We start from the raw sequence: 72,089 nt of genomic DNA on the forward strand, positions 1-72,089 counted from the left end.
CAAAGGACTAACCGCCTTAGATATCTTTTGTTTCCCCTTACAAAGATTCAAGGGAATAAACGGCTAAAAATTCTTTGTCTTAACACATTGAAGGGTACATCCTTTGTGGTACAAGTAGAGCGTACATCTACTTGGGTTGTAATACTGAGAACAAGATAGGGTACATTACTTGTGGATCATTTCAAGTGAAGTGTACATCCACTTGGTTGTTCAAAGAGAATAAGGGAGGGTACATCCCTTGTGAATCTTTGCTTGTAAAAGATTTTACAAGGTTATTGGAAATCTCAAGAACCGGTGGTTGCTTGGTGACTAGACGTAGGCATGGGTTGTGGCCGAACCAGTATAAATCTTGTGTTTGTCTTTCTTCTTCCCTACACTCTTTATTTTTCCGTTGTGCACTTTTTATTTCCGCTTTACTTTTGTCTAAGTTATTGTTTCTATTCTTTACTTTCTCATAACTTATTAGTAAAGCCTAATTGAATCTAGTAACATTAAGAAGGATAAATTTTTAATTAGTCAAGACACATTCATAATTAAATCAACTCCCCATTCTTAATTATTCCGAGGGCACTCAATTCAACAAGTGGTATCAGAGCCAGGTTTCACAACTTCAAGATCCATGGCCTCCTCAAATTCTATGTTTCCCGAAGGAAACTCCATCCATAGGCCACCTATCTTTAATGGTGAGGGTTACCACTATTGGAAAACCCGGATGTAAATCTTTATTGAAGCCATAGATTTAAACATTTGGGAAGCAATAGAAATAGGACCTTATGTACCCACCGTAGTAGATGCAAGCACAAGCACAACAACAGAAAAACCTAGAGATAAATGGTCTGAAGAAGATAGAAGAAGAGTCCAATATAATCTTAAAGCCAAAAACATTATTACTTCTACCCTAGGAATAGATGAATATTTTAGAGTTTCAAACTGTCTAAATGAAAAGGAGATGTGGGATACACTACAACTCACACATGAAGGCACCACTGATGTTAAGAGATCTAGGATTAATGGCCCATGAATATGAACTCTTTAGGATGAACACAAATGAGAACATTCAAAGCATGCAGAAAAGATTCACACACATAGTTAATCACCTTGCCTCCTTAGGAAAAATCTTTCCTAATGAAGATTTAATTAATAAAGTTTTGAGATGCTTAAGTAGGGAATGGCAACCCAAGGTAACTGCCATTTCTGAAAGTAAAGATCTTTCTTCTATGTCTCTTGCCACTCTTTTTGGCAAATTACAGGAACATGAGATGGAACTCCAACGACTAAATCAACATGAAGAAACCAACAAGAGGAAACGAAGCATAGCACTCAAAGCCTCCTCCTCAATACAAGAAGAATCAGAAGATGAAGAAAACTTCTCACTCTTTGTGAAGAAGTTTCACAAATTTGTCAAGAAAAGAAGAATTGAGAAGCGTCAAAATTTCAACCATGGAAAAAGATTCCAATAAGACTCTCCAACTCTTAGATGCTACAAGTACAACCAACTTGGTCACATCAAAGTAAATTGCCCCTCAAACGAGCAATGGCCTGAGAAGAATGAGAAGAAAAGTCATGAAGAAAGAAGATCCAAGAAGGCGTATATTGCATGGGATGACAATGACTCATCCGATGGTTCGGAGAAGGAGATTAACCTTCTATCCAAGGACTATGAGAGTGATGAGAACATCTCTCAAGAAGACTAAGCAAAAAGCAAAAGTCTGACTTCCATCTTTGAAGATCTAGGCACTTATATCATGAAAAAGGTAACATCAAAACCATTCTTTTTTAAATTAAGTTGGTTGAAATTTTCTTCTCAATTAACTTGTTATATGATGACTAACAAAATTTTATTTATTTGTCTTGATTGATTGCTATTATGAGTATGTGCTTAGATGTTTGATTGAGTTATTTTCTTTCTCAAAACATGAAGTTTTTTTAAAACAAATGTTTGATAATGCCTGTGTTCTATATCCTTCAATCCTTGTGTGATTCTTGTTATATTTGAATATACATGATTAATTGAATTTTTTTTTTGATTATGTTTGAAATGATTATGCATAGTTTGACATGATTGAATTTTTGTTAGAATTATATTGGTATGCAAAATAGTTGAATTAAGTAAAGAATTACCATGATATGTGTTGATAAGTTTTACTTAGATTTTTAAGGGGTTAGTTCTCTGGTAATCGATCACCACTATGTGTAATCGATTACAATAGAACATACTTCTTGTAATCGATTACAGTCTACATGTAGTCGATTACATGTAAAGTTTTAGTTTTGGTAATTGATTACAGGATCTATGTAATTGATTACAGCGCATCTCCCTCTATAAATACAAAACGTAAAAAACGCAGCCATTCACGATTTCTTCTCCACGACGAACCCTTTTCTCCCAAATTTCAAAATCACATAACTTCCTCATTTCTCAACCATATCACGTCCCACAAAGCCCAAAATTCATCATTTTTCATTCTCTTTCATCTCCACCGATCAAAACTTCCAAAAAAATCCTTAAAATGGCAGAACCATCAAAGAAGCGAAAGGGCATTTCGACTTCATATGCAGTCATCGAAACTTGAAGACAAGGAGCATCCAAAGCCCAGACAACCCAATTTCCTCCCTCCATATCATCTCCTACGTTGTTTTCCTCAGAAGAACAGCGTATCCGGTACAATTTCCTTTTCTCTTCTCGTTCCATTATCGACCCTAAGTTTGTAGACTTATCCTTATTTGATGATGAATTGTTTGATTGTTTTCAAGCATTTCAAAATTCTGGTTTAATTCAATTTATCTCCATGAAACTTCCTTTTTATCCTGAATTAGTTAGAGCTTTTTATTCTAACTTGGAAATTCAAGAAGATTCCTTGATTTCCAAAGTATATGGGATTAAAATGGTCATAGACCAGTCCCTTCTCTTTGAACTCACTCAATTATCCAGTGACAGTGTACCGTTTGAGGGTACACTTGATGATGAGTGGAAGTTCGATTTTTCTGTTTTTGATGCCCACCGGATGGTTTTCACCAACCAAGCGGATATGACCGGAGCGCTTCTTGCCGGTTCATTGGCATTCGAATGCTGCATCATGCACTACTTGATTGAGCACATCCTACTCCCTAGATCATCCAACCTTGCACAGGTTTCTGAGGAAGATTTGATAATTATGTAGGTTTTCTTAACCGGTCTTGAAATCGACTAGGCCCATCTTGTGAGATATCGCATACATAAGGCATTGCGATCAAATGCTCCACTTCCATATCCTCATTTGATCACCTTGTTCTTACAACATTTTAATGTCCATCTTGACTCTGAGCCCTTTGTTAAAGTCAAGAGATCTTTCTCTATCGGTGCGAATGCGGTCTCCTCTTTTGGATACTGCAAAGAGAGGGATGGTACTTGGGTGAAGAAGGACGCACCAGCATAGGTCGCAGAAGACTGTTCTCCATGACCACCTCCTCAGAGAGATGATTTTTCATCTCTTATGCACAACATTCTTGAAAAATTGGATGGACTCCACACCTTTGTTGGTGAACATTTTGATTCCTTGGACGGCCGCATTGATGCCATTGATGCACGGTTTGCAAGAATGGATACTTGCATCACTCAACTTGAGGAGGATATGAGTTATATTCGTCAATGCTTTGACCTTCCACCACCATCCTCATAGATTTAGATTATTATTATTATTATATTTTAATTTTTAAGCCTTGTATTTGGCTATGTTTTATGACATTATTCTCTGAACATTGGGTTTGCTTTTACTATTTGCTACTTGGTTAATTATGACTGAACATGGTAATTATATTTATGTGTTCTTAGTTGTTTATAAGTATGGGTTTTTTAACTTAGTTATTTCGATGATATATGACCAGTGATATGTATCTAAACTTTATGATATTCAAATTATGCTTTGTGTATGTTTTAAAATTATTTGTGTATGATTTTATGTTACAAAGCACTTTGGCCTTTTCGATGTTGCCAAAGGGGGAGAGAAAATGGGTATTTTAGAAATCCAGATATTATATTTTCAAAGTTTTAAAATTAAGCATGAATTCAAAAAGAAAGGGGAAGAAAGAGATGAGTGAACGATATAACAAAACTTGCATGTATTCTCTTGATTTCAAGATTGTCATCATCAAAAAGGGGGAGATTTTGGAAGCAATGTTTTCAAAGTTTATTTTGATGATGCCAAAGACTCAATTCAAGAATCAAGAGTCAAGCAAGTTTCAAGAATCAAAGAGTCGTTCAATCAAAGCAAGTTTCAAGAATCAAGATTAAAGTGAAGATTCAAGAGAAGACTCAATTAAGATAAGTATTAAAAGAGTTTTTCAAAATATGGAATAGCACAATTTTATTCAAGAGAATTTTTCAAATAAAAATCTTTTACCAAGAGTGTTACTCTCTGGTAATCGATTACCAGTAGCCAATATTCTTTTTCAAACTGATTTACAAAGCTGTAATCGATTACCATAAGCATGTAATCGATTACCAATGTTTTAAAACGTTAGATTTCAAATTTCAAGAATCACAACTTGTGATAAAACATTTTCAAATCATTTCAAACTTGTGTAATCGATTGCACAATACTTGTAATCGATTACCAATGTGTCTAAACGTTTTGATTTTCAAATTTAAACAGGAAGAGTCACATTTGTTGATGTCTAATCGATTACACAATGATGGTAATCGATTACCAGTGACTTATTTTGAAAATTAAATTACCAAAAGTCACAATTCTTAAAATGACTTGTTTCTAAAGATTTTTTCAAAAGTCACAACTTTTAAAGTGACTAGTTTTCAAAAGAGTTACAACTTTTAAAGTGACTAGTTTTCAAAAGAGTCACAACTTTTAAAAAGTGACTAGTTTTGAAGAAATTGCCAAGAGTCATAAACTTTTAACTTGAGTCATCAAATAACTATAAATATGTGACCATGACACGAATTTTAAAGTGGAGAACTTTTAGATTTCTTTCATTCATTCAAAGAACTCTTCTAAGAGTTTTTATTCAATACTTTTTTATTCAAGAAAAGTTCATTGGCAAAAAACTTGTGTTATTATTCTTCTTCATTCCTTCTCCCTCTTGCCAAAAGATTCAAAGGACTAATCGTCTGAGAATTCTTTTGTTTCTTCCTTCTTCCTCTTGCCAAAAGATTCAAAGGACTAACCGCTTGAGAATTTTTTTGATTCTTCCTCTTCCCTTTGAACAAAAGTTTTCAAAGGACTAACCGCCCGATATATCTTTTGTTTCCCCTTACAAAAATTCAAGGGACTAACCGCTTAAGAATTCTTTGTCTTAATACATTGGAGGGTACATCCTTTGTGGTACAAGTAGAGCGTACATCTACTTGGGTTGTAATACTGAGAACAAGAGCGGGTACATCTCTTATGGATCAGTTCAAGTGGAGTGTACATCCACTTGGTTGTTCATAGAGAACAAGGGAGGGTACATCCCTTGTGAATCTTTGCTTGTAAAGGATTTTACAAGGTTATTGGAAATCTCAAGAACCGGTGGTTGCTTGAAGACTGGACGTAGGCACGGGTTGTGGCCGAACCAGTATAAATCTTGTGTTTGTCTTTCTTCTTCCCTACACTTTTTATTTTTCCGTTGTGCACTTTTTATTTCCGCTTTACTTTTGTCTAAGTTATTGTTTTTGTTCTTTACTTTCTCATAACTTAGTAGTAAATCCTAATTGAATCTAGTAACATTAAGAAAGATAAATTTTTAATTAGTCAAAACACGTTTATAATTAATTCAACCCCCCTTCTTAATTATTTTGAGGCCACTTGATCCAACAAGAAGAAGAGAAGGAATGAAAGGATACTCAGATGCACTATTTATTACTAATAAAAACTAATAAATTATTAATTAATATTTGTTGATAAAAAAAATTATTCCTTCTATATTATATATATATATATATATATATATATATATATATATATATTAATGATATTTTTCAGCAAAAGACTCTGAAATACATGATTATGAAGAAATAAGCCAATATGATATGCTAAACTCGTACGAAATATTTATTATTTTCTTAAATTATTATTTATAAATTTTATCTGAATTTAAAAATATTCATTAAAATAATAGTATAAGAAAAATATTATTTAAATAATCGATATAAAATATGGGCACAAATTTCGGTATTAGCCCAATAAAATTATTTGATTTTGACCAGATAAAAGTGTATTTTGTAGAGTATAAAATTATAGTTGTATAGCTTGGAAGATAATCAAAACAACTGTATACTTTTTTTGTTTGTAAAATCATATCTCAAGTGCTATAAATCTCCCTCAGTGTAATAAACACGTCTAAAATGGAAGTGCGGCTTCTAGATACACTGATATATATCTCAAGCTGTCTGTTTATGCAGGCTTGCGGTGCTTCCGGATCGAGTCAGATAGATATTTTTGTAAAAAAATAGAAGAAACTAAATAATATTTTAATTTTACCTTTCTACATATACAATATGATAATCCGATCATTTAATACAAGACTTGAATGGAAGCTCATAAGATTTCAAAAACAGGATTTGCCATAAAGGTTTCCCGTGTTTTCCCAATTATTTGAGGGGAATCTAGCAACTAAAACTAGAAGTGGACTTCGTTCTTTCTCCTACATATTTTAATTTAGAGGTGGATTTATATGGGTATAAATATTATACTTACATTATATAATTTAATAGCTTTATTCAACAATTTTATTTCTTCAGTTTTTTGAGAGATTATATTATTTTATTTTAAAACTTGTAAGTTAGTTGATTTAATTTAAATTATTTGATAAAATTAATTGATAAATTGGCTGATAAGTGTAAAATTAAAGGACATATTTTTAAGAAATTTATTATAAGAAAATGGTAAGGATTTAATTAGTGATTTTACTCAGTTTATAATCAAAATTTTCATTTTTTATGGAAAATGTAGAATTAAATTAAAAAAAATTTATGAAAATTATATTGCTTAAAATCATATTTTTAACATTTAAATACTTTATTAATAATATTATTTTAAAACAAAAATAAAATATTGTAAAGTTAATATGATTCAAAGAATCTTAATTTTAAGGAGTGATAATAATTGATGAATTTATTGTCTTGTGAATGTAAGAATATTAAATTAGATTTTTAAAATTAAATAAAATACTATAATAAAATTATATATATATATATATATATATATATATATATATAATTTTATCACATTTCTTACCAATTAATTTTCTAATTAATAATTATGAATGTACTTTATTTTTTTACTGCGTACGTTCTTATTTTAAAAGAATCAAATTCTTACGTTGGATTTAGACGGGTTATTTGCGAGTCGGACTCCGCTTTGGCGCTGAAGCTGATTGCAGATGACATCTCGAAGTGGCATTCCCACGCACCGATTATCAATCAAATCAAATCCTTTTACTCATAAACAGTTGCAACTTTCGTTCAATCATACCTTGCGAGAAGGTAACCAATGTGCAGACGAGTTAACTAAACAAGATGCTCTAGTCATAATTTTCTAGTATAGTTGACAATTTGTCCTCCACCGCTTAATTTGTTTTTGTTGGTTGATGTCCTAGGGGCTAGTTTGTTTGTATTTTTTTTTACTGATAAAAAAAATCTTACTATCGAGGGTTTAGTGTAAGACAATGAGCTAATCTATAGGAGATTATATTTACCATGTTTTAAGCATAATTACTTAAAATTTTTAAGAATCCCAAAGGATCGAAAGATACAAAATCTGTTTGCGTATACAAAATATAAATAGATCTCACAAATGGACAAATGTTAAGGCATTGTCATTTTTGTTGTATCTAAAACCCTTTATATTTTAACTATGACACAAATCATAAATCTTCCGAGTTTATTTTTACTAATGATTTTGCTTAAGTGTATTAAAAAATACATGTTCTGGAAAAAATAATAATTAAAGTAAACTCAAGGCTAGCATGAATCACTCAAAAAGAATGATTGACTTGAAAGCTCAAAAAAAGACTCAAAGTGTCCCTGTGTTTCCACTACAATGAAGTCAACATGTTTATTGGATGAAGAGAAAACTTCAAGCCATGAGAAAGAATTAGCAACTAAAGGACAAGAAGAATATTGTTCTAGATACAATTGTAGAAGCAAATAACACAAGAAGAGAGTTGAATTGTGTTTTTAGAAATTTAAAACTTTTTCTAAGACTAAAAACATATTTATTGTCTAATGTAAATAGACCTAAAAACACTTAGAGATCAGACTATATAGGACAATGTGAAAATAGTTTTTTTTGTAAAACAAAACAAGATATAAGATCTAAAAAAAAAATTCAAACTCTTTGTCAATTAAAGCAATATAGAAGCACACAAAGAATTATATTGGTTCATCTAAAACCCGAGACTACGTGTAGTTATTGGCAACCCACCAAGCTTCCACTAACTGAACAAAGTTACAAGTATTTTTCACTACCACTTCTGGCTCTTACACTTGCAAGTTCTACCCTAAGCTTGACTTAAATCAAGTATTATTTGTCCTACCAAGCCATTGTTGGCTCTAAACAAATGAACAAAATTTGTTGAAAGTTTGCACACTTACTAAATTTTTGATCGCCTTACAAACAAATATACCACTCAATACTTTTAGCTTTTTCTCTCAAGGTATACAAAGTGTTTTGAGAGTTTAGTACTTTACAAGAATTTACAAAAAGAAATATGTAGATGATTCGTGTCTTGTTTCTTCAAAGCTTCTTCTATATATAGCCTTAATCTCCAAGTATTTGTTGTCTCACAATAGTTGAATTCTCTATTTTGTTCTTCGTCTGAAGTCTTGAGTTCGTTTGAGCATTTAATGTTTACACATCCCTTTTTCATGCAAAGTCCATGCTGATAGGATAACATGTCTTGTACTCCAGTAGAGAAATCACTTCTTTCATCATAGTAGGTTTGAAACAATAGAGCGCCTTTTGATAAGGATCAACATCTTGTAGATAGTGGACTTCATTTATTCTTCATAGGATTTTGATAGATTCTAGGAGAATATTTTCTGCATGAAAGAATCTCAAACACAGAGTATTAAATGCACTACTTAAATGCTACACTCTATCGTTTTATGAATGCATTGTCTAAAATATCAAACACGCAAATAATTGTATTTAGTGCTTTAATTCATAGGAAGCCACATGGAGGTTGCAACTGACATGGCATCATACTAGTTGTCCATGTAGATGCGTGTATATCATTTTCAAGAAATAAAATTTGTCGTGTATGATGAACAACTCAATTGGCCTCACCCAATACCATTTGGATAGAAGACTCTAAGAAGCACTCCAAATTGAGTGAATCACCAAAGAGAGAACAACCACCAAAATTGAGGACCTTTTTGTAATTTTGTAATTGACAATTTACTTACTTTCATTGCTTTCCAATTTTGTAACAAAAAGGTCTTTCATTGGAAGTAAGTTGGGAGCCTCTAATAGGTCACCCTACTTCCATTTGTGTGTAATAATTTTAGGCAATTTTCTCCTAGGATTATGAGTGTTTTGTTGGGAACCTTAAATGCGGTCATCCAAACACTCTTAGAATTCGCCTAGTTTACATTTCTTGCTTACTTTCATAGCTTATTTCCTTTACCCTCCACTGTCAAACTGCCTAGATAGCTTGCCTTTTACCAATTAGTTTTTACCTTATCTTTCACACCTCTTTTAGTGTTTATTTTGACTAGTTTCAACCATAGTTTCTTTTACCTTTCTTTTTTTCAAACCCCCAACAAGAAAGAACCATAACTTAGGAATCAACATGAGTCTTCATTCTTCATCTAGTGTTAATGGTGAGGGTTCTACTCCTAAGGACCCCTTGTATAGATATTAGATGAGTTGAGATCCCTTAAGTTGTGGAAAGAAAAACAAGAGAGAAAAGAAAAAGGAAAAAAAAGATTGGAAGAAATAAGTCAAGATGAAAGAGAGAAAATAAGAGATGAAGAAAGAAGAAAAATAATGAAAGAAATGAAAAGAGAAAAACATGCCTTCTATAGTAGTCATAACTCTTGCAAGAGCCTAAGTGAAGAACTTCGTGACTATTATGAAGGAAGACATAGGTCACATCTTAGACCTCACTCCCATAGGAGAGAAAATGAAAGAAAGCCTCAAGAGGCTAACATTAACCTCCCATACTTCCATGGGAAGGACAATGTAGAGGCTTACTTAGATTGGGAAATAAGGGTAAAGCAAAAACTTAAAAGAAAGTCTACTTTAAAATATTATGGCTCTCATTCTTATCCAAAGAAAGACCAAGGTCTAGGCATCTTAGGGGCAGTACCTTCTAAGCCCAAATATGATAAGGGGAAGACAATAGAAAAACAACCCCTTAAGGCTAGTATGCAAGAAAAGACTAGTTCTATAAAGTGTTTTAAATGTCTTGGAAGAGGACACATTACTTCTCAATGCCCCACCAAGAAAACCATGATTATGAGGAACCAAGACATTTATAGTAGCCAATATGAGGCTATTACTTCATCTTCCTCTAGTGAAAGTGAAGAAGCAAAAGGGGAAGAATCTAGTGAAGAAATCTACCCCCAAGAAAAAGGACAACCTTTAATGTTTAAGGAGGATTGTAAGGAGGTAAGTGTCTCCTCCAAGAGCTTAGCTAAGAAGGAAAGGCATATTGAAATAAAGACAAATATTAAAGAAATTTCCCCTCTTAGACAACCTCCACATTTTCTCCTTTGTAAAAGGCCACTTGTTAGCATTGCCACACCTCTTGGGCTTGAGTTTATTCCTCAAGTAAAGGAGTTATTGGATGAGGGTTTAGTTCGCAAGAGCTTAAATCCTTGTGTTTTATTGGTACCCAAAATAGGTATTATTAGGCACCAAATCCATAAAATAGGTGGTATGATGAATGTTTTGAGTGGTGCAACCCTCTTTTGTAAAATCACTCATGCACCCAACATCTTCATGATTTGTCGTTATTTTTTGTAGGAATAATCAACATGAAAATAAAGAAAAAGATGTTGAGGAAAGAATCCATGAGTTTCAAGAACCTCTGGATTTGAGGTCAAATCCTTTTCAAGGAGGAGAGAATGATGCAATCATACCCCCCAAGGGCATTGTATAGAAGATTCTAAGAAGATTGAGCCAAAGATGCAAGAGAAGGCCCAAGGGTTCTCATGAGCCTAAGGGTAGATTTCGGGCCCATGGGCTAAGTATGAGTCCACTTATCTTTGTACATATTAGATTAAGGTTTCATTAATTTTGGGCCTTCTATTTAGGGCTCCATAATGTAGGTAAGGTACCCTAAAAATGTAGGATTTTCTAGCCCTTGTATTTTAGGGCACCTAGACTAGTTTTGTATTAGGGGTAGTTTTGTAATTTCACATGCATTAAGTGAATATTTGATGTGTGTGTTGAGAAATAAATTTAATTGAATTGGGAGAAGCCCAATCCAATTAAATTTTAGAGGGGAAGGTGAGCATTTACTTGCTACACCCTATTGCCACATCATATAGTCACACTTTGTGCATGTCCTTCATGTTTTACATGTCTCATGAAACCTAAGCACAATTAGTGAAGAATTTTGGGCTTAATCTTGGATTAGTGGGTCGAACCATATCTGAAATTCACTAATCATAATTAGTGAAATTTTGGCTCCAAAATTTGGCTCCACAAATTCAAGTGAAATTTGAATAGAAATTCAAATTTCCCTCCAATTTTGTGTGACACTTAGGCTATAAATAGGGGCTATGTGTGTGCATTTTTCCAACTTTGATCATTTGAAAATTAAACTTCAGATTTCAGAGCTCTTTTAGAGCAAAAAATTTCATGCTCTTCTCTTCCTCTCCCTTCATTCATCTCCTTCTTCCTCCAAGCTCTTATCCATGGCCTCATATGGTGGTGAGCTTCTTCTAGACTCATCTTCTCCTTGAAGTGGCGTCTCCTCTCTCACTTCCTTCTCCATTTCCCTGCTATTCATCTTCCAAGAAGCAAAGGAATCCATTGATGAAGAATATCCTAGGCCTACAAGCTCCAATGGAGCTTACATCACAAATAATTGTATTCAGTGCTTTAATTCATAGGAAGCCACATAGAGGTTGCAACTGACGTGGCTTCATATTAGTTGTCCATGTAGACGCGTGTATATCATTTTCAAGAAATAAAATGTTTTGTATGATGAACAACTCAATTGGCCTCACCTAATACCATTTGCCACTTTCCAAAAGTAAACCACAAACTTCTATTATGAGCCATTAATAGTAGAATGTAGAGAGGTGCAATCCATAAATAACGTGATACTTACTTGCCTAAAAGTTTCTAGTCTCACTCTCTTTATTATTTTTCGTAATTTTAGAATTTTTTTCTAACCATAATATTGGTACAAAGTAACCTCGGCTGAAAATTTTGACTAATCTTCATGGGACTGTAAATGCACATACAAGATAGATATTTCTCTCATAACACACTACAAAAAAAAATCGATAATTTGTGGCGGTTAAAAAAGTCATTTTCTGGCGTTTGAAAACCGCCACAAAATGCGTTTCTGACGGTCAGGATCAACTGTCAGGATTAACGATGTCAAAAAAAATTTGTGATGGATTTTAGATGAATGCTGGTAAATCCGTCAAAAAATTTGTGGTGGTTAAAAACTACCACAAAGTTCATTTTTTACTTTTTTTATTTTCTTCTTTTTCTGGCGGCTAAAAAACCGCCACAAAGTGAGTTTTTGCATTTTTTCTGCTAGAAACTGTATTTTGTTATAAAAAATAAACTCATATTAAACTTTCTCTAGTTTTAATCATTTCCATTAGTTCTATAATTATTTTCATTCCTATTTGATTAAGCATAAAAATTGAGATAATGTATTAAATTTCTATTCTCTCAAATTTCAATACTATCATAATTATTGTAATTATTAACATTATCATGTTGTATAATTTTTATTTCTTATTTATTCCTAATCACATCACAATCTTAAAAATGATTCATTTTATCCTATAATTATACTTTGCATCAATAAGTCAATTACATTTTTTTATAGAATTTGAATTGCAATTAAAAATATCAAACATAATTTCAACATGCATAAAACTTCAGTGTAATAACAAGCTCCAAGTTGAAACATTGTGCATGAATAATGTGTTCAAGTAAGGAAATCTAATTAGTCAAACTATTGAAACTTTGAAACATATATTACACCCAAAAAAGTATATATCAAAAGGAATTAAGCAACATATGTCAAGTTGCATGGAAATTACTGTCTAATGATGATCTTCCTCTTGGTGTTGGCCCATCTTGTCCACTTCCTTCATCCCATGAAATAAAAATCTTATCATGTCAAATGTTAGTAATATATTAAATTTAACACAAGAATAAGAGAAGTACTTACAACTAAATTACTAGTGTTATGACAAAACATAGCACCCAACTCAAAAGGAATATGCCCTTCCTTCATATGGATGTATGCAAGCATGACATTTTTTAATGTCTTGACATTCTCTTTCGAAGTTGTCAATTTGTCCCTTAAACAAGTAACCTCCTCTTTCAATCTAGAGCTCTCGGTTGAATCAAAATTTGAAAAACTAGACCCTAGACCACTAAAGCTTGTGGTGGACCAAAATGCAACACTGTGAAGACCTCCTAGTCCTAAGCAATGCATACACCCAGTGTGATCCTTTCCCAGCACTTTACCCACACTGTCATTAGTTGAAATTTCTATAAAGTTGTCACTTTGACTCATTTCTTGTGTCATCTTGTCCTATAAATTAGAAAAAAACTTTCAGCATATTCAACAAAAACCAGCATAAGCAATGAATGAAAACCATGATGGGAAAAGGGCCTATGCAAGCAATATCTATTCACATTGTAAGTTGCAACAACAACAACAACCAGAGGGCTTAAATCTATAGCAACAACCCTCCCTTCAATACCCAAAACCCCACCAACACCAATAGCAATAGCACCACTTCCAATATATCCCCAAATCAACCTAAACACCCCTTGCATAGCAATTTTCTACCTCACACCAATATCCATACTACACACTAACACACAACTGTGAATGTATGTATACATGATTTTGATGATGTCAAAGAAGAATCTAACAAGGCTGCTTCAAATGATAAGCATTTGCTTCAAGAATAATTCAAGATTGCTTCAACAAACAAAGCCTTGTTTCAAGATTCACTAAAGACCAAGCCTTGCCTTAAAACAATGTGCTTTCAAGACATGCAAGGCTCTGGTAATCGATTACCAGGAAGTGTAATCGATTACCAGAAGACAGGGTTGAGAAATAGCTGTTGAAAAAGGTTCTGAATTTGAATTTTCAACATGTAATCGATTACCGTATGTCTGTAATCGATTACCAGCAACGAAACTTTGGAAATTCAAATTCAAAAGTTATAACCCTTCAAATTATAACTGTGTAATCGATTACACAAACATTGTAATCGATTACTAGTGGAAAGTTTTCAGAAAATCTGCCAACAGTCACATCTTTTCATTAGATTTGTGAATGGTCATCAAAGGCCTATAAATAGGTGACTTGGGCACGAATTTTAGACAGAAAGTTTTGCTGGTCCAAAATGTCTTATCCTCTCAAAAGACAATGAGAGAGATTCCAAAAGAACTTCATTGTCAAATGCTCTCTCAAAAGAAATCCTTGACCAAACACTTGCAAAATCAATAAGGATTCTTACATGATCTTCATTGTAATATTCTTCTCTTGAAGAGAGAATTCTTCTTCCATTCTTCTTATTCAATGAGATTGGTTAAGAGACTGTGAGTCTCTTGTTGTAAAGGATTCCTGAACACAAGGGATGGGTTGTCCCTGTGTGGTTCAGACTTTGTAATGGATTTTACAAAGATAGTGGAAATCTCAAGTGGGTTGCTTGAGTACTGGACGTAGGCACGGGTTGTGGCCGAACCAGTATAAAACTGTGTTTGCATTCTCTCTTCCCTTATCTCATTTATGTTATTGCAATCAATTTTGCCTTGCATGTTTATAGAACATTATTAAATTGATTGTTGTTGCTTCTTCTGCATTCTAAGCCTATCCCTCTTAAGATTATTGAGGCCACAAGGTCCAACAACAACATAAGAGGATAAAATGAAACCAAATCAAGCACAAAAAATTAGAAACTATGGAATTAAGAAATAGAAAGGAATCTCATAAATTATCTCAATAGACCTTGCCTCCTCATTGACATATTATCCATTTTTCTTCTTGTGAGTCGCAATGTACAATTCTCCTCAACCCACAACATGTCCAAGATCTACTCCCTAATGCACTTTCATTTTACCCAAAATGAGGTTCCTGGTTTCAACTGAAAACACTGAAAACGAGATTTTATTGTTTTCAGTTTTTGATTCGTTTGAGAAAATATTTTCATTGAAAATGTTTTCAAAAATCCAACCAAACGCATTTTCATCACCATTTTCTATTTCCAGTGAAAATGAAAACAGAAAACAGCCAAACCAAACACCCCCTTACCATCTCATGTTGTTTTATAGACAAAAGTTTTGACTCACCAGTATGAAGAATTTTTGCTTTTTTCTAACTTCATCATTTTTCCTACATAATTCCTATGCAATAAACAACTTATTAATAGAAACTAAAAAAATTAATAGTAACAATTCTATGTTAAAATTACCTTATATTTCGGCCTTAGATGATAATCAACAAATGAAGACCACTAATCTTTATGAGTTCCATTAGGAACATTAGCAATTAATTGTTCTCTGGATAATGAAGTATCATAAACACTATTCCACAAATTTGTCTTGCCATTCTTATACTTTCTTGACATGCAAAGAAAGCAATAGCACTCAACAACTGATTTTGGTGCTTGGAAATGAAACAGATTCTTGAAAAAAGACAAAAAAAATGTTAGCAAATCATAATTAAAGAGAGCAAGGCTAAACAATTTGGTGTATGCATATACCTTTACAATATTAAAGCAACCATCGTTGTATAATTTTGGAACATTTGACCAACTATCAAAGTTAATTGGGATGTTTTTTGAATCCGTGGCAATACGTCCACAAGCTTATGAAAGAAGTGTAGCTATTTCTCCATAGGCTCGTAGTTGACTATCAAATGGCACAACTATATGTTCACCACGAGGCATCACAAATACACTTGGCTTTGTTAGCTGAACCTTTTTAGTATTTCCTTGTTCATCTATCAAATGGTGACATGACATTTCATTAGGAAATATAACTATAATTGATAGCATTTTTTAATTCAATTTATATTCCTAACAAATAATAAATAGCATAGACTATGCAACTACTAAGTGCAAACTTAAAAATAAATAATATATGAGCCCTAAGTTACTAATCATTTTCCAATTCCCATTTCATTAAATAAAATTGATGTTGACAACAACAACTATACTTTGTGTAAAAACATATTGAAATTATTACCTATGACTTGTACAGTCCACACTTTAGTAGCCTCACGTCCTACACTTTTCTTTTGAGTAGATGCATGTGGTTGTTGGGTAGGAGCCATAGAAGGAGGAATGTATGGTTGTTGATTAGAAGCCATAAGAGGAGGACAAATGTATGATTGTTGAGTAGAAGCTATAGAAAAAGTATGTGACTGATGTGTAGGATCCATAAAAAAAGGAATATGTGGTTGCTGTGCAGGACCCATAGGAAAAGGAATATATGGCTACTGAGTATGAGCCATAGGAGAAGGAATATATGGTTGTTGAGTGGGAGCCGTAGGAGAAGGAATATATAGTTGTTGAGTAGGAGACATATGAGGAGGAAGATGTGATTGCTGAGTAGGTGTTCCTTTTTTTGGACGTTTGGGTTTAGGAGGCATGACTACTTACACTAAAGTACACTACCAAGCAATTGTAATTGAAGATTAATACGAGAAATTAGAATATAATAAAGTAGCAACAAAACATAGCAAACATGTATCAATACTAAATATAAATTTGACAATAAAACAAATAATATATATTTATAAAAACAGATGTCAATGAAATTGTATCTTACCAAATATATCAGTTCATGAAATAAATTAATGTCTAGTTATTCCAACATATTTGCATCATCTACATCATCCCTTGCCAAGGTTATTGTTTTTTATTTCATTTGCAAATAGATTACTTAAATCTTGCTCATGGTACGACTCACTTTCAAACGTAATGTCTTCTCCAACTTCTCTCATATCATACAAATCTCTTGGCATCATGTGGACAACAACACTCCAACCCTTATTTACCTCATCATCAACATGATACACCATTTGTGCTTGTGAAGCTTCTATATATGGGTCATGTTCTTCACGTTCACCCATGTGAATACATTGAGAAAAATTCACTGAAGTAAATTGCCAAGCATCCTTTCTAAATCCTCTAAGGCGTGTAGTATTTGCCCACTTGTTGGGGCAATAAGCTCAGGAACAGAACTTGTACAGTGCAATAATTCCTATTCTAACTCCATGAAAATTAAAAGAACTTTCAAATCAAATGTGTACTTACATAATCTAGCAACATATTGTTGCAATAAGAACCAAAGTAAGGTGAAATCTGAAACAAAGTAATAAGATATTAGTTCATATAGAGAAGAGTAATTTTGTGAGAGGGGACAACTAAATTGAAGAAAGTCATTATTCAATCAAGACAAATTACATCATCTTAGAAACCTACACTACCACTAACTAAAATATAAATACATCACATTGTAAAAATCTGAAAATTCATAACAGAATAAGATATTAATTAAATAGATGTTTCAATATATCTAAATTATGCAAGCAGGCATTCTTACAACCTTTGAGAAAAAAGCATATCATAATTCCTTCAATAACATATTAGATCTATGAGCTATGCGAGATTATGATTTTTTTTATAAGATTAGCAACAACAATTATTTAGGATAATTAACTAGCCATGTAAAGGATGACCTCGTCTATAGTAGGAAATCTGCTCCTTAATTTCAAGTAACAACTTATTTATTGTTCCCTTAAGCTTGAGCACAAAATTTTCCCTTAAGCTTGAGCAATGTAATTTTGTCACAAATAACATTCAAGAAACCCCTCTATTTCCTCTACTCTGATTGAATCCCATGGTTTACAACTCTATTTATTGATACTACCAAGAAAACATATCTTAACAAAACAAGGTTGCATGAATACTACCTGATCCGCAAAAGAGAGATGGAGTTGCACGAACACTTCCAGATCCATGAGAAAAAAATGTTGCGTCAATGATTCCAAATCTGCGAGAAAGAGAATATGAGCGTTTTGGGCACATAACTATATTAGAGTTTGTAAATCGCATTGAGAATAGAAAAGAATGGTATGAAGAACCCTAAACCGAAAATGAGAGTTGGAGTTTGGGAATCCACCATGTTTCGACACTAGGAAGAACTTTGAACCCTAAATGAGAGTTGGAGTTTGGGTGCTAGTATTTTGTCGTAGCAAAGGTCTACACTATTGAGTTGCAATTTTTAAAAAAATAATAATATATTGTAAAGTCTCTTGAAATAGAATTAAAAAATTATACTTAAAATTTTTAAATTGATGGCTGGTAAAATTGTTACTCAATTACTGTTAAGTGACACGCGTAATATAAGTTGGTGGTGGTAGTGGTTGTTAATTTTTTTGTAAAAAAATTATAACATTTGTGACGGTTTATTGAAATTGTCAGAAAAAAGCCACCAAAAAAATATTTTTTTTGTAGTGACATGATTTATTTCATGTTCAAAGGGTCAATCATGATTTAAATCCCGAATCATTTGATTAAAGGATACAACTGCTGTGACTTGTACCAATTTTTATTGTTATTATTATTTTGAAAATTGAAAAAAAAAATAGTTATATTTGTAATTATAATATTATTATTATCATTAAATAGGTGTTTCTGAGTGAAATGAAATAATAAAACTACTAATATTAATAAAGTAGTATAAATGTAATGTTCAAATTTACTTGTATTTCCTTTAAATAAAAAATATTTTTTTAAAATTTTTTTATGTAAAATCGTAGTCGAAAATTATATCGAACCAAAATTCGTTAAATGAACAAAATTTGTACAAGAAAAGTTTGCGTGAAAAATCTAAATGTATTTTTCAATAAAATCTAAATATAAAGATTAATTCTCACATTAGATAAGACAAAGTCAAATAACAATAATTATATTATTGTGTGATATAAAAGAGTATGTATTCATTTCATATAAAATAATTATATATATGTTGTTGTTGAATGATTTAAACTAATATGGAAAATAAACTAAATAATTAGTGTAATGATTTTAGTTTATTTTATATGAAAAAGAGACACTTATGTTTGGATTAATTCTCATTTATTGCTTAACCTTTTCTATTCAGCCTTAATTTTCATTTATTTATTTAACACAGAATTCTCTATACCTAACAATAAGCTCCAATAGAAAGATACCTTATGGTCAACAATAAACATCATCAAGATTCCCTTAAAAGTGAAGTTTTTCTGATTTATTTTTTGCAAGTACTATTCTTTCAAGCAATAACACAAGAGTAACATTATTTGTACAACAATATTAAATCACTGAGAAGGATAAAAAAAAGAGTTTAATTTACACGTAATTGTTAGTGTAAAACTTTTTATATAAATAAATACGAAATCACCTTATCACCACATTAAATTTATGAATTGGATGTCGTAAAAATGACTAAATCTTATTAAATATTTGTGTAAAATGGATTTATTCAGAATATTTGTATATATTGGATTTGTTAATCTACATTCTTAAATAATAATAATAATAATAATAATATGAAAATTATTATAAAAACTTATAGTATGGATGACGTAGCTACGTGAACATAGAGACACAACCATGAGATTTAATTCTTGAGCTTGATTGACAACACAAGCTTGAGCAAGGATCCATATATTGACTCACTTCAGGAAGCAAGCACTACATATTTTGTTCCAAAACAGGGAAAATTATGAACATTTTCCACAGTAATTAAACATTTAAGACTAAATTCACAAGAAAAATATTCGGTTAGTCTTCAAAAATAAGACTACTTTAATTAATTCACATCCTTGACAAATTAATTAATAATATTAAACTTACTAAATTTATATTATTTTTTCATAATTATCCTTAAAATAATTGAAATTAACTTGCCATTTTTCTCTTTTCACTTATTTATAATTAATTTCTATCTAGTCAGAAAAAAAATACTTTTTATCTAATTAATTATGTGTGTTAATCATTTTTTCAATCCTTGTAAAAGAAAGAATATATTTTCATAGCATTTATTGTAAAATAATTAAAGATATTTTAAGAAAAATGCAGAAAAAAAACTTAAAACGAGTCTTATAAAAAAAACAAACAAACAAAAAAGTTCTTAAATTTATATAACAGAATACAAAGCAAATTAAACAGAGACAAAAAAAAAAAAAACCCCGAAAATCAAACAAAGAAAGCCATGCCGAACCCCTCAACAAAAAACCACAAAGGGCTTAGAATACAAAGCCAAATTAAGAAGAAGAAAAAAAGAGAGAGAAAAAACAGCAGTAAGTTACATCATAAATAAAGAACGTAATAACATGAACAAAATTTAGGCAAAGCATTTTATGCAGTAGTTTTGACGTAATCAATCTTATAATCAAAATTTAGAGTTTCATCACTAATGATCCTTTATGATAAAACTCCAATTTTAATTAAAAACAAGCACCAAAACACTTGGAAATACTCCACTTAAATTTTGTCAAATCACGAAAGCATCCAAAAAAAAAAAAAAACAGAAACAGATAAAAGAAAAGAAAAGAAATCTCAGTAGTCCCACAGAAAACCCTCAAAATTAGTCATAACCCGACTCTCTGGCACTGCAAACTCATTTGCATCAGAACCGTCGTATGTAGTATGTAACCACGGTATCGGTGGCTGATACATCCACGTGTCCTGCGAGTCCATGAACACAAACTCGTTCCCCAGCTCGTAACTCGTTGTTTCCAGCCTCGGCAACTCGATGATCTCGCTCAGTTCCTCTGAGGCAGTGGACAACAACAACAAGTCCGCGGTGGAAGCTAAGGAGGATAGAGATGAAGATGACGAAGACGGAGTAGTTGAACCCAAAGACAATGAAATGGAAGAAGACGAAGAAGGCAGGTCCATGTGAGCCGCCTTGGCTGCAGCAGCCTGCACGTCGCGGGAGGCTAAGGACACTGGACGGGGGAGTAAGGCCGCGAGTTCAGGAAAGTTGAGAATGGCGTTATTCCCCTTTATACCGAGGGCTGCCACGTCATGTGCCCTCGCCGCCATTTCCGGCGTGGGGAATGTACCCAGCCATATGCGTGACTTCTTGCGCGGCTCGCGGATTTCGGACACCCATTTCCCCCAGTTCCGCATCCGCACCCCTCGGTACACCGGGTGATTGTTCGACTCGCGGTTGCGTTTCTCTGTCTTGGATTCGGACGACAGTGGTGGCGACGACGAAGACGGTGATGAAGGTAAGAATGAGGTGGAATTCTGGGCTGAAACTCTCATTGTAAGAGGTTTCCAATTGCGATCGCGATGCAGTGACATATATAGTCGTGGGAGAATAAACTATGGTTGAAATGTTTAGGAGTGTAAACAAGCAAGACATCAAATATTGAGACAATCAACTGAACTAAAGTTATGAGTCCGGGAGAATAAACTATCTCTCACAACGTTTTGAATTAAGATTGAGCTAATCGACCCAAGTTGAGTCTAGGAGAATAAGTGAGTCTCTCACAACGTTGTAGATGAAGATAGTGGTAATTAACAAGAGTCGAGTCTAACAGAAAAGCTAGTCTTTTGTAATATTATAAATGAAGGTTTGAATTTGATGGAAACAAGTGTTCATTGTTGGAAGAAGAAAAAGATTTTATTTCATTTGGCACACAAAATACAAGAGTATGATCCCCTATTTATACTAGAATAGAATGACTATTCACATAATTTGCTTATTCAATAATACTGAGTGCTCACATAAATGCTTATTCAAGACTTTGTAACTTTCAACTTTTACAACTTTCATCTTCCACAATTTAAGGCTCATAAAACTTGTTATTATTATTTTTCTAATTAATATCTAACATCCTCCCTTGATTGGAAAATTCTTCTGCACACCAAGTCTTGCTCGCAATCTTCAAAAATCTTCAAATTTGAGAGGCTTGGTGAAAATATCCGCAACTTGATCTTGAGTTTTCACATGAGTCAATTCTACTTCTTTCTTGGTAATGCACTCTCTAATGAAATGATACCTTGTATCTATATGCTTACTTCGTTCATGGAACACCGGATTCTTGGCAAACTCTTGTGCAGATCTATTATCAACATAAATCTTTGTGCTTTCCTTTTGCAACAACTGAAGTTCCTCCAATAATTTTTTTAGTCAAATGACATGACATGTGCAAGAAGTTGCAGCTACATACTCGGCTTCACAAGTAGAAAGTGTCACAATGCCTTGCTTCTTAGAACTCCATGTAAAAACACAATCACCCATAAAAAATACAAATTCGGTAGTACTTTTTCTATCATCAACATCTCTAGCAAAATCACTATCACAAAATCCCACAAGCTTATAGTTATTGGAGGGAGAATAAAACAATCCAAAATCAATTGTACCCTTCAAGTAACGAAGAATTCTTTTTGCGACTTTTAGATGAGGAGAGGTAGGAGCCTCCGTAAAGCGACACACAACTCCCACCGCATATAGAATATCGGGCCTTGTATTGGTTAGATACCTTAAACTCCCCACAAGACTCTTGAAGACCGTGGAGTCTACCTTCTCTCTTTCATCAAACTTTGATAACTTCAAGCCACCTTCCATAGGTGTGTTCACGGGATTGCAATCAAGCATATTAAATTTCTTCAACACTTCTTTTGTGTAGCTTCCTTGTGAGACAAAGATACCATTCTCCGTTTGCTTCACTTCCATTCCCAAGTAATATGACATGAGTCCCATATCTGTCATATCAAATTCACGAGACATGGATTTCTTGAAGTCTTCAAACAAATTTGGGTTATTGCCGGTAAAGATAAGGTCATCCACATAAAGACAAATAAATAAGACATCACCATTATTAAAAGTTTTAACATAAAGAGCATACTTATTTTGACAACGAACAAACCCATTGTCTTGGAAGTACTTGTCAATGCGAGTATTCCATGCCCTCGGTGCTTGCTTTAGACTTTACAACGCCTTGTTCAATTTCAAGACTTTTCCTTCTTGACCTTCGATGACAAAACCCATTGGTTGTTCAATATATACATCATCTTCAAGATAGCCATTTAGAAATGTCGATTTTACATCAAGCTGAAAAATTCTCCACTTCATTTAAGCTGCCAAGGAAATAAGAAGACGAATGGTCTCCATGCGAGCAACCGGTGCAAACCCTTCATCATAATCAACTCCATATTGTTGCTTGTAGCCTTTAACTACAAGTCTTGCTTTGTGTCTCTCAACCTCTCCTTTTGCATTCTTCTTGATTTTGAACACCCATTTGACTCCAATTGCTTCATGACCTTTGGGAAGGCTTAATAACTCCCAAGTGTTGGTTCTTCTCAATGACTTTGATTTCTTCTTCCATGGCTTGTCTCCACCTTTTGTCTTTCATTGCTTCATCAAAGTTTAAGGGTTCACTGTCAACAAAAAGACAAAACAAATCATTTATAACTTTAGTTTCATCATATAATTCTTGAATATTTCTCATTCTTCTTTGCCTTTCACTTGAACTCCCTTCGGAAGATGATGAGGCTTCATTGGTTGAAGGAGTTGGTGAAAGTGCTGGAGTTGAATCATTTGGAGTCAAGGCTTATTCATCTATTTCTTCAAAATACGGGAAAAAATCATAAGTGTCTTCTTTCTCCTCCCAATTCCATGTGCCTTCTTCATAGAACTCGACATCTCAGCTCACAATTGTCTTTCCATTGTTTGGATTGTACAATTTGTAGCCTTTTGAGCTTGCATCATAGACAATGAACACATGTTTCTCACTCCGATCATCAAGCTTGAATCTTCCTTGGTCGGGTACATGAGCATATGCAATGCTCCCAAGTACTCTCAAGTGATCAACTCTTGGCTTCACTCCACTCCATGCTTCTTGTGGTGTTTGATCTTTGACATTCTTTGTTGGGGAGTGATTGGACAAATAAACGGCACATGCAACAGCTTCGGCCCAAAATTCCTTTGGCATATTTTTAGCCTTCAACATACATCTAGTCATATTAAGAATAGTTCTATTTTTTCTCTCGGCTACCCCATTTTGTTGTGGAGATTTAGGAACCGTTAGAGGGCGACGAATCCCATATTTTTCACAAAATTCATTAAATTCTTTTTATGTGAATTCGCCACCTCTATCGGATCTTAGAGCTTTGATTACATAACCACTCTCCTTTTCCACAAGAGCTTTAAAATTTTTAAAAACTACAAATGCCTCAGATTTTTGCTTTAGAAAATAAACCCAAGTCTTTCTACTATAATCGTCAATAAAAAGCAAGAAATATTTATTGTTACCACATGAAGGAGGATTGATTGGGCCACACACATCGGTGTAAACAAGTTGGAGAGGCTCCTTTGCTCTTGAATTAGCTTTTTTTGGAAAACTCCTTCTTGCATGCTTTCTAAGGAGACATGCTTCACACAATTGATTAGGATGGTTGATGTGAGGCATCCCTTTCACCGTCTTCTCCTCTCCTAAGGATTTTAGTGCTCCAAAATTCAAGTGCCCAAATCTCATATGCCAACACCATGATTCATCTTTTATGCTAGCCTTCAAACATTTTGCTTCATTGGTTTTAATGTTCAAAGTGAACATTCTATTTCTTGACATAAACACCTTGGCAATCAAATTAGAATTTTGATCTCGAAGCCATAAACAACAATCTTTCATATGAATTTCATACCCCTTTTCAACAAGTTGTCCCAAACTCAAAATATTACTTTTTCGTTTAGGAACATAGTAAACATCCATGATTAATTTGTGAGCACCATCTTTTAAAGAAATTAAAATGGTACCTTTTCCTTGGATTTGCACCTTGGAAGAATCTCCAAAAGAAACATTTCCTTTCACCTTCTCATCAAGTTCCACAAATTTCTCTTTGCATCTACACATGTGATTGCTTGCTCCATTGTCAAGATATCATAAGCATTTGTCTTCCTTCTCACCATTATTAAGTGATAGTAGTAGTTTTGGCTCTTCAACTTCTTTATCTTCTTTATCATCAATAAGATTGACCTTCTCTTCAACATTTGTTCTACACTCCCAAGAGTAATGACCATATTTATGACAATTAAAACATTCAGCATTAGATTTATCATACCTCCTTTCATATGCTTTTTCATAATTGTTTCTACCTCTTCCTCTTCCTCTTCCACGACTTCTAGTGGATTGATGGCTCCTCCATTCATTATTGTCAAAATTATCACGATCTCCTCTTCCTTGGCCATGACCACATCCACGACCACGTCCTCTTCCACGTCCACGTGCTTTTTGACTACTTTCTCCTCCATTTTCTTTCAAAGAAGCTTTGGCTTTAAGGACTTGCTCCAATGGCTCATCATGTCTTCTATTGAACCTTTCTTCATAGGCTTGAAGAGAACCCATCAATTGGTCTACGGTCATTGAGTCTAAATCCTTAGACTCTTCAATAGCACAAACCACATAATCAAATTTAGCGATTAAGGAGCGAAGGATCTTTTCCACCACACGAACATCTTCCATATTTTCTCCATAACGCTTCATTTGGTTCACAATAGCCAACACCTTGTTGCCAAAATCCGAGATAGATTCAGATTCCTTCATATGCAATGATTCAAACTCTCTACGTAGAGTTTGTAGGTGCACCTTTTTTTACCTTATCAACACCTTCAAGGGAGGTTTTCAAAATCTCCCATGCTTCTTTGGATGTGGTTGCATTTGACACCAACTCGAACATAGCTTCATCCAAACCTTGATGAATGAAAGTAAGTGCTTGTTGATCCTTCTTCTTCGACTTCAACATAGTCTCCTTCTCATTTGGTGACAAAATAGCCTCATTTTGAGTTTGGGTATAACCTTTCTCTACAATCTCCCATGCATCTTGAGAACCTAACAAGGCTTTCATGCGACGACACCAATTATCATAATTCTCTTTGGTAAGACGAGGGAATTGAAACATACTCAAGCCATTGCTTGCCATCTCTCAACTCACAAAGTGTTTCTCTCTCAACACTCTAGAACTCAAGCTCTGATGCCACTTTGTTGGAAGAAAAAGAAGATTTTATTTCATTTGACACACAAAATACAAGAGTATGATCCCCTATTTATACTAGAATAGAGTGACTACTCACATAATTTGCTTATTCAAGAATATTAAATGCTCACATAATTGCTTATTCAAAACTTTGTAACTTACAATTTTACAACTTTCATCTTCCACAATTTAAAGTTCATAAAACTTGTTATTATTATTTTTCTAATTAATATCTAACATTCATATTTAATATGTAATTGTGTTTGATACAATATTGTTTTCAGAGAAAGATATATTTGGGAAAAAAAACAATAGATTGAGGCAAGTCAAGTCAAGAGAGAAATTTTATGTGGAGCTTGGAAGAAGAGGAGCAAGGTGGTTTAGGAAGGCATGCAAGGGAGCAAATTGATGAGCCATGCTTTTATGATTTGTAGAGTCACTTCTCAATGAGTCATATAACCCTTATAAAGCTTGACAGAGGAGGGCCCACAAGGGAAATAATGGGTCACTATGCTTGCCCCGGTGGGTACAAATACACGATGGGTCACCCTTTCTTTGTGCCACGCAAATTTGCTTTATTTGGTTTTGCTCTGTATGATATGCACTGTGCACTTCACTCTTCAATAACCTAATCTTTAACCCCAGCCCCCGGTTTCACCCACGTTGCACTGTTCATTTATCCCTTATCCGTGTATTCGTTCAAGATCACACAGCTTTTCAGCCCAATTATACATACCACTCACTTAATCTAATGCAGTATCTCCAATTTGCCCTTTTTTTACCCTATTGCGATCTAGCATTTTGTATGTATGTATGGTGTGGTGTGTGGAATATAACTTATCCGATGCATCTTGGTAGCAAGATTAATTGGTTGGTGGATTTATGAATGTAAGGGGTGACGTAACGTGATCCCACTAATTAATTAATAATATAATTATGTTATATCATTAATGCGTGTTTTTAATATTGGCACCATGCATGGTTAGGGTATTAATATAGGCTTTGTCATTGTGAAGAAATTTGATAGAAAGCTCTTAATTATTTTTGCCCCAATTAACTTCAACTCAAATGTGATTGAACTAACTAATATAACTATATCATTCCATTATCATCATGTGCTATCATCAGCTCGTTCTAATGCATTCATATTTGGCTGTTAACCCATTGATTAAAGTACTGATCAGAAATAGTTCATTTGTTAAAAGCTTGTGCTAAATAACTTGGTATATACTATATAGTAGTATATTGCACATGTTAAATTTGGTAAATTAATTGAACAAGGTATATATCATCTTTATGAGCTAGCTAGAGATTTATATTTATGTAACGAATTGAAGCAACGCATGTGAGTGCCTTTAAAACTGGATAGCAGTAGCCAGCAATGTTTAGGTTTTTGGACCCTTCTTTGATTTCTTCCCTTTGGCTATAAATTATTTTCCATTCCTAGCAGGGGCAATCATCTCTCTCTTTTGTTTTTTCTTCAATTTCAGGGTCACAAGTATCTAGACAAATTAGTCTGGTAGCTACTTGAATCAATATGTTCCATGCAGTGATTGTCCAAATTCACTATCCGGTAGTAGTGGTAATGTGATAGTATTGACATCAATATGAATGAGTAATGATACATAAATCATTATTTAATTTAAATACTCACAACATCTTTTATTTTTTCTCATCACATCATAAATTTTATTGTATTTATATTTTTTTTTTTACTTTCTCGGACACCAAACAGAAAACACTCACTATTGTATTTATATCAATATCATAAACAATCAATATTATATTTATAATACATTAGATGTCTATCAAACATTATTCATATCAATATCATCACCACCCTTCATCTTAGGGGCACCAAACAGGAAGCACTCACTACACTACAAATATGGGTCCCAACTCCTCAACAATGCTACGTTTGTGTTGCACGTAAGGTGCACCATAGGTGGTTCCAATTGTGTTGCCACGTGCAGATATGTGAACACCCATTTAATTCTAATAAATGGACTAACCCCTGGGCATCATTTTTTTTTCATATGGACCCTTTTCCCCTATTATTAAGACTTGACTTAACACATTACGCTCACTCACCCCCCTAAACACAAAAATTGACATTTTACAAATCTATGTATACTAATTTACGGTGCCAATTATTGAATAATGATTCAAGTAGATAACGAAGAAAAGTTAAGAAAAAAAAACTCAAAATTGAAGTGACATATATAGAGTTAATAACGACACGGAAATTAATTTAATTTTGTCCTCATGGTGGTTGTTTTCTATTGTACATTCTCCAGAGTATGCCTATTAGTGAGTAGAAGTTGACATTGTACCTATGAAATGAGCTGTTGTCTGTTGATGGACACCTATTTGGATCCATAAAATTAAACCTTTTTCAGTCTAGAGTGTCAAGGTCTTAATATATAAGGCTCATGGATACATCAACACAAATGTGCAAAAATGAAACCTCTTGAAACCTAACGATTGCCAATCATTTTTAATAAGAAAACGATTAAACAACCTTAATGCTGACACATATGGGCCATGTCCGAGCATGGATCATCATCTCAAGGCCCGACAAAGGCCACTCCTACTTATGATCTATTTTGGTGAATCAATGAATTGGGATTCCTTGTTCTAAGAAAGACAAGGAAAGAAAGCATTTAATTCCAATTTCAGAACTCGTTAATCATTAATGAATTCCCATCAAATTTCAAACACTAGTCATTAATTATTTAACCATAGAGTTACTAAACTTGAATGTAATATCTTTGGCAAATGGCTCTGTCTGGTGAAACTGAAGGGTTAGTAATTAGCAAAGTCCGAGAAGGATTCAGAATGTTAAAAAAATTATGTATAGTGGCAAAGTCCTGTTACGAAAAACTTCTTTCCAATTACTTATATGAGCAAAAAAAATAAGTCTTTCTACTAGTTAAAATTATCTTATGTATAAATTAAAAATAAACTTTTAAAAAAGTTTATATGAGAATTTTTTACAGATTAGCTTATGCTTAAGGAAGAGAAATTTATTTCCTTTTTTCTTGTTTTTTTTTTCGTATAAGTATTTTTGGAAAAAAAATTATACAAAAAGACCATGACAATATGCTCAATGACAGGGACTTGAGGTGCATTTACTGAGAATTCGGTCTGACTCAAACATACACCTATAAGCCTCCATTCTATATGTAAAGTACATGTCATCCCACCATGTAGTCAAAGGTAATGAAAATTGATCCAACTGTCACAAAGAATAGGCTTTGGTTAGGTCCATAATTCCGACGTTTGTACACTCTTGTGCATTTATGTACCGAAAACCACAATGCAGTTAAATACCTCGGGTGTTACATGAATATTTTAATTATACATCACAAATACTGTAAAATAAGAAGCTGCAATGAGTGTGACACTTTTGTTTCATTGGGTGGTGTGCTTCTTTGAATTTAATTATTCATGGGTCAAAATAGAGGTATGGGGAGTGAGGAGGAGTGAGTCCTCATTGAAACATGCAGCTTCACCGCTTGCTAGATAGTGTCACATGTATTGCCCATACATGGAGGATGTAGCACACTTCTACCACATTAATTACATGTGTTGCAAGTGGGGCCTCTGATGACCAAATTAAAGATGCAATAATGAATATAGTGTATTTGTTTCTGTATTCTCTTATTTGTATTCAACATTTTTTTATTGTATTTCGAAAAATCCATTCTAGAATATAAATTTAGATTTCGAAATCAACATTCCAAAATATAATGGGAGATTCACATTACAAATAAGAGAATACAGGATTCAAATGCCATAAATATACATCTCATGCATATTATGGTCTCTAGATGATTCTGATGTTATCTCATGTTGTATTCACATGGAATTCAGGTGATATCTGCAGGATCTTACATGGGCTTTTTATTCAAGTTTTACTTCAATGTAATTCTATATCTTATTGAATGCATTTTCAATGGACATGTCACGGGGTATGATTAGGATTTCGTTGAGGATAAAACTTAGATAAAGTATCATAGTTATTTATCGGTGTTATTCTTAATTAGGTTTGGAGTTTCACCTCTATAATGTACCAAACAAAGAAATCCATTCAATGTCACCGCTTATTATAGTGGTGAAACTTTAAATATAGAATAACACAAATAGTACCTATAGTAACTATTCAATTGTGTACTACAAGTTTACGTTCATACTAGCTAGCTAGCCTTGGATTGAGATACTGATATATTTTAGGTTCTTGTCCAAATCATATGATTAAATGCTTGCTGTGCCTCCAAAGGTGCATTCAGAATCTCGTGCTAGTCTAATTATCTTCTGTTGTTGTGTCACATTATAATAAGACAGAATGCAAGTTCCTTTCAAATTCTCTTTAAATAAAGTAGCTACTCATGTCTGACTCAATTAAGAAAAGATACAATCTTCATGCATAAACACGTTCTAAAATACTCCTTTTGGTGAATAAGTTTATACAGCTACCAGTCCTTTCAGACAATTGAAAGTCAAATCTAGTCCCACTTCTTCAGTGGGACAATCATATCTACTAATTAGATTGTGTAGGAAACGAATTATTCTCATGAGTTTGTCACTTACAAAGATGTTCTTGCCAAGAGTGAAAATGGAGACTAAAATTAACGATAGAACCTAAATAAACACGGCCATATGTGCTAGTTTTACACTTGTGTTTCTGACCTTAAATCATTTTTCGTACTCATTATCTTGAAAATTGAAAGAGAAAATGGGAAAAAGGCTCCACTAAAGTGAAATATCTAAAGTGCACAAGTAAGGTGAATTTTTTGTCCATTTAAAATTAAAGTGTGTTGTGAACTTTTTACCCTCTTTAATTCAAGAGAGGATATTATACCCTTTAGAGGAGCCTTATCTAAAAAAGGGACTTTCAAGATTGGCAATCATAATCAAGCTCAACCATGTTACCAAATACATGAGAGAAAAAGAAAAGAAAAGGAAGCAAAGAGAGCCACACACCTTAACTTCTGAGGCAAATATATAAGAAGAAATGAGCTAGTTAAAAAGGGATGTTAGTTTCAATCTCAGCAGTGAAAATGTCAAATAATGGGGAAAAATAGTTGCAATGGTCATCATGTATATTGCCAAAGTCTCATAAAATTGTATGTTCCTTCTTGACTCAGTAAGTTAGAAACATAAAGAATGTCTTGATCTAACAATTGTTAGGTTGTCTGGCAAATTTCTTCTATTTTTTTTATTTTTTTTCCAAAGTTAAATAAAAGTCTTATGAAGCAATGTAAAACACTGCTATAGCCGTTTTGAGGCTTTCCTTCTTACTATCCTTTTCTTCTTTTATGACTTAAAATGAAATCATCATCATCGTCGCTCTCTACAATTCTTTTCTTGGCTTTTATGTCACCATTTTTGGATGTCTGTTGTTGCTTCTGGGAAGTTTCAGTTTTAGTTGCTGGCTTTGATGGCTTAACCGGAGTCCCTGTCCGTAGCTGTTTCTGTTTCCTCTGCTTCTTCTCAAATGCTCTCTTAGCTCTTTCTGGAGACAGCAACCCATGCTCCATTAACCTGCAAATTGAAGGATATATGCCTTAGTTTTTAATTTCTGAGCAAGTTTAACTCTACACATTGAAGTATATTATATTGCATAATTGTTTAAAATGCTTAATGATCCCTTCAATTGAAGAAAACATTATTTCATTATACGCTGCCAATGGAAAAGGCACCGTGATCAATATTTCCCTGAAAGTTTTGCATGTGATGGTGGAAACAGAACATGTCTTTTGCATATTTCAGGGAAGAGTGGTAATATTGAAGTCATGATGAAGTGAAGTTCTGTCAAATTCTAGACTATGGTATTGTGTTATATTAGAACAAAGGCTAAACTTTTTTGTATGTAAATCCAATTACTATCAACATTTCATAGATTTACCCATTTTTTCCCCATCAAATCAGGCAATGAAGATAGACAGTATGAGTATTCATTGTCCAACCAGTCTTATTGTAAAGGTTTAACAAAGTTGCTGCCCTTTTCATTGTTGGAGAATATTTAACTCTAAATTAATTGTAGTTAAATCCAGAAATTCCTATGTAAATAAAAGAAAAAACAAAAGGGAAGATTTAAGCACCAGAAAATAGATCTAACATACTTGACTGTTAGGACAGAAAGAGCCATGACAAGTACTATAGACAGATGTACTTGTGTTGTACTATAGGACAGGAGCAAAATTCAATTGTTAAATCCTAAATTACAGATTCCTTCCTTTCCTCATAATTAATTTAGTAAAGGATGACCTTTGTACTTGTATAGAGCATGGTTACTCAATTTACATGATATGAAAGAAAAAAGGATCAAAAAAATTAAATTGAGGATTAAAATTTTGGAGAAGCAGGTGTCAAGAAAATGAAATATAATGGAAAATACATGGAAATATACTTCCAACATTATGCTTTACAGTAACCAATGACAGAAATTACAAATTTCAAGTACAAAAGATCTTGCCATAGGTCTACAAAAAGACTGATCCTCCGGTTGACACATTTACCGAGATACCAAATTCCTTTAATACTGTATGATATTCTATTATGATATAGTCAATCAGTTTGTCAGTCAATGGTTAGGGTAATCCTGAATGGCAATACTGGAAGCTGCTTTGTCTGTCACCCTTGAGCAAGCACACATGTAACAAGCAGATACTCAGTTGATAATGTCATCAGCAGCATAAGAACAGAGATCATTTCCATTTGTTTCAAAAGTACATTAACAAATGGAACCACATATAATTATTAAACTCATCAAAATGCAATAATGCAAGTGACATGAATAAATTATTGTAATAAACTAAAAATATTGTCAATTCTGAAAAGGATTACAGAATTTGCTGAAGCAACTTGGTGGCATAATGGGTTAGCTCATATAACTCATAACTTTCAGCAGCTTTTTAGTTTAATAAAACAAGGTTTAAAAGAAATGTTGGAACTTCTCGTATAGTATATGGGTCAAACAAATAAGGTATACTTTAAAGAAAAAGAAAATGCAGTGTCTAACAAATAAGGTCAAATATGAAATTGCTTTTATTTTTTTTTCTCCAGAAAAACAATTTGATTTAAACACATAAACAGGGAAGCTATAGAGCAGAAAGAAGTTTTATTTCAGGAAGATAGGAAGAAAGCAGATCACAAGGATATCCAGGTTGAATCACTCTCCTGTAGTAAGCATTTTACTGAGATCCAGGCACAGAATGCTCAAACACAACAAGGTATACAAATGCAGAAGACATTCCAGAGACCTTCACTATAGTTTCCAGTTAGGAGTGCTTATAATATCATCATTAGTTAGCACCTATAAATTAGTTCGAAAAATGGAGATGATTTATGCGTACGACTTCTACCCTTGTTGAATCGGACAACCTAAGCTATAGGACGAAAAGAGAGAGAGGTTTTCCTCAAAGAAAAGGACGTCTAGGGTGGATATCAAGATTATAAGATGGTTCAAAGAAAGGATCTTAATCTTGGCACAAAGCGTCTTCAAAAGAATTAGAGGGTAGAGGTACATTTCATCTAAGATGTAAAGAAAGGATGCTGCTTTGGGTGCTTGAGATTTGGCCGTAGAAGAACCCAATTGTATGCAAGGAACAGAGAACTACAAAAAAGTAATAGGAGGTATTTAAGAAAGGTCCCAAATCTTGTGATTGGTCAACAAGTGTGTAGCGCTAGCATTAGTGCAGGAAAAATGAATAACGAAATGGCACCACTAGATCACGTAGCAAGTAAAAAATACTCATACTGTTACATTGCTTATAAGACACTAGTAACTTATAAGAGTCACTGAGCTAAAACTTCAAACTGGAACCTATGACGAGATTGGAAGAAACATTGCTTTCAACTGATACATGCATCCTTAATTGAAAAGGAAGGTAATCCCTTCATTGTTATTTACTACAAATGTTAACAGGTGATTTAAGACAAGAAAGGAAATGAGTTGTTGAAACTCTAACTAATTCTTTTATTGTAAATAAGAAATAAATTGGTTCCATACTAACATATATGTATAATACTTCCAGTCCTCCAGGATATGCAATAATAACAAGTCAAGAGCCAATTGGACAACAGCAGAGCAAGATGCCTATCAGTCAAATCATTAAGGAATAAAGGATTCTGAGAAAAAAGAAATGTTTCATTCAATATCTTCAGATCTATGGAAACAAACAACCATTTCTATGAAGTGAAGTAGGAATGGGAGTACTGGCAGATGCTCTAATGGTTTATTATCAGTAGCAGCCGAAATAACAACATGAACAGTAACATGTAGTAGTTTCTTAATTAATGTGGTATGAGTATTGTTTGGGTAAATAATTTTTGTTTATAGGGAAAAAATTCGTTCAGAGATATTTAAATATATTCTAACATCAATGGGTAAATATATATATATAAAAAAGATAAATTATTCAATTTGGAAAGTCTTTTAAGTATAAAAAATTTTCAACTATTTACTTCATATATACTTCCCTCCTTGACCAGAAAAACAAAATGTCAAGATTCCCTCATTCACAAAAAAGAAAATCTCAAGCTTCCCTCTTTCACCAAAAGACCAAATTAAATCTCAAGCTTCCACCAATACTGCTTTGAAACAATTGACACCATATATAGTCCCTACTATTCTCTACTTGCATGACTCATATTATTTGGGTTCTACCCATAAGATCCAATTTACTTTGAATCTTCTGATCAATTGTTTATAGTGTTGTGAGGTATATATCCGTTATGATCAATTGTTTCAAAGCATTGAAGGGGAGCTTGAGATTTAATTTGGCTTTTTGGTGAAAGAGGGAAGCTTGAGATTTTCTTTTTTTGTGAAGGAGGGAAGCTTGACATTTTGTTTTTCTGGTCAAGGTGGGAAGTATATATGAGACAAATAATTGAAAATTTTTTATACTTAAAAGACTTTCCAAAATTAATAATTTATCATTTTTTTATATACTTTACACATTGATGTTAGAATATATTTAAATATCTCTCTGAAACAAACTTTTAACCCTATAATACTATTAACAAAAATTATTTACCCAAATAATGCTCATACCACATTGTTTAACAAACTACTACCTGTTACTGTTCACGTTATGGTTTCTGTTAGATGGGAAAGAATGGGAAAGGAATGATACCTTCTCTAGGGATGCAAATGAAGACCAAAGAAGTATTTATCAGTAGCAGTATAACCTTGTCAGTAAAATTAAGGTACTAAAATATAAAAGATTTTAAACACTAATTTGTTTCAGAGTGATGGTTAAATCATCCTATCACCCATTTAATTACTGTAAGCAAAGTATTAAATGAGAAGTAGAGGCATCTAATGCCTTCAACACTCAGAAAGCTTTTAGTTCAATTTGCTATAAGTAACTAGAAGCCTTATATGGAGGATATACAATTATTCTCTGTTTCATTATAACAGAACAATTGTAGTTGTTAACTTATTACATAGCTATTGTGGATAAGTTAGCTTGGATACATGCCCAAAAAAACAGAGCAGATATCATTATTAATCTATTTTGCATACCCATTGCTTGAATTTGTATTTGGAGTATGTATGGTACTGGTACAAATATTGACCAGAAAAACTGACTGAAACTAAAACTGGATAATATTCAGCTATAAGGAATGTCAAATCAGAAAATTATAGCTAAAAACAGAGAAACAAAACAGGAAAGAAAACCAAAAAATCTAAAAAAGAAAATTAGAGATTAAGGATGTGTTTGATTTCTATTCTCAAAAACTTATTATAGTTTTCAAAATGCAACTAAACAGGGTTTCTTAGACAGTTAATGGAAGGTGGTGAAGGCACAGAGCAGACGGGTTGAACAAGATGACAAAAGAAGATGATGATGATAAAATATATCCTAGTTGTTTTTTTTTAACACTTGTTTTCGAAACAATTTTCAAAACATGATGCATTTTGGATAAAAAATTGATTTATGACTAGTGCAGAGTTATTTAGAAAACAAATTTTAAAACCAAAAAGAGAGAAGAGAATCAAATAGACCCTAACCCTATAGGATAGTGCACACTCCTCCCCTAACCAAGGTCACCTCCATAAACAAATTTTATGACTAGTGCCCTCACTATTACAATTCCAATTCTTCTCCTCCAATCTTTCTCTTGCCAGCTGTCTAGTCTATTAGGCTTTTTTTTTTTTCTCTCTTCCAACTAATTTCTACATTCCTTCATTACATTCTTTCATTGTATTTCCATCCAGTTCCTTTATTCTTTTTTCTTCTTCTTTCATACACCAATTGGATTTTACAAATATTTGTCCAAGTTTTGTGTTCCTTTCCTCTCCCTCGGTATGCAAGGGTTTATGGTCCATCAGAATCCAAGCAAGATGGCTCAGAAATTTTGAAACACAAGACAGCATAAAATGAAGATAACTTCAAGCTGCAATGGTAAAATCTGAAACAAGATAAATGAATTTAAAGCATATTTCTTGAATTTACATCACAGGTTTTAAACTGGCAATTTCATGCTACCAATGTTCATTCATGGGAGTGAAAATGGTGGGTAAACAGCTGTAAGATTGAAAGGATACTAACCAAAATTCTGCCATTTCACTAGTTGGTATCTGTTTTGACAATGACTCATAGAAAACCCTCAGGGGTTCTTTCTGTCAACAAAACCACAAAGATGCGATAGAGTTGATTACTATATATGAACATTAGTTTTGTAATTCCAGGAATTAAATGCTATGAGTTCACACCTGTTCTGGAGGATCATGTTTCTGCCCAGGCAGACTGTAGACTTTCTTCTCTCTCACTTTTGTAGTTGTCTTTGTTACTGTTTTTGAAGATGACGATGTCGATTTGGATTTGACCTTCAAATGTGTATCCACAAAAAAATACCAATTAGACACAACCATCCTAATCAAAAATCACACAATTGAGATATTAAAACATATGGTATATGGGCCAGAATTCTATGCAAATTATACAAAAACAGGTTCATATCACAAATATGTGCAAGGGAAATCAAATGCAATTGCAATAAATAAAGATGTATTATTTGAATTTTGAACAATCCACAAAATTCTGGACCAACTTCCCCAATTAAGGACATCACCTTTAATTTCAAGCAGCCAGTGAAAACCCACCTAACACATTCATAATTCCACACAAATTGAAACTACCCATTTAACATTCCAATGATTCCAATTCAATAACATAATCCATATGGTCAAAACTGTGCTCAAACAACACAAAAGCTCCAACTTTAAAATTCTCAATTGTGAAAACTGATTGATAATAATACCTCAGACTTTGTCACAGTTGAAACAGATTTCATCTTTGAATCAGCGGGGAGCTTGCTTGAGCTTTCGACTTTCTTCCTGACAGCTGAAGAATCAATCTTTCCCTTGGAAGAGCCATCTGGGGCACTTGATTTGAGCTTCACAGAGCTGCGTATGGTCTCTGTGGCCATACACGAATCTTAACGCAAAAATAATTTGAATTTAGATCAGATCTGATTAACCCTTCCTTTGTTTTTCGGTTACCCTTCTCAATTTTCATTCACAGTTGCACTATTCCATCGCCATTTATGTCTTTCTCGGTGAATATCTCTCTTCTCTTCTCTTGTCTGCAAAGATACGAGGAAGAGAAAAAAAAACTGTTCAGATTTGCCAGTTAATGTTTGTTTAACTGCCATGTTCCTAGTGAGGGATAAGCCCTTGGTTTTGGTTTTGCTATCCTGAACCTAAAAGTATGTGATTGTAGCCTTTATTGGAAAGACATTTATACCCTTTTATCAGGGTTTTGTGTTATTGGAGGGGGAAAGTTTTGAGGGAATGCATTTTTTTTTGCTTAATACATGATCTCTTATTTTATTTAAGATGCTCAATTAAGTCTTAGTTTTTTCTACTATGCAATTAGGTCTTTTAATTTTTAAAATTGGTTCAATTGGATTCTTTCTGTCAAGTCAATTATCGATTAACAAACCACTCATACATGACATTTTCTAATTGGTTGAGGTGTAAGTGTAGTTGTTCTGGGTTGATGTGCCCAAGCTCCAAACACACTTGAGGGAGAGGAGCGTGATCGCCTTGAAGGCCCAGCCAATAGGGGTGTTCGCGGATTGGATTGGATCGATTTTGAAAAAAAAATCATACACCTCATCTAATCATTTCGATTTTGTTAATTAATCATCCATTCGATTTAGTTTAAACTTTTAATTTGATTCGATCCAATGCAATTTAAAGTAGTTTGGAATAAATCGATTTTCAGTTTTGATCCTACTTTTATTTTTTTTGGAAAATATTAAATAAAATGTAAGACTTATAATAAAAAACAATTTAAAATATCAAATATTATACTTATGTCATTATATAACTAATAATATAATAATATCTATGCATGTGTGTGTGTGTGTTGGGGGGGGGGGGGGGGGGGCGTGTGTGTGCGCGTTCGAACTCTGGGATACTACTTGTTTGTGTGGATGCAAAATCTACCGGCAAGTGCACCGGGTCATCAAGTAAATAATTAAAACAGTGTGAAATGAGTATCGAACTCAGGGAACTTGTTCATTTGGTAAAGGTTTGTTCAATAATCAAGCATTTGCAAACAGAAATCATGATTGTGAATGAAAGTAAAAGTATTTTCTATTCTAATTACAAAGCAATAAACATGAGCAAGTTAATGTGAAAACAAATATCTAAAGGCGTTGGGTCCTCTTACTGACCAAATTGATGCAATTAAGGATGTTTCTCTAAATAAAGATGTTTCTGTGTTCTATGCTGAAGGCTCAAGTACTAAACACCGATGTCTCGTGAGTTTAGCCTAATTCTAATTAAACTTCGTTCGCAGATGTCTCTTGTTGAACTTAGCTTAATTGAACAACTTTATGATCACATCATAATAAAAATTAAATCACCGCACTCCGTGTCCAGACATACGCTAACCTAATCCTGCTCTATCAAGTTCTAAGGAGACAATACATCTTTCAATGCTAAAGCCCCTAACAATACACACATATGGGTGATCAAGCTACAAGCATGCAATAATAAAGTACTGATAGAAACAATGAACACATAAAACAACCTTAATTAGATAGGGAAAGAGTTTACATCAATTACTCAGCAAGAATCCCCAACTGAGGATTTAGCCTTCCATAGCAAGGAAGCTCTTTTTACAATGAAGAAGAGGAATTAAGAGAAATTGCATGCTTACAAAGGAGTGGGGATGTCTCCTCCACCTCTAGGAATATCACAATCACTCAAAAATTCACAAATCTTCCTAAAAGATCAAAACTAGGCTTTTTTGCTCTGTTCTTTGCCTCTGTGTATTTCACTCTTCAAGCTCTTACAGCTATTTAGCCCCCTCAATTCAGCGCTCTCTCTCTTTTATGCTATTCCAGGCTTAAAAAGGGCTTACTGACCTTAACGTCGCGCTTAGCGCGAGTAAGTGAATTTTCACTCAGCGCCAAACTCGCGCTAAGCCTGGAAGGTGACAAACGACTCACTGGGCGAGCTGATGACGTGTTGAGCATGTACCTGCGTGACATATTCCCTTCCAGATTCCTCCTATCCGCTAAGCGTGTTAATGCCTTGCTTAGGGGATGACACTCGCGCATTAAGCTCGCTTAGCGAGGCATCAACTTTAACACTTCTTCAAAATAACTCCTTTTTGCCTGAAATTGAAGAGAAATTGACATTAATTCCATACATAAGGCTTCTACTAAGCACAGATAAAAACAAAGCAAAATTTATTTACAATCCTACAAAAAGAACCATAAATTAGGGGAAAATATACATTGGACTGGATCGGTTTATGAACACCCTTACCAAATAGAGACGAGGAAGCAAAAGAGGATGATGGTGGTGCCAACACATGTTGTTGAACTCACCATTGTCCTAGTGGTGTTTCGACACCATGATCCTGAGTGTAGCTACTCCCACACTATCTCGCGTGTTGCCTTCTCCATGTAAATATTGTTGTCATCCACCTCGCATATTGCCTTCATCGCACAAATCTCTCTCATTCGATCTCCCTTGTCGCATGTCCATATTTGTCGTCGAAGAATAAGTGCCCCATGCGCGTCGATGAAGACGACAACACTGAAGCCAACTAGGACAAAACCCAGATCTATTCAAATTGGTTGCATAACCCCTCAAGAATGTGAAGCTCTATGTTGATGCAATCCATATAAGTTCAACTATTGAAGTGCTTAGATATGTTCTAATTGGTTGGAATTTGTGTTGATTATTTTTTTTTCATCCAATTTTGTTTAGCTTCTTGTTCTTCACAATTCTGGAAATTGTTAGTATTTGACTTGTGTAAAATTTGGACTTGACTTTGTTCCTTAGATTTGCAATTGAAGACTTTTTCAAATTAATATAAAATAAAGCATTGGTTTTTAACCGCTACTATTTTAAAAAATTATTTTTTTAAAATTATATTCATTGTATTATATTTAAAATTTTAAATTAATATAATAAATATATTGACGGCTATAAACCACAACTATTTGTAATTGATAACTGTAAAAAATACAACTTAACGGTGTCAATCTTAATTGGACAAAAAGAACCCAATTGAAGAAATTTTGAAAACAAAAAGACCTAATTGCATAGTCAAAAAACTAAGGGACCTAATTGAACATTTTAAATAAACTAAGGGACCAAATTGGGTGCTAAGCCTTTTTTTTTTATCATCAACAAATGTTAGTTTGAGTTTTGTTAGAAATGTTAGTAGGAGAAATTTAAACTTGTGACCTCTTCCTCCCCCCTTCTCCTTTCACCCTTAAGTCCCCCTCCCAACGGCCTTATATCTCTGAGGGAATGCATATGTTAAATAGGGGATGACAAATCAAGGGAAGACTAAAAATGAAAATTTTGTTATTTAGTGTATGAAAAGCTATTGAATTGTAGAATTGATTTGGTGCATTGGGCTTTGCTATATTAGAATAATGGATTAAATAAGGGTGTTGCTAGGTGCACCCAGCATTTGACTTGAATGGGCAAAAATGCCCTTTGATTAAATTTAAAAAAGGAAAAGGCGCACCCAACACCCTTTTACCTTTCATCTTTGTTTTTGTCTTCTCCTCCGCTCTCCTTTGCGCATCTTCGTCTTCTCTGTTGGTGGCCTTTTGGAGCTGCATTTTTGTGCTTCTTCTCTGCCGTCGAGGTTAGTTTCACATTAACTTGTTGGTGGCTTTGCTATATTAGAATAATGGTTATTGTTGTAGGGTAGAGGACTTAGGTTAGAAAGTTCATCCGTAGATTGAGAATAAGATTGCGTTTTACACATACGGATGTACTTCATCTGTATGTGTTACTGAATTTGTAACGTGCATACGGATGAAGTTCATCCATATGAATATTTTGTTTTTGGCAATTTTTGTATTTTGTTATTTTAAAAAATTAGTTGTATTTTTTTATTTTGTATTAAAAATAGGTATGTTATGTGTTTATTAAAAAAATATGTATGATTGCATGGTGGTATCAAATAAATTATAAACTTTAATAGTAAATAATAGGTATGTTTTTTGTAAGATTTTTTTTGTATATTTGAATGAAAATAGTGATTAGGGTTACTGGCTAGGGTTTAGTTTATTACAAATTGTAGATATCTATAGGTTAGTATTTAGTGGCTAGGGGTTAGTTTAGTGCTTAGGGTTGATGTTAGGGTTTAGTTTAGGGCTTATATATGGTGGTATGTTATTGGTAGTTTATCAAACTGTAGATATGTAGTGGTTAGGGTTAGTGATTACTATTTAGTTTAAGGCTTTGGGTTTAGGTTAGGGTTTAGTGTAACAAATTGTAGATATGTTGTGGTTATGGTTAGTGGCTAGGGTTTAGTTGAGGGTTTAGGGTTTAGGTTAGGATATATTGTAGGGTTAAGTGTTACAAATTGTAGATATGTAGTGGTTAGTGTTAGTGGCTAGGGTTGAGTTGAGGGCTTAGGGTTTATTGTAGGGTTTAGTGTTAGAAAGTGTAGATATGTAGTGGTTAGTGTTAGTGGCTAGGGTTGAGTTGAGGGCTTAGGGTTTAGGTTTGGGTTTAGTGTAGCTTTTAGTGTTAGAAAGTGTAGATATGTAGTGGTTAGTGTTAGTGGCTAGGGTTGACTTTAGGGCGTAGGGTTTAGTGTAGGTTTTAGTGTTAGAAAGTGTAGATATGTAGTGGTTAGTGTTAGTGGCTAGGGTTGACTTTAGGGCTTAGGGTTTAGTGTGATGAAGTGTAGATATGTAGTGTTTTGGGTTTATTTTAGGCTTTAAGGTTCATCTTAGGGTTTACTTTAGGCCTTAGGGTTTAATATATATTGTTGCATGTTATTGGTAGTTTGAGAAATTGTAGTTATGTAGTTGTGGGGGTTAAGGTCTAGGGTTTAGTTTAGGGATTAGGGTTCTGCTTAGGTTTACTTGAGGGTCGAGGGTTTAATTTATATTGTGGTATGTTATTGGTAGTTTTACAAATTGTAGATGTGTAGTGAATTTGAATAGTCAATAGTGAATTTGACAATAAAATACATGTGCGTCATGATTTGCAGATCTTGGTTAGGACCAGAGGTTTAGGTCGTGTCCTAGGTAGGATTATAGGCGGAGATAGGATCATCAGATTCAGATGATGTTCCCTAGCAGCGAAGGCCTACTGCATCCGCACGTAGGCAACAAGAAGCTGCTCCTATTGATGAGGATGCTCCTGAGACGAGTGAGGACGTACTTGCACCTAGTGCAGAAGCTGTTGATGGTGGTGAGGGATCTACTGTTGATGATGCTCAGGGATTCCCAGGTGGACCACGTGACCCATCAGTGCTGACTTCATTTGCTGACCATGTTTCACTTAGCATATGGAATGAAGAGGTATTTTAAATTTTTAAGTAAACTTTTTTGTTAATTATTTGTTATTATTGAATTGTGTATGAAAATTTAATTATTTTTTATGTTATTTGCAATCATTTATACTTCAATTCAGGAACGCCCTGAATTGAAGTTAGCCTCCCACAGAAGGAAAGTTGAGAAATTTGGGAGGCCAACTCCAGAAATTGAAGGGCTAGTCGCTACCACAGGATTAACTCCTTTGATCCCTTTTTCAGTAGACACCAGCGATCGGGGAGTTATATCCACTTTTGCTAAGAGGTGGCACAAGGAAACTAGCAGTTTCCATCGTCCAGTAGGAAAGCTGACCATCACGCTGGATGATGTGGCATCACTGCTTCATCTTCCACAGCTTTGAGCCTCTACATCTGGATGAGGCGGTGATTATGTTGGTGGAGTTGCTAGAGGTCTTGGATGAGGAATCTAGAGCTGAGACTGCACAGTGTCATGGGGCATATGTATGCCTATTGTGGCTATGGGATATATATCAGAGGAGATGTGAGGCCTGACATTGGATTGTTGTAGCTTGTGGCTACGGGATATATATCAGAAGAGTGCAACACATGTTCATGTAGTTTATTTAGGCGCATTTTGAGACTTGACTTAGAGTGGGAGCTATGCATGGGGAGCTGCCACCCTAGTGAATATGTATGATCAGTTAAATGATGCTTCTCAAAGCACTGGCCGACAGCTTGTTGGTTACATTACTTTATTACAGGTAAATTTTATGTTTGTAATATGTTAAATTGGATTATGATGTAAATATGTTTTTAATATGTTTATTTTTCATTTCTTTTATGTTGATGTCATGTTTGTAGTGTTGGATATATGAGCACTTTCCCAGTGTTCATGAGAGCGTGACTGATGAAGGGTATGATGAGATGTCACCACGTGCCTGCCGGTGGCTTACTACGAAGGCTTATCCGAAGGCATTCACATCATCGACGTACCGGACATGTATAGATGCACTGACGATCCCTAATGTAACACCCTGAAATTTTATTAGTTATTATAATTGATGTTTGATTTTATTTATTGTTATTTTATCTGTGTTTTATTTTCGAGAAGGTGAGTTTAGTTATTAGAGGGGTGTGGGTAGTTAAAACTCTAGCTTCTCATAGAAGCCTCTCGAGGAAACTTCTCAAAGAAGCCTCACGAGGAAGCTTCTCAAGCAAGCCTCTCGAGAAAAGCTTCTCAAGGAAGCTACCTGAAGTTGTCTCGGTAAAAGCGCCTTCCTACATTCGTTAACCGTTGGATCTTCTCGAAATTTGGTCTGCAGGTTTATAGGACAGATTTCCATGATCGGACCGTTGCGATCTGCGATATATCTTCTGGTGTGTGAGGAACTCGTCTTTTCCCGAGAGTAGAAGCACTTGAGTGTTTCAGCCTTTGTATTTCGTGTAGCCTTGGAAAACAGCCATTTCTTTCTCCTTCTTTCTTCCAAAACCATTTCCTGCATCCCAAGCTTCTTCTCTCACCCACAGCCACCAGTAGCCACCACAGACCGCCGTTGTTCTCCGTTGAAACCCCACACCGAGAGGAACTCTTCAACCGAAGCGGAATCTTCCAAACTTGCCTTGCGATTTCGGTTGAGAACGAAGCCCCGGTCTAACCTTCGTGGTTTTCCTTGAGGTAACCGTGATTCTATACTTGTTCCTTGTTAGTTTCAGTTTATCTTTGCATCTTTTCTAACTTTGGAACCACCATTGTATGTTTTGCGCTTCCTTTGAAAAACCCTAGAGAAATAGACTTTGTAAACGTTATCTTTTCATGAGATGGGTGTTATTTTCGTGACCTTTATTGAACCCTGGTCACATTGGCATGATCAGAATTTCAAAATGATGTTCCTTTTCTAAAATCCGAAACGCCCTTTAGCCCTTTACGTTTTGACAAGGGTTTTGACTCAGAATATTGTCACTAGCTTTATTTCTGAAATCTATAGTAATTTCCTTCGTTTTGGCATAATAGAAACTCGCGTTGGACCGGCAAGAGTGAACGAGAAAGAGACCTCTAAGTGACGCAAAGAGGAACCTATAGGGAGCTCATGATAGGTGAAGGGAGTTTATTATAAGATTTACCATTTTGACACCATAGTTAGGGTCAGGGAACCTAGCTATGAGAATATTTGCCTGTCCCTGTTGCATGCTGATTTTCCTTTATTGAAAACAACATTTTTAACTAATGGGATGCGATATAATTGTTATTGATGTGCATGCTGGTTTTTCAAGAAAAATTATGTTTTTGATGAATGGGATGTGATATATCTATGGTTGATGAATAAAATTATTATCTCTATTTGACTTGTGTTGTTTGAAGACCTGGGAGTGTGAATCTCAGGCATGAAAATATATATGTATGTGCGGAATGCGACTTACTGTTGATGTTGTTATTGATGACTTTAATTGATATGTGGTGATGTGATATTTGTGATGATATTGATATGAGGTGACGATGTTAATGGTGGACACGTCAACATGAATTGATGATATTATTGATGATTATGTTAATCATGAAATGAGGTTGTTGTGATTGTTGATAATGTCATAGAGATGAGATGATGTTTATGTTGAGTATGATATGGAAATGGAATGTTGATGATGTTGGAAATGCATTGACATGTGCATGTTGTGTATGTTCATGGGGGGTGCATTGACCTTGTCGGATGTCCCTGGTGGGGAAAAATAAAGTGGTTAAAGAATTTAAGCATTTCTGAGGGGATGTTTAGGCGCTTTAATTCATCCATGATCATTGTACTTGATGGTGTCCACGTTCATACGTCGTATGTTGTGTATGTCCATGGGGGGGTGCGCTGACCTTGTCGGATGTCCCTGGTGGGGGAAAATAAAGTGGTTAAAGAATTTAAGCATTTCTGAGGGGATGCTTAGGCGCTTTAATTCGTCCATGGTCATTGCACTTGATGGTGCCCATGTTTCATGCCTCATATGACACGGGAAATAGTATAAACTTTGCTAGTAAGTACTTGTAGTTCCTTATGCGGAGGAATACTTGTACTAGGGGGTGTGTCACTCGATTTGGAACTCCCTTGAGACTCAAGCTGATCACCGTGGGGGGGGGGGGGGGGGGGAAGAGAGTTGCCTTGCGCAACAGGGTGGCCTCAACACTTACTGCCTAGTTTTCCTAAGTGAGAGTGTCATGCGGACACGCTTAGGCTATTTCCTTGGTATTGGTTGATGGTACGTACCACATTGCATCTGAGAGTTGAGGTCAGGTGCATGCATCATTTTGTGCAGCATTGATTGAATCTATGGATGGATGATGAGTAATTGTTGAATGTGGATGTTGAATAACGAATGTTATGTAAGCTCATAATGTTCGCCTGTGTTTCTTGCTAATTGTGGTTATTTGGATTTGATATTGGTTCTTTTTATAATGAACTCACCCTTGCAATTTTGTATCATGTGGTTGATACTTGTGATGTTCGCGAACCTTGTTCATGGGAGCATAATAGCAGCAGTAGGGTGTAGGGAGTAAGATTTTGGTGAGGAGCCGCCGAGCCGACACGATGATGTTGGCATTATTTTGGGAGAGAGAGTTGTGTTTTGTAATCAACTCCTCCATAATTAGTTTTCAAGTTTTATTTTGTTGAGTTAAAAATGTAAATCTTAGATTTTAATTATATGTATGAACAGATTTTGATTTCCATTACGTATATGACGTGTACGGAGTTACTATTCCTATATATATATATATATATATATATATATATATATATATATGCACACACACACACACACACACATATTTTCTTAAGTAAATGTGTATGGTTTGGTGAATGTATGGCAAGACAAAAATTATCCTTATTTTTATAAGCAAAAAAAAATTAAGGGAGCTTTTATTTAAAAATTGAATTTATCGCGGTCTAGGATGGTAATATCATAGTGATGAGACGGGTTGTTACACCTGACGTATGCTGGATGCCTTATGGTGACCATCAAGGAGTTAGGGTGTTTGACCTCATTTCATGCTTTCAAGGTGAGCTTAGATGGGGTTCCATTATGGTCACACATCGCCCGGAGAGGGTGGTGCGCCAATTTGGCTACATTCAGACCATTCCTCCACCGCCTATTAGTGCCACCTTGTCATTTGAGGATATGGACAACAGGTGGATGCATTACTCAGACCATCTAGTAGCTGTGGGACAAATTTGTCTTGTGCCTGGCCAATGTGCAACAGATTACATGGACTGGTTCTTTGGGATATCTCATTTGTTCATCACACCCACATAGGCAGCTGATCCGCCCAGACATCCACCTGTCCCACAGCATGAGACATACGTGGAGCTAGATATCTCGGAGGTCCTAGTGGCACCAGAAGCTGGATCTTCACAGGCAGCTGATCAGCCCAAACATGTAGTGGTAAGATGAGTTGCTTTAATGTTTTCAATTATGTTATTTATTTTAAATACTGTAACAAATGTGTTTTTTTGAATGTCATAGGATGCTTGTGAAGCGATCGTAGAAAGGTTGAAGCATATGCTCAACCTAAGGATGGTCACTGCAGGCACAGAGTTACATGACATCATGGAAGACTGCCAGAGGATCGCTAGGGGTGTCACCTCAGATGGAAATGTGTATGTTAGGGCGCGACAAAGATGGCGCACGGATCAGTGATAGATGATGTTTATATGTTGTAATTCACAACATTTTTGTTTTTCATAAGATTTTGTATTTGTTACATTATTTTGCTTATAACTTTTATTGTATGTTTATTCTAGTTGTGTGTGTGATTTTCATTAATTTAGTTATAACTTTTATTTTATGTTTTCCTAACATTTTGTATTATCCAAAATTGTTGCGTTCACATGAGGGAGAAAACCTATTTAGTTGAAGAACTCTTGTTTCATTATCATTGTGCACCTCGTACAAAATTTGTCTCTGACTTGTGACAAAAGTGGTCACTTAATTAACTCAATTAGCCCTAGAAAATATGAATCAATCAATAACTCAAATCAAAATTCTTATGTTAAAATGAAGTGGTCACATAAAAATTTTAAAAAATGAAGATCTTATATTTATAAACAATTATTTAGAATTTTGATAATCTTCAAAAAGCCGCTAAATCTTTGCAAGTGAAGAACACGCTATCACATTTATAAACGGATTGATGCAAATTATTATGGTTACCGTGATGAGGAGGATGGTGTACTGAGCGGCTGGAGGGGCCCATGGAGGAGGCAATGAGGCGGGAGGCGGCGGAGGAGTGGAGGAGGTTGGATTAGGTGAGGAAGGGGGTGTTGAGCGGGGAGGTGGCGGAGGTGACCGCGGTGACGAGGGAGGTACTGAAGGAGGAGGAGGAGGAGGTGGTGGAGGAGGAAAGGGCTAGGGAGAGGGGGAGAAGGAGGAGGAGAGGGAGAGGAGGGAGTTTGTGGTGCACGTGCTGCTGCTGGATGAGAAGGAGATTGGGAGGAGGGTGCTGGAGAAGAAGAAGAAGGATCTGTTGAGTAGGTACGCGAGTGAGGGGCTTGTGGAGGAGCAGACTGAGGCCAAGGACATGCTCAACATTCAGCGTTAGGTTGGTTTGTTCTTGCCAAGGTTTTTGAAATGCAGTCACAATTATGCAGCTTTGTAGCGGTCCTTGATGATGTTGCGGGGAAATTGCAGAGAAATGTGGCTGAAGTGAATGTAATTGTGGTTTTGAAAATCTTGGCTTTGCAGCCAAAATTAGGTTGGTTATTACTTTGTTACATGCTGCAACTGAGGTAGTTTAGATGCAAAGAAATGAATGCATTGATATAGTGATGCTTCTCTGTAATTTATTGGATGGTGATGAGAAAATTGAAATTGATATGCACCATATCGGTTTTTGTTTACCACAACAAGGATATATAGATGGATGTTGTGTTTCACTGAGAAAATTTTTGTTTTTTTCTCGCCTCCATATCCCATGCTTATGATAAAGCTTTTCAATTTTGACAAGAGGCATGGAATAACAACTACTCGAATTCATAGTGAGATAGTAATCCATAGTGAACAACTTAGTTGAAAAACTTATGAACAACTACTCGAATTCAAACATTACATTAACATCCAGAAGGAAAAAAAATTTGCATGAAAAGTACAATTAACTAATACTAATTTTGCATTCAATCATGTGGCGAGTGAGACATGTCATCTTCCAGTTCCATTACATGTTTACTAAAAACTGCTAAAATTTCTATTGGCCCAAATTGTTCCCAATAGTTAGACTGTACTAACACCTTAAGCACATCATCGTCAGTTTTCAGCTCAATAATTTCAAATTTGATAACTTTGTCTGAATACTCATAATGACCTGGTTTTCGAAAAAACAATCGTCTTACCGTTTGTGATTCATGAATACCATCAGGGGGAATCCCTTGAGGTGCAACTTGCTTGATCAAATCCTTTAGTTCATCGATGGTACATCCAGAAGGAATGTCAACTTTTTTTGGATTTTTTTCCAGTGAATGAGTAACCGACAAAGTTGTGTTGGCGTGGCATGTTCCACCTCCCATTGTAATATAGAAGGGCATCATGAGTAGGGGTCATAGTGGCTTCAAGTAGGTTTAATATATCATCTGGTGTTCTACCAATGGTGCATAATAACTCAATCGGACCAACACACGAAAATTGATGATTACACAATAACATTGTGTTAACATCATCATCATTTTTCAATTGCATACATTGAAAACGAAATTGGTTACCTGTATCTGTGAATGGCTGTCGGTAGTAAATTTCATCCAGATATTGTTTGTCGGTTAGCTGAAGGGTATTGTGTATTCTGGTTTTGAGTGTTGCAATATCACAAGCGTTAGGTACTCGAATGAGTACCGGAGTGGAAGTTTGAAAGTAAACACCACTATCGTTGTGAATAATCAATCCATTTGGAAAAACAAAACCCAATGTGGAGTTCACAATCGTCTGACTGCTAGTTTCTCCCAAAAATGTCATACTTTGTGTCATACCCTAATTTCGTTCCGAGACAATTGTTTGTTGACATGAAGATTTTTTCCAGTCACATTGAGTTGCTTAAAGCCAATTGTCGTGTGATTCGTAAGGTTCCGCGATGTTTCGGAAGGAAATGAGGCAAAAACTCAAAATGGGGGGGGGGGTGAACTGATCAATTTAGGGGGTGTTATTTAGCCCTGGGCCCATCAGGAATCTTCTGGAGGAAGCAAAAGCTCGCCTAGGCGTGCATGTTGCTTCAAGCTTAAGCCACCAGCTCGCTTGGGCGAGCTGAGCATGCCTTGGTGAGCTGGGTGGCAAGCTCCTCCTCCATTTTTCCTATAAAATGGCATTGGAGGCTGAGGGGAAGGGGTCCAACACCTTTGGCAATTAGATTTCACTTAAAATTAGTGAGGAGAAGAAGAAAGAAGGAGAAAATCAAGGTCGAGGCACTTTCATAATGCTTCCATGACGTTTTCGTGATCAATTCCGTGAACATTTTTCGTTGTTCTTCGTTCATTATTCGTCGTTCGTCGATCTTCAACCGATTAGTTTTCGATTTCGGAGCTTTGAATTCATTCTTGCTTTGTATGTTTTCATCTTCATCTCGTCTACTTTTAGTATTCTTTTTCTTCGTTTTAAGTGAGTTTCAATCGATCATTTAAGCTGTGATCTCACTTAATCAATGTTAAAATGAATTTCAACCGATCATTTGCCTTGTAATCTCATTTAATCACCTTTAAAATAAAATTAAACCGATCGTTTATGTTGTAATCTCGGTTAATTATCAAAAAGGCAAGTTTCAACCGGACATTTACTTTGAAAGTCCTCCTTAAATGAGTTGAGAAATAACCAAGTGAAACTAAGGCTAAAATGAACTCACAAATCAAGCTTTTGCCTGCAAAAAGGTCATTTGAAACCATTTCAAGGTATAACGCCTTAACGATCCTTTTTTTTTTTTTACTTTTATCGGTTAAAACGAACCGTTTAAAAGTCTAAAATCAACACCCCACGTAACTTTCATGCTTCGCAAAGAACTATGTAGGTCTAAGTTCCTCATCGCAATTGAGGATACGTAGGAGCAAAAGCTCTACTTTTGTCGACCCCAAAAGATATAAAACATAAAAAGGGAAGATAAAATAAATTAAAAGTCATGATTTTTCACATTTGATTAAAGGTTGTCATCCCTTGTGACGGACGCGTGGGGTGCTAATACCTTCCCCATGCGTAAAAACAACTCTCGAACCTTTTATTCTTAAAGTTCATAGATCCACTTTTGGTTTTTTCTAACGTTTTCCTTAAATAAATGTTGGTGGCGACTCCGCACATTTTCCTTCCTTAGAAGACACACCCGTGAGCCTCACGTCGCCCTCTCGCCACTGGGGATTGTTTTAGAGAGTTAGGCCATTTAATTTTGTGCAAATTCTTGTCATGACTTTCTCCTTTGTTGGTTTCCCTTTATTTCTCTTGTGTTCTTGTATATAACTCTTGGGTGCCTTTAGTGTATTTTTTTAATGTATGCATGAGATAAATATTTATTCATTTGATGCACACAAACATTTACACTTTTTGCACACAGGATGAGTTTTGTTAAGGGCCCTATACCCAGGTCTGTGGGAACATAGGAAGCGGGGGTGAATCTGTGGTCATGCTAAGTCTCTGACTTGCTTGATGACGGTGAAACCTCACTTAGAGTTTTTCTCTTTGATGATATGTTGTCGCTGGTAGTCCCTACTGCCACAATATTGATATCAAAGGGAATGATATCTCTAGAGACCATTGAAAGCTAGATATAACCGCCTTGGGACTTATCCCTAAATGCCTTTTAGTTCCTCCCATTTAGGTTCCTAAAATAGGGGCACGGAGCGGACACACTGCGTGTTTGTTTTCCTTAACATTGGCATGGATATCTTTTTAATGTCATGCTCATGTGCGTCTCTGTTGTATGTTTGTTTGATGATATTTCCATGCTTGTACGTTCCTCTTTTGTGTTATCCACCATGCACTTTTACACGTTTATGCCTGTATTGCATTGTCATGCATGCGTTGCATTTGGTTTCATCATTTTTTCAGGGGAAGTCGGAAGGCCTGTATCACTTTCTTAAATGTGTACATGGGGCATCGTGCTGCCAAATGTTGCCGGTAAGAAAAGATGATCTTCCGGGCTCTCGTGTCCATAAAATGCATTTGTGTCATGCATAGCATAAGCATCCCTTCATGCATTCATCCTATTTTCCTCCATGATAGGATATCGAAGTATTGATTCAAACAAAACTTTTCAACCATAAACACGGGATCAAATCAAACACCTCTGCTTAAGAAAAGGTTCTATCAAGTCAAAATCAAGGGCTTAGAGGTCGCCAGTTTGCGAGAATTGGGGCAATTGATGGGTCAGCTCCAACATCAAGCCTTCTGCAAGGCCTATGGGAAGATTTGGGGCCTAGCTACGGTAGAAGTCTTTGTGGAAGCAATTGCATCCCTTACCAAGTACTATGACCAGCCCCTAAGGTGCTTCACATTTAGGGACTTCCAGCTAGTACCGACTATGGAAGAGTTTGAAGAAATCCTGGGATGTCCGCTTGGAGAGAGAAAGCCATATCTCTTTTTGGGGTTCTATCCCTTCATGGAAAGGGTAGCAAAGGTAGTTAAAATCTCGGTGCAAGAGTTAGACCGTGTGAAGCAAAATAGGAATGGGGTAGTCGGAATACCAAGGAAACATTTGGAGGGAAAGGCGAAGGCATTGGCCGATCAAGGAGAATGGGTTCCATTTATTAACACCTTTGCACTATTGATATTTGGAGTCGTCCTCTTTCCAAATATGGAAGGGTTAGTGAACCTAGCAGCTATTGATGCTTTCCTTGCTTATCACCATAGCAAGGAAAGCCCGGCCATCGCTATTTTGGCCGATCACTATGACACGTTCGTCCGAAGATGCAAAAAGAGCAGCACAAGAATTGTTTGTTGTATACCAGCTCTCTATGTGTGGCTCATCTCACACCTTTTTCGCCAAGAAAGTAGGCCAATCTGTTCACTACAAGGTACTTCAGTGACCCCAACGCATCATGCCTTTCATCGCACGAGGTTTCAATGACCCCAACGCGAGGGTACTTCAAGGAGTCCGCAAGGCATGGGATGCGGCACAAAAGAAGGACAAAGAGCTTAGGGGAAGCAGTAATGGGGTCATCGGCGGCTATCATAAGTGGCTGAGAGTCCGGACACAAGGGTTGGATTGGCCCCCAAAGCTAAAGGCTGCAAGAGAGGAAGAGGCTGAAGCTCTGGAAGAAAGTGAAGAGGTACAAGCCCTAAAGGTGGAGCTCGAAAAAGCCCGAGCAGTCAAAGAGAAGTTCAAGTCAACGACCATCAAAGTCTGAAAAGAGTATGATGAACTAAGAGACGTCAATATGGCCACCACCGAAGCCTTGGAATGAGAAACCAAGAGGGCCCGAAAGGAAGAACATGGCTGGAACAAGTTTTGAGGAGCTTTATGGGGTAACAACAGCGAGCTTAAGCTCCGAAGAGCCGAAAGGGATCAGTCGCGGGTCAAAGGCATGATCTTGAAAGACGAGTTAAAAGCTTGCCATAGGTTGAAAAGAAGCTTGTCCTAGCAATTGAGCAAGACCGAAGGAAATATGTGGGCCATCATCGACAAGTACAAAGAAAAGCTAGACCTAGTAGCAACTCATGTGCAAAAGCTAGAAGATGAGTACACCAAGGTATGAGTCTTACAAGCGGAAAGGGAAGCAAGGGAAAGGGTGATCGATTCGTTGCACAGAGAGGCAATGATGTGGATGGATAGATTCGCCTTTACCTTGAAAGGGAGTCAAGAGCTTCTCCGATTGCTAGCTAAGGCCAAAGCAATGGCGGACGTGTACTCGGCCCCCGAAGAAATTCACGGGCTCCTCAGTTATTGCCAACATATGATTGATCTGATGGCCCACATAATTAGAAGCCGCTAAGACAATTGTTTTGTCGCTTTGATTTTGGCTAGATAAACCCTTTTTGTTCTCTAATAAAATGAGGTTGATTTAATCTATGTGTTTCCTTAAAAACTTTGTGCTTCGACAACTTATCTTTATCATGCATTCATGTTTAAATTATTTGTCGCATTACTCATCGCATTTTGTTCCTTTAGGGAGTGACGCCATAACTAAGCGCGCTCCAAAGCACCCCTATAGAACCCGTTCTAAGTTTAGAGCCATGGGGGAAGTAGAGGAAGTGCAGGAACAGATGAAGGCCAACATGTCGGCCCTAAAATATCAAATGGCTTCCATGATGGAAGCCATGCTAAGCATGAGAAGGTTAATAGAAAGCAAAGCAACCATGGCTGCCACCGCTAGCATCGCCGCTGAGGCAGATCCGGTCCTTCTGTCTACAACGAATCAAGCTCACCAAATCGCCCCAGATATGGTAGGACGAGGAGGAGACGCATTGGGGAATACTAGCAGCCTGCATTAAGGGTATAACAGGAAGGCTTACCCCTACGGCCTACCCCCGAATTTCACACCACCTACCATGCATGAGAATGTGGACTCTGCCGTTCCCTTTACCTTCGAAGGGCAGCCTCCCCAGCCTATAGGGGGTGCCCGCGAAGAGCCTCTGGAGCGTGCCCAAAGGGACGTCGACTCATACCCCCTTTTCACTGTTGAGGGACCGGCACCCAATACCTTGCCTCCGCCTAATATTGTGGTAGTCTCTCAACCCCGCCCGATGCAACCACTACTCTTCTCCATAGGGGGACCGCCTCTGGCAGTGGAGGGAAGTGAAAAGCTCGATCTCATCGAAGAGAGATTAAGAGCAGTTGAAGGGTTCAGTGACTACCCCTTCGCCGATATGACCAACTTGTGTTTGGTACCGGACGTTGTCATCCCACCCAAATTCAAGGTACCGGATTTTGATAGGTACAAAGGGACGACTTGTCCCAAAAATCACTTAAAAATGTACTACCGGAAGATGGGGGCATACTTAAGGGATGAGAAATTGCTCATGCACTTCTTCTAAGACAACTTGGCTGAAGCCGCAATCATTTGGTACACTATTTTGGAAGCATCTTGCATCTGCTCGTGGAAAGACTTGATTATTGCCTTCATAAGGCAATATCAATATAACACTAACATGGCTCCTGATAGGACCCAACTACAAAACATGAGAAAATGGGAACATGAATCATTCAAAGAGTACACCTAAAGATGGAGGGATTTGGCAGCTCATGTGGCACCCCCTATGGTGGAAAGGGAAATGATCACCATGATAGTAGACACTCTACCAGTGTTCTACTACGAGAAGTTGGTAGGCTACATGCCTTCTAACTTTGCGGATCTCGTATTCGCGGGCGAAAGGATAGGGGTAGGCCTAAAAAGGGGGAAGTTTGACTATGTCTCCCCTGCCAACATGAGCAATAGATGATCCAGGCCAATTGGGGCAAAAAGGAAAGAAGGGGATGCTCATTCTGTGACCTCGACTCCTGTTTGGCCAAAATTCCAGCAAACCCCTCATAATACTCACCGGTACGCTCAACACCATCCGAGTTTTTCTGCCCGCCCTGAAAGGTCGTCCAGCTCGACGCCCACCTAGCAAAGGGCGTCCAACCCAACACAAAGAGCCCCTGCTCAGACCTCGGCTCCGGCACACCCTCACCCCGCTAGCGAGGCCAATCCTAGCATGAATTCCAATGCGGGGAGAAACCCTCCAGTAAAGAAGCTTCCAGAGTTTGCCCCAATTCCGATGTCATACGAAGACTTATTGTTGTCCTTAATCGCCAACCAGTTAGCAGTGGTGACTCCTGGGAAGATTTACCAGTCTCCCTTCCCAAAATGGTACAATCCCAATGCGACTTGTGCGTATCACGGGGGTACTTTGGGGCATTCAATCGAGCAATGCGTGGCCCTCAAGCATAAAGTGAAAAGCTTGATTGATGTAGGATGGCTAACTTTCCAAGAAAATGACCTGAATGTGAAGACAAACCCACTCGCCAATCATGGAGGATCGGTCGTGAATGCAATAGAGACAGGTGAACTGCAAAGGCCCAAGCAAATGAAGGACGTAGCAACGTATAGAAGGTTTATCATTGAAGCCCTGCAAGAGGCGGGCATGGTTTCCCTCGATGGGCACAAAGGAGACTCCTGTCTGATGCATCCGGGTGCATCACATGACATGGAAACATGTTTAACGGCGGATGAGCTATTACAACAACTGATGGACCAAGGCCGGTTCAAAATCAGTGAAGGGAACAAGGAAGAACAACACGTGTGTATGCAGTCGGCGGATAAAGAAAGTCCCGCTAAATCCTAGCCTTTGGTGATACACTTCACCAGGGATGCGACCTCCCAGAAACCCCGAGGTTCTCGACCTATCTCGGGTAGCAAACCTGTCCCTTTCCCTTACTGAAGCGATAAGGCGGCTCCGTGGAGATATGCCCCTTAGAAGCCAAGTGAAAGGAAAAAAGAGGCCACCACCATTGACCTACTTTCTGCCAAAGTTACCAACATCAATGGCCTAAGTGGTGTGACCCGTAGCGGTCGCGTCTTCGCAGTACCCAACCCATCGGTACGACCCCCAAATGTCAAAGGAAAAGTGAAGGTGGTCGTGGAGGAGACCAACGAAGAGGGCCTCTCTCTGGAGGAGGACGTTCCAACTGGGAGATTTGCTGAGAAAGGAAGAGAATTCAGCGGAAAGAAGGTGTCCATGGAAGAGGCCAATGAGTTCCGCCGGATCATTCAACAAAGTGAGTTCAAAGTGATCGAGCTACTCAACAAGACCCCAACTAAGGTCTCTCTATTAGAGATACTCATGAGTTCTGAACCTCACCAGACATTGTTGGTTAGAATTTTGAATAAGGCACACGTGGCCTAAGATATCTCCATGGAAGGCTTCGAGGGCATTGTCAACAATATCACAACTAATAACTACCTCACCTTCACCGAGGAGGAGATCCCTATCGAGGGGCGAGGGCACAATAGGGCCCTACACATGTCTGTCAAGTGTATGGATCACATTGTGGCCAAGGTGCTCGTGGAAACTGGCTCATCACTTAACGTAATTCCCAAGAGCATGTTGAGAAAACTACCATTCAATGCCTCTCACCTGAGGCCAAGCTCTATGATAGTGCAGGCTTTTGACGTCACCCGCCGAAATGTTATAGGGGAGATCGACCTCCCAATCCAAATTGGACCCCAAGCTTGCCAAGTCACATTCCAAGTAATGGATATTAATCCGGCCTATGGCCGTCTGTTGGGACGACCATGGATTCACTCAGTTGGGGTGGTCGCATTGACGCTCCATCAAAAGCTGAAGTTCATGGTGGAGGGGCGCTTGGTCATCGTCTCGGGGGAGGAGGATATTCAAGTAAGCTGCCCTTCTTCCATGTCGTATGTTGAGGCTGCTGAAGAGTCCTTGGAGACGGCTTTTCAATCCTTTGAGGTAGAAAGCAACGCTTATGTGGAATCCCTCCCGATGCGACCCCGCATGTCTGACGCGGCAATGATGGTGGCCCATTGTTAGTCGATGAATACGACTAACTTTTGTGTATAAAACTTGTATAAATTGTAACAAACTCCTCCAATTTATGGTTATTTTGTAGTGTTGTAATTACTTTTTGTTAAAGATAGGTAATAAATACTTAGTACTTCCATTTTGTGTGTTTAATAATCATTTTCTCTCAATTTCAGGTAAATTAGGCAAGTTTGTGAGGTGCTGATTTTCACCCTCTCACTAAGCCAATCTGCTGGCTTAGCAAGCCATCCGCTGAGCGCAACACTCCTCGGCTGAGCGTGAGGAAGAATCTGGAAGAAGGATGAGCTGTGCATGTTCACTGAGTGAAGGGTCATCTTGCTAAGCGCACCGCTTCAGTACATCCGTTGAGTGAGAAAAGCACGCGCTAAGCCCAAATTCACTAATTCGCGCTAAGCGGTTCAGAGTTGCGCTAAGCGCGCAAGCACGAAAAAAGCCACCTATTTAAGCCTGAAATTAGATTTTGGAATGGAGTTTGGGCCTTTTCTTGAAGCTTCTGCATGTCTAGGGTTTTCTAGAGAGAGAAAGGTCCAAGTTCCAGAGAGTTTGAGAGATTTTGTTGTGTGAAGACCTGCAGAGAACCGAGCTTGAAGAGGAAGCCGTCCTAAGAACTTGAGATGAGTTTGTGAGTGATTGCGAGGTTTTAGAGGTGGAGGAGACATCCCCAGCACTTGTATTTCTTCAATCCTTCATCTTTCTCTTCTCTTTGTTGTAAAGGAAGCTTCCCAGTTATGGAGAACTAAATCCTCTGTTGGTTCTTCCTTGTAGGTACTTGATGTAAATACCTGTATATCTATCTAATGTTGTTTTGTGTGTTCACTGTGCTATCAGAACTTTATTCTACCATGCTTTTGCCTTGATCATGTAGATGCATGTGTTTTTAGGATCATTGAACAGTGGAAACTGGTATGATTCTTAGAATAGGGCAGGGCTAGTTTATCGTATTATCACAAGGGATCGGGGTACGACAATCTAGTTGTTATATGTTTGTCTTAATGTGGTTCTAGTCGAGTTTAGTCCAACAAGAGGAATTTGCAGACGATGCCTGATCAGGATTAGGCTAGACTATCATGAGGAATCGAGGTTTAGCATTTCAGGAGACATCATAGAACACATGAGCATTGTTAAGTAGAGAATATCCTTTTAACATCAGGCACCTATTAGGAAGACCAGCGTGTTACCTAGTTGTCTTTATGCATCATTAATCACGCGATTTTCCTTTTTCATAGTTAGTTACACACCTCTTCATAGTAAACACATCACTTTTTATACTAGACACCTATTCACTGAAGTAGTTTTACCAAGTAACACAAGTTCCCCGAGAGTTTGATACTCGGCTCTTACCGTTTTATATTACTTGCACGATCCGGTGCACTTGCCACGTTCGAACAAGTTTTTGGCGTCGTTGCCGGGGAATTTCTTTGTATCTTGAAAGTTAGTTCAGTCCTAGGTGTCTATTTTTTATTCTTTGATATATTGTGAATATTTACTTTCGATTCATATTTGTTTTCCTCCTGAATTAGATAACCATTGTTTCTGTTGGTGTTTTATATGCATAGATCTCCCAAAGGAAATTTAGTTCCTCTGGACTTGGAGATTGAAGCTACATTGAGAGGAGAAGAAAATTACTGCAAGACAGGACAATAGCATCCATTCTTGAGGAAGAAACTCATCTTTCTGATTCGTCATCATCTGATTTGTCATCATCTGATTCACCATCATCAAGGAAATTTGCAGCCTACTTTCCACAAGCCATTTCTATGGTAGATTAACACCAGTAATGAGTTACCCTTGAGGACTATTCAAGCAGTTTAGTGTCGCAATTCTCTACCAGCATTGCACGTCCTGAAGTGCAAGCTCACAACATAAACTACCCTCATTCTTTGATACATTTAATACAGGGGAACTTATTCCAAGGATTACCAAATGGGGACCCTTATGCACATTTGGCAACATTCATTGAAATTTGTAACACTGTAAAGATTGCAGGTGTGCCAGATGAAGCAATTAGACTCAGTCTATTTTCATTTTCCTTAGCAGGAGAAGCCAAAAGGTGGCTCCACTCATTTAAAGGTAACAATCTAAAAACCTGGGAAGAAGTTGTTGAAAAGTTTCTAAACAAATATTTCCTAGAGTCAAAGACTGCGGAAGGGAAACCTGCAATCTCTTTATTTCATCAGTTCCCGGACGAGTCCTTGAGTGAAGCGTTGGAAAGGTTTAGAGGTTTATTGAGAAAGACTCCCACCCATGGGTTCTCTGAGCCAATTCAATTGAATATGTTTATAGATGGACTGAGACCACAAACCAAGCAATAGCTAGATGCTTCAGCAGGGGGAAAACTAAAGTTGAAGACCCCTGAAGAGGCAACTGAGCTAATTGAGAATATGTCAGCCAGCGGTCATGCCATTCTGCGTGACAGAGTTCATCAACCCACAAAGAAAAGCTTGTTAGAACTATCATCACATGACGCTTTATTGGCACAGAATAAGTTGCTTTCTAAGCAACTTGAGATTTTAACAGAAACACTCGGTAAGCTGCCAACCAAACTATCTATTGGTCAACCTACACATTCTTCTGTTTTGCAGGTTATAGGTTGTACCATCTATGGTGAGGCTCATGAAATAGGCCAATGTATTCCCATTGAAGAAAACACTCAAGAAGTTCACTATATGGGAAATCAATAGAGACAAGGATATACTCAAGGAGGATTCTCAGGCTTCCAATAGGGTCCTTATAATCAACAAGGACAGTGGAGGTCACACCCTAGCAATCAGTTCAACAAAGACCAGGGTGGACCTTCGAACAGGCCAATCCAACAGGGGCCTAACATCTTTCAGAGGACTACTAAGTTGGAGGAGACTTTGACTCAGTTTATGCAGGTAACAATGTCAAATCATAAAAGCACTAAGTCAGCACTAAAGAACCTTGAGGTCTAGGTGGGACAACTGGCCAAGCAGATAGCTGACAAGTCATCCAACAGTTTTATGGCAAATATAGAAAAGAATCCCAAGGAGGATTACAAAGCTGTGATGACAAGGAGTAAGAGGTTTGTGGAGGCTGAGGATGAGGATAGTGTTGTGCCCAAGAAGAAAGCTACTAAAAAGAAAGGTACTGATGATAAGAAAGATGATGTGAGAGGTGAAAGCAAACAGGAAAAAGAGAAACAAATAATGGTCAAGAAAAAAGAATTTAATGACCAAGAAAAAGAAAAAGAAGCAGAAAAAGAAAAAGAAAATGAAAAAATTGAAAAAGATGAAAAAAAATAAGAATGAAGAAAGGAGTAGAAACGAACAGGCGAGAGAGAATAAGAGATAAAAAGCTGTGAACGAAGGTGCATAAGTACCATATCCAGTGGTACCTTCCAAGAAGGAGAAGGACCACCGTTTGGCGAGATTTTTAGATATTTTCAGGAAACTGGAAATAACCATGCCCTTCGGAGAAGCTTTACAACAGATGTCACTCTACTCCAAATTTTTAAAGGATATGTTAACAAGGAAGCATAAGTACATTCACCAGGAAAACATCATTGTGGAAGGAAATTGTAGTGTTGTGATTCAAAAGATCCTTCTACCCAAGCATAAAGACCTTGGGAGTGTAACCATCCCTTGTTCAATTGGAGAAGTCACTGTGGGAAAAGCTCTTATTGATCTAGGAGCCAGTATTAACTTAATGCCACTCTCCATGTGCAGAAGGTTGGGAGAGTTGGAGATCATGCCCACTAAGATGACTATACAACTTGCTGACCGCTCCATTACTAGACCATATGAAGTAATTGAAGATGTGTTGGTCAGAGAAACATTTTATCTTCCCGGCAGACTTTGTGGTAATGGATATCTATGAAGATAATGATATTCCTGTAACATTGGGAAGACTATTCATGCTAACTGCAAGTTGCATAGTGGATATGGGGAGAAAGAAGCTGGAGTTGGTCTTTGAAGATCAGAAAATTGATTTGATTTATTTGTTGAAGACAAGCCTGCTCCAAAACAAAATGTTTGCTTACAGGTAATGGAAGTGAGTAAGGAGGTTCTGGAAGTAAGAACCAAAACGTGATTTCGCCCATTGAGGTAAAAGTGTCAAGCTAATGACATTAAAGAAGCGCTTCCTGGGAGGCAACCCAGTTTTAATTTTTGTTATCTGTGTTTTTCTTATGCATTACATCATGTGGAAGTTGCATCATATTCATTACATTTGGGTATATCAGCTTACTTTTGAATGATATATATAAGGGTTCAATTTCTTATGGAAGGGACTGAAATATAACTTAAATTTTTTTTTTTTTCGCTAAGCGCAAGCCTCTCGCTAAATGCATCTTTGGTCATGTGCTAAGCCGAGAGTATCTGGTACTTAGCGCTTAACCCTTGCATCTCAGGCTAATTTAGTCCACTAAGCGATAGCCTTCTCGCTAAGCTCATTACATTCTTTGGCTTAGCGCGACTAGTTGCCACTAAGCTCATTTCCTTGGGGCCAGGACTAAGGTTCATTGAGCTAAGCGCCACTCATGGCAGCTAAGCTCAATTCTTTGCGGCCTAAATTGGGTTTCATCGAGCTAAGCGCCACTTATGTCAGCTAAGCCCAAATCCTTGCAGCAATGGCAACATTAAGGGATCCCTTTTTCGCTAAACACATGCTCCTCTGTACTTAAGATGCATCATTTTAGCTAAGTCAGCTCATAGCCCGGCTTAGTGAGAGTTGCAGGTTTGTTGATCTATAGAACTCGCTAAGTGGCCCTATTCGTGCGCTAAGCCAAGCCCTTTGTGCTAAAAAAGTGAAAAAAAAATGATTTTGAATTTCAAACATCGGCTAAGTTCGCAGATCCGCTAAGTGAGCCAATTTGAGAAACCAAACGTCTCTCTGGCTTGCTTAGCGCAATGGTCTGCTAAGCGATAAGGTCGAAAACTGCTTAAGTGAGTGTAACAGCAGTTACACTCACAATTGCTAGATTTTGCAAACTCTTTCCCTGCATTCTCTCTCTCCAAAAATTTGTGCACCTTGCATCTGTGCTTTCTTTTTGCATTGTCTACTTCCAATCACAAAGCATCAACGATTCAAGTAAGTTCCTTACTTCCTTTTCTCTTTTACTTTGTTGAACTTTAGGGTAGAAAACCTTAGATTTAGCTTTAGATTTTTAGGGTTTTAATGTTTTTTTGGAAGTAGTTAAAGATTAGGATTTTATATATGTTTGTACTGTATAGATTATTTGGGATGGTTTGCATGATTGATATGCCTTTGAGAGGCTTGAAATATGGAAGAAAACATACTGCATTTTCTACGTTTTTTTGGAAAACATGATGAAGTCGCTTAGTGGGCATCCTGCGCTAAGCGAGTTCATCATAAATTCATTAAACATTTGGGTTTCCAGACGAACTCGTTGAGTGCGCATACCGTGCTAAGAGAGTTCATCATGTGAGGATGAACACTCATCCTCCTATTGAGATACTTGTGGCTAAGTGAGGCTGAATCGCTAAGCCCAGGTAACTTAGACAATTTTTTTTTGTTGAAAGCCGCACGCTAAGCCGAGCTTACCTGAGCTAAGTGCATTTCGTTGCGGCAACCATTGAGCTAAGCGAGCCCCGCTCGCTAAGCTCCCAAACTTAGTGTATTATTTGAATTGTATGGTGCCGCTAAGCGCAACCTTTGAGGAGCTTAGCGCAAATCCTTGCGGCAGTCGCTAGGCTTAGCGGGCACTTGTCAGCTAAGCCGATTATGTAGAAGCTGAATTTTTGCAACTTCCGCTAAGTGACCCCACGTGTTGCTAAGCGGTAGTGTGTTTTTTGTGAAGGCAGCTAAGCGGACCATGTCTCGCTAAGCCACCCGAGCCTTTTTCAGTTTTATTTTTTAGTTTTTGAATTTGAATAACTTGTGTCGTAACTATTTGGTTCTTTTATTTGCATATGGCTTCTAAGAAACACAAGAGTATTGGTTCAAGACCCACAACACAATATGATACAAGGAGATTTCACTCCTTAGATGCTTGGAACCAGTACACAGATAATGTCCTGGGGAGAAACATCTTGCCTGAGAAGAAGGTGGAACTCTACCACACTGAGCTAGATGATTTTAAGACTGAATTGAAGAGGCGTAATTTCCATAAACGCCTCACCAATTTGGTTGATGGGAGCAAAGACTTGGCTTTGGTGAAAGAATTTTATGCAAACTTATACAGCTCTGAGGGCCCTTCACCAAAGCAAGCCATAGTCAGAGGCCATTTAGTGAAGATTGATGTTGATAGTCTCAACACATTCCTAGAGACACCTGTGGTATTGGCAGAGGGTGAGACTTTACCCATATACTCCAGATACTGCAGCCTGCCCACAGATTATAGAGAGATTGAGGCAACCTTATGCATACCGGGCCGAAGGTTTATTTTGAACACTGAGGGCCATCCTGGGAGGATTCTCAGGAAAGATTTGACTACTTTAGCCCAGGTGTGGAGTGCTCTCTCATACTCCAATATGCCCCCCACATCACATACCTCTGATCTGACAGTGGACAGAGCTAGGCTGATTTTTGGCCTAGTCTCTCGCATGGACATGAACAAAGGAGCTCTTGTTTCTGGCCAGATGACTTCTATAGCCCAGTCTAACACTTCTAGACTTGGGTTTCCTACTCTGATCACCGCCCTATGTAGAGCCAGAGGGGTTGTCTCTGACAACCTTACTTTTGAGCGCCTGAGCCCGGTCATTAACTTGGCCCACATCTGGAACAACTGTTGGAATCCCGAGGATCTAACAATTTCTATCCGAGGGGCTAGGAGGGCAAGGGCGAGGCCAGCTGCACTTCCTTCCACATCTGTAGCTCCTACTCCAACATCCACTTCAGTAGCTCCTTTTGTCCCACCTTAGACAGATTCTCAGCGCTTTGAAGCTATGCTTCAGAGCATTCATCAGGGACAAATCATTTTACTGCAGAGTTTATAGGTGGTGGCGCCTCCAGGATCCATTCCTTCAATTGAGAAGTTTCAGGAGATGGTAGCCTGGCCTGGGGCCCAACCTTCTCTTCACGGGGAAGATGAAGGTCCCACAGCCCAGGTACCACAACATGTGGAGGATGAGTCATATGAGGCCACCATTCCAGAGCCATTCATTATAGAAGAGGAGGCAGGTGAGACACAGGTGAGACAGGTAGGTGCAGCCACTCCTAAGAGATCTCTTGAGGTCACTTCAAAGCCTCCTACACCAGTGGTGGACCTATCCTCGCCTCAGCATGCAGCAGACCCCTCTACTCCTATCCTAGAGATACATGAGGACCCAACCACACCAGTCCTGACTCTAGACACTTCTCCTCCAGCTACTCTAGTACTTCATCTAACAGATGAGGAGGATGTTCAGACACAGGATACTCAGGACCAGTCACAGGAATTCTAAATTCCTGATGATGCTTTTTCTTTTTGGATTATTATTATTATTATTATTATTATTATTATTATTATAGTTTTTGTACATTGGTTTTTAGTGATTTTGGTTAATGTTTATATACACTACTGTTTTTATTTTATTTTATTTATGGTTAGTTGGTTTGCTCATTGTGAAGCATTTGGAACAATTTAACTTGATTTTGATGATATTGCAGTGAAACACTTTTATCTTTTTGTGAAAATTGGTGTATGAATTGATTTTGGATGGAATGCATGATTGTGATGGAGTTTGTGTTTCTTTTCATGAGTTTGAGCAAGTGTGTATATAGACAAAGAAAGAACAAGAATGTGAACTTGCAATTAGAATTGTTAGTCAGTAGGCAGATTGATTGAGAAAGAAAAGCTTGAACCAAAACTGGTAAGAGTGTGATCTTAAACTGTGAGTGAATGACTAGCTTTGAGTAATGGTCTTTGCATCAATCTCTGAATTTTAGAATGAAATGTATGAATGAGGACATGATGAAGGCCATGATTGTGCGTATACAAGCCATTTGACCAAAAAGCTTACCTTAAACTATAATTGTATCCATTGTGAGCTGAATGATATTGTCAAAAATTGGACCCTGAACTTAAATGATTATCTCCAGATACCTTGCTTAGATTCTAGGAGAGCATATGGTTCAAGGCAAATTTACCCCAAATTTGGGGGAGTGGAGTTGATTGGGATGTAAAGTAAAAGGTAAAGCATCAGCACACACAACAAATAAGTTTTACGTTTAAAAAAAAGAAGAAGAACAATCAAAGAAAATGTGTGTTGTTGTAATAAGGTCAAAAGCGACTTAAAGTGAAAGGCTAGTGAGTAAGCTAATTGTATTGAAAAGATTACTTGGATAAGTCTAGGATTTGTGCTCTCTTTGAATATAAGCCTTTTAATCCTAGAAAAACCAATGATTTTTTGTAGCCAAGCCTCACTACAAGCCTGCGAAAGTCCTTCTGATTTTGTTCATGCATTTCTGACTTGATGGCATGAGATGAAGTTCAAAGATTGGACCTTTTGCTAGTTGTTATGGACAAATAGCTTAAACACCTGTGCGTGAGTGAAACAGTAGCCGTGAGACTATGGTTTAAGCTACTTTCCTTGATATTTGTCTTATGCCTAACTGCATCTAATTGTATAGGTTACATTTTATTCTTCTCTTTGAATGACTGCATGCTTTGTGAAAGACAAATGATGGGAGCATTTTGCTTCATTCTCGTATCATGCATTCAATAATTGTTGTGCATACACCTTTGTACATAGTCACTGAATGTTATTGTCACTTAGGGACCAGTGAGCTGTTCTTTATTTGCTTGAGGACAAGCAAAACAGTAAATTTGGGGGGGTTGTTAGTCGATGAATACGACTAACTTTTGTGTATAAAACTTGTATAAATTGTAACAAACTCCTCCAATTTATGGTTATTTTGTAGTGTTGTAATTACTTTTTGTTAAAGATAGGTAATAAATACTTAGTACTTCCATTTTGTGTGTTTAATAATCATTTTCTCTCAATTTCAGGTTAATTAGGAAAGTTTGTGAGGTGCTGATTTTCACCCTCTCGCTAAGCCAATCCGCTGAGCGCAACACTCCTCGGCTGAGCGCGAGGAAGAATCTGAAAGAAGGATGAGCTATGCATGTTTGCTGAGCGAAGGGTCATCTCGCTAAGAGCACCGCTTCAGTACATCCGTTGAGTGAGAAAAGCGCGCGCTAAGCCGAAATTCACTAATTCGCGCTAAGCGGATCAGAGTTGCGCTAAGCGCGCAAGCATGAAAAAAGCCACCTATTTAAGCCTGAAATTAGATTTTGGAATGGAGTTTGGGCCTTTTCTTGAAGCTTCTGCATGTCTAGGGTTTTCTAGAGAAAGAAAGGTCCAAGTTCCAGAGTGTTCGAGATTTTGTTGTGTGAAGACCTGCAGAGAACTGAGCTTGAAGAGGAGGCCTTCCTGAGTACTTGAGATGAGTTTGTGAGTGATTGTGAGGTTCTGGAGGTGGAGGAGACATCCCCACCACTTGTATTTCTTCAATCCTTCATCTTTCTCTTTTCTTTGTTGTAAAGGAAGCTTCCCAGTTTTGGAGAGCTAAATCCTCTGTTGGTTCTTCCTTGTAGGTACTTGATGTAAATACATGTATATCTATCTAATGATGTTTTGTGTATTCACTGTGCTATCAGAACTTCATTCTACCATGTTTTTGCCTTGATCACGTAGATGCATGTGTTTTTAGGATCATTCAAAAGTGGAAACTGGTTTGATTCTTAGAATAGGACAAGGCTAGTTTATCGTATTATCACGAGGGATCGGGGTACGATAATCTAGTTGTTGTATGTTTGTCTTAATACGGTTCTGGTCGAGTTTAGTCCAACAAGAGGAATCTGCGAACGATGCCTGATCAGGATTAGGCTAGACTATCATGAGGAATCGGGGTTTAGCATTTCAGGAGACACCATAGAACACAAAGTAGAGAATATCCTTTTAACATTAGGCACCTATTAGGAAAACCAACATGTTACCTACTTGTCTTTACACATCATTACTCATGTGATTTTCCTTTTTCATAGTTAGTTACACACCTGTTCATAGTAAACAAGTCACTTTTTATACTCGACACCTATTCACTAAAGTAGCTTTACCAAGTAACACAAGTTCCCCGAGAGTTTGATACTCGGTTCTTACCGTTTTATACTACTTGCGTGATCCGGGCCACTTGTCGCGTTCAAACACCCGTGTAATGTTAGGGCAGGGATATGAGCCTGGAATGGGCTTGGGAAAGAATAATGATTGCATGGCCAGCTTGGTAGAAATCAAGGAAAATCGCGGGAAGTTTGGGCTGGGCTATAAGCCCACGTGAGCTGATATGAGAAGAAGCGTCCTAGAGAGGAGAAACAGGGGCATGGGCCTACAACTAAGGCCACAAGTGAGAGAAGCCCCTCCATGAAGGGCAAGTCCCCATGATACATGATGAAGCCCCCCAAGAGCATTCAAGCTTGGCACAGTCATGCCTTCCTGATTTCCAATTAGGAAATTGGCGAGTGGTTGAACGACCCAAGGTTTTCATGGCGGGCATAATGTAATTCTTTAGCTTTAACCCTACAGCTGGGCCTAGGCTTTAGAGTTTTTCTCCCTGTTAAGGCGTTATGTTTTTGCTATCGAGATATATAATATAAGATCTTTCCTTCATCTGTTCTTGCACCTTCACCCATTCTCATTCATCTGCATGTTTATTTCTGTTGCGATTAAATGGTACAGATCCGACGATGAGTCCTGCGAAGGTACTAATACCGAGGGCCCTGACGTTGATTTTGAACGAGTAGCAAACCAAGTTGAGGATGAAGAAGATGAAGATGCGGGGTTTCTCCCGGAGCTAGAAAGGATGGTCACTTAGGAAGACCGAGAAATGAAGTCACACCAAGAAGAGACGAAAATCATAAACTTAGGTATCGGCAAGGAAAGGAAAGAGGTAAAGGTTGGTACAGCAATGACCACACCGGTTCGAGATGAGTTGGTGGTTTTTCTACGAAACTACCAAGACGTCTTCACCTGGTTGTACCAAGATATGCCCGGTTTGAACCCCGACATTGTGCAACATCGATTAGCTCTGAATCACGAGTGTTCCTAGGTCAAGCTAAAGTTACGGAGGATGAAGCCCAAGATGTCCTTGAAGATCAAAGAAAAGGTGAAAAAGTAGTTCGATGCTGGCTTTTTGGCAGTGGCTCGATACCCCGAATGGGTGGCCAATATTGTGTCGGTCTCTAACAAGGATAGGAAGGTACGAATGTGTGTGGACTATCGAGACCTAAATCGAGCCAATCCAAAGGATAACTTCCCTTTACCACACATCGATGTCCTTGTAGATAACACAACCAATTTTGCTTTGTTTTCCTTCATGGATGAGTTCTCGGGTTACAATCAGATAAAGATGGCATCGGAGGACATGGAGAAAACGATGTTCATCACCTTGTGGGGAACGTTCTGTTATAAGGTGATATCCTTTGGGCTCACCATATCTATGAACTTAGGGTCTATGATAGAATGAGAGGAGAAAAGGTTTGTGTACCGTATACGTTGTTCTTCCAATGAGAACAATGAGGAGGAGGAAATGGAGGAAGGAATTGGAGTATCTTGAACCTCGGAATGTCGTTGGCTTCTACACAAAGAACCTTTGCGTTTCTTTGATGGTTCCACCATTTGAGAGACTTTTCAAAATTTCAATCGGTTGAAATGAAAGATAAGGAAAAAAGATGAATTTTGGGCTTTGTGGGGAGTGATTTGAATAAAAAATGAGTGAGTTATGGCAAAATGAAGAATTGGGAACAAGGGTTTCGCGACCGTAGTGGAGGTTTCTGATTTCTGATTTTGAAATTTGAATTTATAGGAGCAGGGAAGCGTTGTAATCGATTACAACATTTGGTAATCGATTACACTCTTCTTGACTTGCTGTAATCGATTATAGTATTGTAGTAATCGATTACCAAAGTGCTTTTTAGGAAAACTAAGTGCTGAATGAATTCTTAGAGTGAAAGGATTTGAAAAAGAAGTCAAAGTATCTTATATAAAAAAACTTATATGAAAATAAATATATATAACATAATAGATTTTTTAAAAAAACTTTATGAATGATCACATATCATACAAAAATCATGCAAGAATCATATGTACTATTAACTTTTTGTTTTAATATTAAACTTCATGCTTCAAGAAAGAAAATAACTCAATCAATCATATAAGCACATAGAAATCAATCAAGACAAACAAATAAGATTTTGTTAGTCATCATATAAACAAGTTAATTGAAAGAAAAAATTCAATCAACTAAATTTAAAAGAGAATGGTTTTCATGATACCTTTTTCATGATTCAAGTGACTAGATCTTTGAAGGTAAAAGTCAGACTTTTGCTTTTTGCTTAATCTTCTTGAGAGATGTTCTCATTACTTTCATAGTCTTTGGATAGAAGGTTGATCTCCTTCTCTGAACCATCGGATGAGTCATTGTCATCCCAAGCAATATACGCCTTCTTGGATCTTCTTTCTTTATAGCTTTTCTTCTCATTCTTCTCGGGCCATGACTCATTTGAGGGACAGTTTGCCTTTATGTGACCGGGTTGATTACACTTGTAGCATTTAAGTGTAGGAGAAACTTCTTGGGATCTCTTCCCATTGTTGAAGTTATGGCTTCTCTCCATTCTTCTATTTTTGACGAATTTATGAAACTTCTTCACAAAGAGTGAGAAGTCTTCTTCATCATCAGATTCTGCTTCTTTTTCTTCTTCTTCTTGTATTGAGGAGGAGGCTTTGAGTGCTATGCTTCTTTTCCTTTTGTTGGTCTCTTCATTTTGATTGAGACATTGAAGTTCCATTTCATGTTCCTGCAATTTTCCAAACAAGGTGACAAGAGACATAGAGGAAAGATCTTTGCTTTCAGAAATAGCAGTTACCTTGGGTTGTCATTCCCTACTTAAACATCTTAAAACTTTATTTATTAAATCTTCATTAGGGAAGATTTTTCCTAAGGAGGCAAGATGGTTGACTATGTGTGTGAATCTTTTCTGCATACTTTGGATGTTCTCATTAAGGTTCATCCTAAATAATTCATATTCATCAAGATCGATGACATGCAAAGACCGATGTAGTCGTCTGCACCCTTTGTCGAAGACTCAATGTCTATCGGTCGAGACTACTTTAGTCTCTCCTTTTCATCAACCAGAGGCAAGCAAGCCCGTTGACACGCTGAGAACAACTTGGTCATCCGCTCTTTTCATCGAAGACTCAACGCCTATCGACCGAGACTGTTAAAGTCTCCATATCGTCATCCAGAGACAATCAAGGTTGATGACACGTAGAGACTGATATGGTCGTTTGCACCCTTGGTTGAAGACTCAATATCTATCGATCGAGACTACTTTAGTCTCCTCTTTGTCAACCAGAGGCAAGCGAGCCCGTTGACATACAGAGACCAAATGAAGTCATATTTTCCTTCTTGGAGACCTCAGTGTCTTTCGATCGAGACTATTGCAATCTCCATTACGTCATCCAAAGACATTTAAGTCTGATGGCATGCGAAGACCGTGGTGGTCACTCGCTTTCGTTGCTCCAATACTATCAAAGTCCCCTTATCATCCAGAGACAAGCAGGTCCGATGGTATGCAGGGACGATGATGTGTTGGATCAAGTGGCCTCGGAATAATTAAGAAGGGGGGTTGAATTAATTATTAATGAACCTTTACTAATTAAAAATCTATCCTTCTTAATGTTACTAAATTCAATTAGGCTTTTACTATAATGTTAAGAAAGTAAAGAACAGAAATAGAAACTTAACCAAAAGTAAAAGCGATAATTAAAGTGCACAGCGGAAATTAAAAGTGTAGGGAAGAAGAAGACAAACACAAAAGTTTTATACTGGTTCGACAACAACCCGTGCCTACATCCAGTCCCCAAGTGACCTGTGGTCCTTGAGATTTCTTTTCAACCTTGTAAAATCCTTTACAAGTAAAGATCCACAAGGGATGTACCCTCCCTTGTTCTCTTTGAACAACTAAGTGGATGTACCCTCCACTTGAACTGATCCACAAGATATGTACCCTCTCTTGTTCTCAGTTACAACAACCCAAGTAGATGTACCCTCTACTTGTACCACAAAGGATGTACCCTCCAATGTGTTAAGACAAAGTTCTCATGCGGTTAGTCCTTTGAAATCTTTTGTTTAAGGGAAAGGTAAGAATCAAAAGAATTCTTAGACTGTGTCATTTTGAATTCTTTGACAAGGGAGAAGGGAGACACAAAAGAATTCAGGCAGTTAGTCCTTTGTTCTTTTGGAAAAAGGAGAAGAGAGACACAAAAAGAATTCAGGCGGTTAGTCCTTGGCGAATTCTTTTTGGCAAAGGGAGAAGAGAATGAAAAGATATAGCACACTTTTGTTTTCAAGGTTTGGAAACCAGAAAGCTTTTGGCAAAGGAAGAAGAAGAAAGATATCAAAAGGTTATCAAAAAGTTGTGTGAAAAGGTTGTCAAAGTTATTGAAATGCAAGTCAAGGTCTTGCTTTTATAGACTCTTCATGTATGGTCAAGAAAACCATTAGAAGAGTTATAACTTTTAGAAAAACCTAAAAACCATTGGAAGAGTTATATCTTTTGATTTTTATTTAAAACTTGTCACTGGTAATCGATTACCAAAATCATGTAATCGATTACACAAAGCTTTTTATGAAAGGATATGACTCTTCACAATTGATTTTGAATTTCAACATTTAGATACACTGGTAAT

General features: G+C 36.7%; 5 protein-coding genes across 5 annotated transcripts; 1 reads left to right on the plus strand and 4 right to left on the minus strand.

Annotated features, from left to right (window-relative positions):
- Positions 1-20,383: 20,383 nt before the first annotated feature.
- LOC114393287 (ethylene-responsive transcription factor TINY-like) lies at positions 20,384-21,822 on the minus strand. The gene has a single exon (XM_028354565.1). The coding sequence runs from the start codon at positions 21,497-21,499 to the stop codon at positions 20,747-20,749; it is 753 nt and encodes a 250-aa protein (XP_028210366.1). The 5' UTR covers positions 21,500-21,822; the 3' UTR covers positions 20,384-20,746.
- A 509-nt stretch (positions 21,823-22,331) lies between these two features.
- Positions 22,332-22,931, minus strand: LOC114391622 (uncharacterized mitochondrial protein AtMg00810-like). Its single transcript, XM_028352606.1, has one exon. The coding sequence runs from the start codon at positions 22,929-22,931 to the stop codon at positions 22,332-22,334; it is 600 nt and encodes a 199-aa protein (XP_028208407.1).
- A 2,149-nt stretch (positions 22,932-25,080) lies between these two features.
- LOC114391623 lies at positions 25,081-26,119 on the minus strand. Its single transcript, XM_028352607.1, has 2 exons — positions 25,796-26,119; positions 25,081-25,704 (listed from the first exon to the last, which is right to left on the minus strand). Exons 1-2 carry the CDS (start codon positions 26,117-26,119, stop codon positions 25,081-25,083), a joined length of 948 nt encoding a protein of 315 aa, XP_028208408.1.
- Positions 26,120-31,244: 5,125 nt separating this feature from the next.
- LOC114392118 lies at positions 31,245-37,841 on the minus strand. The gene is made up of 4 exons (XM_028353154.1): positions 37,451-37,841; positions 36,903-37,016; positions 36,739-36,809; positions 31,245-31,720 (listed from the first exon to the last, which is right to left on the minus strand). Exons 1-4 carry the CDS (start codon positions 37,616-37,618, stop codon positions 31,477-31,479), a joined length of 597 nt encoding a protein of 198 aa, XP_028208955.1. The 5' UTR covers positions 37,619-37,841; the 3' UTR covers positions 31,245-31,476.
- Positions 37,842-42,667: 4,826 nt separating this feature from the next.
- On the plus strand, positions 42,668-43,364 carry LOC114391624 (protein MAIN-LIKE 1-like). Its single transcript, XM_028352609.1, has 3 exons — positions 42,668-42,697; positions 42,770-42,991; positions 43,104-43,364. Exons 1-3 carry the CDS (start codon positions 42,668-42,670, stop codon positions 43,362-43,364), a joined length of 513 nt encoding a protein of 170 aa, XP_028208410.1.
- Positions 43,365-72,089: the final 28,725 nt, after the last annotated feature.

This window comes from Glycine soja, chromosome 17, assembly GCF_004193775.1.
Source record: "Glycine soja cultivar W05 chromosome 17, ASM419377v2, whole genome shotgun sequence".
Classification (NCBI taxonomy): domain Eukaryota; kingdom Viridiplantae; phylum Streptophyta; class Magnoliopsida; order Fabales; family Fabaceae; genus Glycine; species Glycine soja.

Bases quoted from the DNA above. Each gene is read 5' to 3' on its own strand.
- LOC114391624 (XM_028352609.1), top strand. From the start codon at position 42,668: ATGATTTGCAGATCTTGGTTAGGACCAGAG. The intron at 42,698-42,769 runs GTTTAGGTCGTG...GTTCCCTAGCAG, and splicing joins GATCTTGGTTAGGACCAGAG to CGAAGGCCTACTGCATCCGC. The intron at 42,992-43,103 runs GTATTTTAAATT...ACTTCAATTCAG, and splicing joins TTAGCATATGGAATGAAGAG to GAACGCCCTGAATTGAAGTT.
- LOC114393287 (XM_028354565.1), bottom strand. From the start codon at position 21,499: ATGTCACTGCATCGCGATCGCAATTGGAAACCTCTTACAATGAGAGTT.
- LOC114392118 (XM_028353154.1), bottom strand. From the start codon at position 37,618: ATGGCCACAGAGACCATACGCAGCTCTGTGAAGCTCAAATCAAGTGCC. The intron at 36,810-36,902 runs GTGTGAACTCAT...TTTTGTTGACAG, and splicing joins AACATGATCCTCCAGAACAG to AAAGAACCCCTGAGGGTTTT. The intron at 31,721-36,738 runs GTTAGTATCCTT...TTCAATTTGCAG, and splicing joins AGTGAAATGGCAGAATTTTG to GTTAATGGAGCATGGGTTGC.
- LOC114391622 (XM_028352606.1), bottom strand. From the start codon at position 22,931: ATGTCTCGTGAATTTGATATGACAGATATGGGACTCATGTCATATTAC.
- LOC114391623 (XM_028352607.1), bottom strand. From the start codon at position 26,119: ATGGCAAGCAATGGCTTGAGTATGTTTCAATTCCCTCGTCTTACCAAA. The intron at 25,705-25,795 runs GTAAAAAAAGGT...TTTGGCAACAAG, and splicing joins CCCTTGAAGGTGTTGATAAG to GTGTTGGCTATTGTGAACCA.